At 45.2% G+C, this 72,089-nt stretch overlaps 1 protein-coding gene across 1 annotated transcript; it reads left to right on the forward strand.

Annotated features, from left to right (window-relative positions):
- Positions 1 to 2,263: 2,263 nt before the first annotated feature.
- Positions 2,264 to 10,074, forward strand: LOC124855840 (galectin-5-like). The gene is made up of 7 exons (XM_047345956.1): positions 2,264 to 2,293; positions 3,694 to 3,729; positions 6,651 to 6,732; positions 8,078 to 8,328; positions 8,433 to 8,521; positions 8,652 to 8,820; positions 8,936 to 10,074. The coding sequence occupies exons 2-7, from the start codon at positions 3,724 to 3,726 to the stop codon at positions 9,092 to 9,094; spliced, it is 756 nt and encodes a 251-aa protein (XP_047201912.1). The 5' UTR covers positions 2,264 to 2,293; positions 3,694 to 3,723; the 3' UTR covers positions 9,095 to 10,074.
- The last annotated feature ends 62,015 nt before the right edge of the window (positions 10,075 to 72,089 follow it).

Here is a 72,089-nt window from a genome sequence, read left to right on the forward strand (position 1 = left end):
TGAGGGCTTGGGGGTGTTGGTCCGTTTTCAGTCGGTTCTCGGGTCCCAGTGTCTGTCCCTAGCCTTGGGCTCAGAGGATGTGCCCGTGCCTCCCTCTTTTGTTGGAACTCAGCGAACGGGGGTGCCTATTTGGGTCAGCTGGGGAGCTGGGTCCTTGGGAGAGCATTTTGTCCCCCAGTCCTTCCCTCCCCATCCCAAGACACCTCCCTCCACCCGCTCCATCACACTACCTCTCATGTAGGACCTTAGGGTACGGGTGCGTCATTGGAGTGTCTCGAGGGTTTTCCATCTCCGTAGTCCCATGGCAGCCTGGACCCCAATTCTAATGTACAAGTCTTCTCGGGGTTCATTGGGCTGGGGGGCTTATGGGGTTGAGATCGGAATTCATTGGGGGGTTGGGACTGTTTCATCCTGGTACAGCTCTGTTTGGCAGGCTCGTTTGGACCAGGTAGACCCCTCTTATTTTTATTTTTTTTTGCTTGCTCTCAGTGGAAGACACACGTTTTCTCTCGCTCCCTCCCTCCTTGCTGATCCCTGCTTCTGCTTTTGTCTGTATTTTTCTCAGAGCCTCGCTTTGCATATCCTCCAAACTTGTAAATTATGGATTTGGTCAGCTGGTTTCTCAATTTAATTGATCAAATTTTTTCGACGGGAAGAGAGGGTAAAGGAGAACCCTCTTGTCCAGACGGGGCATTGAATTCCTTACCACAGAGGACTTAATGAGCTAATTATCTCTATTAGAAAGATTGGATTAGAACCAGCTCTTACCAGTAAACTCCCATGGATTATTAATGCCATTTGATTTGTTTTTTTGTGTTTGATTTTCTATATCATTGAATTGTTTTTCCTCATGTACAGCACTTTGAGTGCCTTGTTGCTGAAAAGCGTTATATAAATAAACGTGACTTGACTTTACTTTCGTACGTGGCCCTCTTGCTGGATGGGGACGGGGGTCGTTGGGGGCTCGGGGTCGCTCAGGTTCGGGCACTGCTGGCACTAGTCTGGGCTGGTGGTGTTTGCCTGTCTCTACCCCAGAATGAAGAGGACGACCTCGTGGGTCTCTGGTGTATTGGTACCTGGACCTGGTAGTATAGAGTATCTATGGAGAATGTAAGTGAGTGTACGATGTCCATTCTTGTGTGTCTTTATGTTGGGTGTGTGGGTGTGAGTGTTTTTATGTGTATACACGAGGGTGGTAATGTGTGATTGTGTATGCCTATTTTCGTGTTAGGTTGGGTCTTGGGCTGCTCCCTCTCCTGGATCAGTTTAGGCCCCCCCATAGAATGTGGGGCCTATTTCCTCCCCGCCACACTCCCTGCTGCTGGCTGGTGGGCAGGTCTGTGGCTCCTCATACGCGCTATTGCATATTTTGATGGAGAAACACACACTCACCCACAGGTGTTTGGATCCAAGTGTTTACATATACACTGATATCTGTATATCTGTACATACAGCCCCAGACAAGACAACCACACACAGTTCAACAAACATTCAGGGTGTGTGTGTGTGTGTGTGTGTGTGTGTGTGGGGTCAGAAAGGTTAGGGTTCACGTGTCTTGATTTTAAACAGAGAAGGAGTGAGGACTTGGTAATCATAACTCACTCGCCTCCCACATATCCCTTTCTATGGCATGTAGGAGGGAAAAGCACTTAGAGCAGACATGAGTGATAAACAATACAAAAGTTTTCAAACCCTAACACACTCTAAAACACTGGAGATCTCACTTTAAAAACACTTCAGATACAAATACCTAGGGCATAGCTGAAAGTGCCTACCTGTAAGGAGCACCTGGATAACTTCTGAGAATTACTGTAGAGAAAAAAAGATATGAGTCATGTAAAGTGTTTAGGGTGGGTCTGAATCTCTTTTCTCAGAGTGCTCTTTGGTTCATATGGCAACACATTTCAACAAAGCATGAATACCAACAGTTATCCGACAAATCACAGAACGCCTGGCATTTCAAAAAGCAGACCAAAACTGAAGTTTGCACAACAGCAATAAACAACACACCAATAAAAGAATGTCTGTTTTTCAACAATTACGTATGTTGTGTGGACTGAAATTTACTGATCCTAATATTTAGATGAATTATGATGATATGCCATTGTTCCGATCCCAATATTCAGATAAACATTGGGATATTCTTTAGGGCTGGGTTAGCTGTAGATTAAACAAATAGCAGTTATGGTCAGGTTACAGAAACAGGTCAAAACAGGTAAACAGGGCGTGGCTCTGCACTTAAAAACATGCTCTTGTTTTACAGCCTGACAGTGTGCAGTTCTCAAGCAAACAGGTACGTCTCTTTTTTCTTTCTCACTCTCAAATTATTGACTCTACAAAAAGAGCAGCCAGTTCTGGTAGGACTTTCCAACAGAGATTTGAATGGATTCAGAAACAGCGATTACTGACCTTGTGAATCGTTTTATTTAGATGATTTGAGGCAGTTTTATTCTTGACTCTCTCTTTATTCTTTACGCGGGCAAGGAAAACAGAAATATAAAGCACTTTCATTCCAGTCTCCTGCAGACAATGTGTTACAGCTTTAAAAGACGATGGGTATCAAATAAAACTTAGTGTGCACTGAAATAGGTGAAGTAAACACACCCATGCAAATACAGGGAAATGGACTGCAACCCCACCCAATACACACAGACACACACACATAGTGAGAGAGAGAGAGAAAGAGAGAACGAGAGGCCTAAAGCTGAACAGCTTAGGAAACCGCATCAGGTTTTAGAGAGTAGCCAGGAAAGGGATTTACTGAAGAGGCCAACTGTTAGGTGCTGTATGAACATCTGACAGAAATTTGCGTTTTGGTGTTATGGTATGCTTAACATTGTCAGGTCTGCTTTCTGTATCACACACCATTTTCTGTGAGGTCAGTGGAGACATATATGTTCCATATTTAGTACAGACGTGTGATTTGTACTTCATGTTTCAGAGACAGTGCATAACAAGTGGAAGAATGTAAAGGTTAAAGACTGTTTTATTTCATCCCACACTGCTTGACTGGCTCTGAAACTGACAGGTACATGTTAAAGTTCCATATTTTATCATTTTAACACTTTGGTTTTATTCTGCAAAACAAAAATGGCTGAAGGTGAGGCAATATAGGTTGCAAAGTGCTAATTGTATTTTTAAGTCTTTTTTATAAGAAGTGAAAAACCCCATATTGGAGTGGCCTTGTTGGGAGGGGTGAAAATGAACCAGAGCAAGACCTTATGTGAACAATATCTTCCACTTCTGAAGTTTCCATCTGAGGGCGTTGGCATTGATAAATCCAGCAATTGAAGAGAATAACATTTTTAAATGAAATTAATTGTAAAACATTAATAAATGAAACCTCAGACTCTTTATATTTTAAACTATTTGGATAGATTACTGTTTTCCCTCTCACCCTCCACCCTCAGCACACTAGGGGGCAAGGATTAAATTAGAGGGGAGTTCTGAAGCAATCTGTGGCTTTCACAAATGATAACGTTTAAGGAAGAAATAGTAGTGACTGTATGAAACTGAACTTCAAAGAATTCAGAAAATAGCATCAGAAGTTAATTAAATTACACCAACACAATGGAATTCTCTGTGTTCAAACACCCTCACTGCTACAATTTACACTCATACATTATTTGTGAAAACGATTTCTGAAGTTTTTTTTCTCTCTCACCTGTTGGGTTCTTTACTTGTTGCTTCCAGTTGAACCAGTTCACAGCACAGCAGAGCACTATGGATGTAAGTCTGATTTATTTACTTGCATGTATCATTGATTTGTGTTGGTTACAGTTTTCTATATAATTCTATAATCCAGCATGGAGATAATTTGCCACCTTATTTGTAATAAAGTTCATATGTTTTTTTATAATGGCTTGCACTGGGGACCCAGAAATTCAGCCACTATACAAGAGCATGGACAGCTTCATAAACAGCTTCTGGAAATGGATCGGCACTAGTAGCTTTGTAGGGAGAAAGATAAGATAAGATAAGACAAAAAAGACTATTGATCTCAAAATAGAGAAATTAACTTGTTACAGCAGCTCTTAGTAACATAGGTAGGGTGGAAATAGTTATGAAAAAATGTGAAATCAAAGAAGAACAAGGTAAATGTGCAAAAACGAGTAGTAATAAAAGAATAAAATTACATAAAATACCTAATGTACAGTAAAAACTGGAGATGCTAAAGTGACAATGATTGCACATATTTACCAATACAGATGTTGTGTCACTAGTTTTCACTAGGTCTTATACAGTAGAATTGAACAGTTTGATATCAGTGGGGCCAGTCGGCCACTAAAAGAGCTGTTCAGCTCCTCTACAGTCCGGTGCAGTGGGCGAGAGGTTATGTCCATGATGGATGTGAGCTTGGCTAACATCCTCCTCTCACCCACCACCTCCACAGAGTCAAGTGGGGAGTTTAGGACAGAGCTGGCCCTCCTAACCAGCTTGTTCCGTCTCGTACTGTCCCGCTCTGTGCTGCCTGGGGCCCAGCAGACCACAGTGTAGAGGATGGCAGAGGATACCACACAGTCATAAAAAGTCCTCAGCAAAGGCCTGCACACCCTTAAGGACCTCAGTCTCCTCAGAAGATGATGGTGACTGTGGCCCTCCTTGTACAGGGCATTGGTGTTATGGGACCAGTCCAGTTATTGTTGAGGTGAACATCCAGGTACTTAAAACTGCCAAATGTCTCAATGTCCTCCCCCTGGATGTTCACCTGTAAACGAGGTGGTGTCCTGAAATTGATCACCATCTCCTTCATCTTACTGGTGTTCAAGCATAGGTGGTTGCGCTCACACCAGTCCACAAAGTCCATGATGACTGACTGGTAATATAGCTCATTATCCCTAGCCACACAGCCACAAATGCTGAAGCGGCTGAGAACTTCTGGAGAAGACAGCAGACAGAAAGAACAGGTTGGAGCACGGATGAGAAAGTATAAGCTTGAATTAATCAGATTCAGGGAAAGCACGCTGGCCTTCTACTAGCACAAGGCATTTGATAATCTGGCAGAGAAATAGAGACTGTAAGGCACTTAAGTAGTGCAGTGTACAGGTGAAGCAGGGAGACCCGGAGTGTTGAGGGTCTTGAAACATTGGGGGCTTTAGCCCAGGACCCTCCTTCCTCCACTTCCTTCACTAAAAAGTTCTCTTTACAGTCTGTGGAACTGAACAACAGAGAGGAAAAATAATCTCTGGTCAGTGCGGAGGCTGAGATGACAGACCTGCTGCTCTGAATAGTGACGATGAAAGCTACAAACTGTGAGGTATAACGATGAGCAGAGCAGGCTAACAACTGCTCAGGAGGCGCATAGAAACAAAGAAAACAAATCATCAGGAGAATCATGCGTAATGACGCAGCGTAACAACCCCTGCCTGCCTCAGTCATTGCAGTTGAGGGGAGCACTGGCCGCGGCACAGCACAGCCGTAGGTAGAGGCCATCAAGGACAAAACATCTGCAAACACATGAATATTAACAAAGGACTATGAACATTTTCTTTTAAATGGGCAGTCACCCAGGCTAAACTGTTTTTTCCACCAAAACATTTTTATTGCAAAATTATTGCCATTGCTTGCTGATCACTTCTATTTCCACTGCTGAAAGCACTGCCTAAATATGAAATATGAAATCTTAAAAACTGGCCTAATCATTTACTCTCTGGCATGTACCTTGTAGTATAAATATTTATTTATTTTACTTTAGTATTTTTCACATAACACATGAACAGACCAATATGTAATGAACAGGGTCAATAAATATATTTAGATGGCGCCTGGGAATATGGGAGGTCCCATTTAAATCAGCTATAAAAATATAAAATTGTACTATGTTTAAAAATGTAATAATTCAGTTAAATTCCTTTCAATTTATTTGCATACAGTATCTCACAAAAGTGAGTACACCCCTTAAAGTTTATTTTACTATATTTTTTCATGGGACAGCGCTTAAGATATGAGACTTTGTTACAATTTAAAATATTCAGAGTCCAGCTAGTATAACAGTGTAAATTTTCTGTTCCCTGAAAATACCCCGAAACACAGTCATTAATGTCTAAACTGATGTGAGTACACTCCTAGATGAAAATGTTCAAATAATGCCCAATTTTCCCTCCCTGATGTCATGTGACTCATTAGTGTTGCAAGGTATAAGGTGTTAAATTTGCTGTTGCTCTCACACTCTCTCATATTGGTCAATGGGATTCCAACATAGAACATGGAGAACATCCTTGTTCTCCCTGATTGTCTGGTCTCGTTGTTCATTGGTTCCCCCTGCTGTTCTGTCTGTATATAAGTTCCTTATTTGCCTTTGTTCCCCGCTTTCTCCTTGTTGTGTCTTGTGTGTTGATACCCTGTCTAGCCCACCGTCATGTCTAGTTTGGTTACTCTGTGTCCTGGTCTGGTTCTGATCCTGCCTGGTATTGTAAGAGAGGATAATTAAAACTCAACTTACTTTCATTCGCATTGGTCCAGGCATCTTCTTTGCACGTTGGTCCTACTACAAACCCATATTATGACATAAATATTATTAATATAATATATAACATAACAGATGTGACAAATATCTCCACAATTTTACTTAGCTTAAAAAACGTCTGAGGACTTAAAATCCAATGAATCTTTTGATTTCAAAGGTGTCCTTACTTAATCTATCTTTAAAGCTTTCAGATGCTCTTGGTGAATTGCCCTCGGGGGGCAACAACCAATCAGCAGGTCCTTGGCCCAGCAATCCCACCTGGCCAGGTAGAAACATCCCTCTGTTTTTTTTGCAATTTTTGGTATGCATACATGTCTAACACCTTCGCTGTATCTGGTAAACATTACTCCCTGTACTGAGTGAATGTCAGATGCCCCAGCAATAGCCTGAAATACTATCATTCTGCTCCTGATGGCAACACTTGTACCATCTGTTGGCCAGTCTACGCATGCCAGCTCCTTGAAAATACATTATTTACAAACTTATTATTGGTCTCCATCTGTACCAAATTTTATTTAATCTGGGCCAATCCTTTTAAATGCTGAACTGTTTTATACAGTGAGTGTAGATAGATATACTAAATGATATGGGTAATTGCTAAAGGAAAGAAATCATCACATGATGTGGATCTTCAGGGGCACTGACATAAGGAAGCAGTCCTGAAAATTTTGGTAAAGCCAACTTTTCAACAGATGCTAAAAATGTATAGAAACACGGTTTGAACATTCTTTAGTACTCATTATGATACAGCATTAGTGTAATTAGCTTCCCATATGTTCACTCTTCGCAAGGACCTCAAAACATCATCACTGTTCAAACCAAGCTGAAGAATAACTCTCTTTGCCAAAGTATTACTGATTCCCCAACCATCCCAAAATGTTTAAGACTTCACCCAGATTACCACTACCTTTTACTTTACTATAGAACCAGGGGACAATGCTAAGCAGCTCTTTGCAACAAAGTTTCTGTGATGCAATGCCAAGTGACTCTCTCTAACTGTTACTACATTATTATAGCTTCATGGGTTGTAACAACTCACTAACTCTGAAGTCCCACCAATAAGTTCTTAAACAAAATCTGCCATCTCCATCTTGTCCATTACTTCTGCACGCTGTCAACTTTTAGGCCCACTTCTCATCTGTTGAGCTTAATAAGTGGGCCTTTTACAGCCTAGAATGTTACCCCTGAACTGACAGTGGTGATCCTCCTTTACATTCCTGCAAGCCTTTGGTAGCAAACTCACAGCTGCTTGTGCTTTATCCATGTGGAGAGGGAGCATCAGGTCTATTATGGGTTAGTTTCTCACATTATCCTTACAGGATATTCAGGTTTGGCCCAAGTTTTAGTGTCCATGTCTGGCAATATATTTTTAATTAAGAGCAAAACATTATTAGACTAATATAATATAATATAATATAATATAATATAATATAATATAATATGTGGAGGGTAATCAAGACTTAAATTAAAATCAAATAATGTGCATTTATATTAGGAATAACAAAAATTTTTCTCATTTTTGTAATTGCCTGGTGATGCAGTTTGTTAAAAAAAAGTGAATTGATAAAAGTGAATTGATGACTGAAGAAGAATAATCTACCTCTGACTCAGGTCAGCAACCTACCAACCCCAGCTGGCCCGGTCAACCTGCTCCCAACCAGACGTGGCCTGGGTATCAACCATCTGGCAACCCCACATGGCCTGGAGGACAACCAGCAGCCAATCCCACCTGGCCTGGAGGTAGCATGTGGCCAGGAGGGAACCCAGGTCAACCCACTGCACCTGGTGGATTCCTAAGTGGACCTGGTGCATACGGACCTGGACCTGGACCAACTATACCAACAGAACCCCAAAGGAATTTGGTAAGAAAACCAAAAACCAAGGAAAAATAGAAATATACCAAAAAATATTAAAGAGAAAAAGAGAGGTGTGTTAATTACTAGTTATCCTGTTTGCTTTTTGACAGGTTGTTCCTTACGAACAGGAACTGCCGCAGGGAGTCTTTGACAAACTACTGATCTCCATCACCGGGACCATAAAACCCAATGCTGAAAAGTCAGTAGCAACCTTGGAATTTAAGATGCAAACATATTTCTTAATGAGCAGTCATTTTTGTGTATAGGACAAATATATGATGTTAAATCACTAAAAAATGTTCAGCTTTTGTGTCTATGTTATCGATCAGAATCACGGTGAACTTGTCAACATCCAGCGACATTGCCTTTCACTTCAATCCTCGTTTCAATGATTATGGGCAGAAGGTTCTTGTCAGGAACACATGCATCAACAAGGAGTGGGGTAAAGAGGAAAGAGATGTGAAGCAGTTTCCCTTTGTCAAGGGTCAACCGTTCGAGGTCAGACACATAGATCCAGACGCAACGTTTCATATACTTGCTACTATACTGTGGAATAAAGGGGTCTGTCAGTGAACAGTCTAATTCACTAACATTGTTGTCACTTTTTTTGCAGATGAAAATATTGTGTACCAACAATGAGTTTAAGGTGGCTGTTAACAAATCCCACCTTCTTGAATACAAACACCGGATAACCAACCTGAGCTCCATCAACACACTCGGCATCTACTATGACCTCACCCTTTCAAGTGTTGTTATCGAGACACTGTCTTGAGAAGTCTTTGACGACATTACTGGTGATCTGCTAAAGTTAACATTCAAAACAAACATTGATTTTTTTTAAACTTTACAAGTAAACTGGAAATCTGTCTTGGATCTACTGTGGATCTACCAGAAATCTAAAAAGAAATTTAAAGGAACCAAATCTCAAATCAAAAGTAATCACAGATTCCTAAAAACATATCTTTGGATCAGCAAGGTATCGATCAGAGATCAACTGTAGATCTACCAGAGTTCTAATAAAGACCTACAAGACATCTGGTTGTGATCTATAGAGTGAGTATAATTCTTCTGGAAATCTAGCAGGAGAGCTATTGGGGATCCCCAATGATCAACTGGAAATTTACAATGCATTTACCAGAGCTATGCCTGAGAATGCCATATTTAAGCATTTCATAAGACATGGCAAAAGTTGCCTTTGGTAGACCTAAATCAGATTGCTCTATAGCTGAAGATGATTATTAGTTTTACAGAACATTATTAAAAATTCCAACAAAATTTTGTTGGAGGATGTTTTGAGGATGCCATCTCAAAGATCTGATTTTGATCCACAAAAAAAAAAAAAAAATCATACAGCAGATCCACAGCAGATTCTTCTGTTCTTTCTTGCTTTCCGTTTCTTCTAGATGATTTGTAAGAGTGTAACGTTTTGACAATCAACTGTTTTTTTTTTTTCTGTTAGTGTAGTTCTAAACCCCTGTAGTTTTAAACCACTTACTGGGGAACCCCACTAGATTACCAATAAAAGACAATGGTTTATAGGGCATGGCACGGGGCGTAGTGGCAGAGCGTGTGATCCATATATGGAGCCTGTAGTTCTCGACGCAGCTGTCCTGAGTTTCAGTCCCAACCCCGGAAACCTGTGCTGCATGTTTTCCCCATCTTTCCACCCTGCTTTCTGTCTGCCTACTTTCCAAAACATAACAAAAATTAAGGCCAGTAGTGCCACAAATAAAATCTTTAAAAAAAAAAAAAGTGAATGGTTTGCTCTCTTCATCTGGATCTGTTTTATATTTTGGCTTTTGTAGAAGTTTAATAATTTAAGATTTTATTTACTTTCACACTCACTAGAAGCGTTTTGTAAATTAAGGTTTTAATCAAGTTTCAGTGCTACAGCTTCCTTTGCAACACACATCCATCCGTACATTGTCTTCCAATATTATGAACAAAACAAAGAAAATACTTGTAGATTTACAACGAAACAAGTTTAGGTCAAACACTTTTTTAATCATAAGTGGAGGCGGTGGAGGAGTATAAATACCTTGGTGTTCACCTAGACAACAGACTGGACTTGAGACACAACAATGAAGCTGTCTACAAAAAGGGACAGACCAGACTGGACTTCTTGAGGAGGCTTCAGTCCATCAGTGTTTGCAACAAGATGCGGCAAATTCTATAGTCTGTTGTGGAGAGTGCTATCACTTCTGTCATCATCTGTTGGGGCAGCAGCATCAGAAAAGCTCAACGATATGATAAAAAGGCTAGCTGTGTTCTGGGAACACCTAGGACTAATGGAGATGATTGGGCAAAGAAATATTCTTCATAAAACAAAGAACATTACAGGACAACCCTGAGCATCCTCTTCTTGGGACTGTTATACAACAACAGTGTCGTCAGTCAGAGGCTTCTTCAAATCTGCTGTAATACTAACCACTACAGGAGATCCTTCCAGCCCACAGCCATCAGCATCTACAACAACTCTATGAACAAACGTGTGTATTATGAGTTACAACAACATTTAATTTACGTTTGGAATTACTTATATATTAAGTTGAATTATATTATTCAAGGTTAGGTTGTGGAAGTAGTAATTGACATGGGAAATCCCTCGACCCAGGCAAACTGTTTAACTGGGGTAGCAGACAAAGCAGAAAGAGCCTGATTGACTAACTATAAAGAAGCTTTGATTGAAATTCTGGATATTGACTGTTGTAAAACTAATAATTAAAAAAAGAATGTAATATAGGAGAAGAAATACAAAACAGGAGAAGAATTAAGACAAAAAGAGGTCAAATTAGCGGTCTGGTAAATGTTATTCTTATGATTTTACATAAAGAAAGAAATTATGTAAAACCATTTAAGTTGCACTTATGAAAGTTGGTCAAACTCTGTGAAGTGCTAGGGAAATTAACTTCCATCTTTCCTCATAGGTATAGTTTGAGATGTTTTGAAGTTCTGTTTAAGGATATGACCCGTCAGTTTCTCACATACAGCAAATATGTGGTAGACTCATTCCTGGGATGTGAACACCTCTTTTTTGATAAATCAATGGGGTAATAAGATTCGGTTCAGTCATGGATCCACCTGATCTGGAGGGGTAGCTTTGTGTTTCAACAACTAGCCAGGAGAAATTATAACACACCGGACTGATGCTGATGGATATTGGCTAACAGCTGTGGTGAGGACTGATGGTTTGTTTTTCATACTGTCCAATATATATATAGGTATAATAATGACAATCAAAGCAGAGCAATGCTAGAAGGTATAAAAATGCAATTTTGGAATTAGCTAGATATCCTAATTACATTCTGATGGGAGGTGATTGGAACTTGACCACTGATTAATGGCTGAATAGATGTCCACCAAGAGCTGGGAGAACTGGGAGATATTTGGAGAATAATGAATCTAGGGTCTCAATGCTTTTCATGGTTTAAGCTGAATGGATATAGTAAATCTAGGATAGACTATTGGTTAGGAAGTGATATTATATTAAGTTACACTTTATGACCTGCAATATCGAAAGCTCCTCTTTCAGATCATTGTTGCATAAAGCTGAATCTGGAACCTGCAGTCAGAAAATCACACAAAAAGGCCCCTAGAAGTTCAATACCAAGCTGTTCCAACTCGTGCAAACATCAGAAATTGAATTGATGCAGTGGAAATAAATGACTTAATCAGATGATATAGTAATAAATGGAAATATCTCAAATTTAAAATAAGGGCAATTAGCATTCAATTTAGCAAAAATATTAATTGTGAGAGAATTGAAAATGAGAGCAAGCTTTTACAAAAAAATGATCAGTGTTGTATTAAACTTGATCTAAATTCTAAGAGAAAAATAGATTTGTAGAACTACAAACTAAATTAGACCAACGTTTAGAGTGGATTGAGGCAGGAGAAAATAACTTATTAATAAATAGACATCAGAGTAACTGCATCTCAAGTCTTCTAAGAAACGGGAATGAATGTAAAGATCCTAAAATCTTAGAGGATGAAGTTCTTACATTTTATTCCAAAGTGTACTTCACTAAATACTTGGAAGAAGAGTGTAATATATTCTTTGCTAAAATATGCCCTTTCATACCTCAGATTAAGAGATCTTACAGAGAAGGTTGTGATGCTGATCTTACACAATTGAGGAGCTGGATTTAGTTATTATGAAAATGGCTCCAAACAAATCCCAAGGTTCTGATGGCCTCATTGTAAATTACTACAATTCTTTTTGGGAAGATATAAGAAAAATAATATTTAAAGCCTTAATGGGGTGTAGTGAAAAAGAGAACTGATTTCGAGTATGAAACAAGGGAAGATTTTCCTCATCCCTAAACCTGAGAAAGATGAAAGAAATTTAGACACCTTAAGACCTATTACTCTACTGAATACTGATTACAAAATTCTTTCTGGTACAATTGCGACTAGACTCAAACAGGGAATTTCGGATATAATTAGCGAAACGCAATCAGGTTTCTTAAAAGGACCACTTACTCATAACAGTATTGGACTAGTTTTAGACTTAATAGATTACAGTGACTTGATTGACGAAAATGGGTTTACCCTTTTTTGCATTTTTACAAGGCATTCTAGAATTATAGCCTCTAGGGCAACATGATCCTAGAGGGTATGTTTGTTGTCCAGGGCTTAAATGCCCCTAGTAGGGTCTCCCATGGCAAACAGGCCCTGTGTGATGGGTTCAGACACCTTCATGAGGACTAATACAGCGAGGCACATGATGTCACCTGGTATGGCAGAGCCAGGCTGCCACCCTGGCGCCAGGCTTGGGGTTGGGACTCATTATTGAGCACCTGGTGGCCAGGTTACCTCTCCTGGGACCTGGCCAGCCCAAGACCGAACAAGAGACGCGAGGTCATTCCCCAGTGGGCCCACCACTTGCAGGGGGAACCATGTGGGACTGTGCTAAGAGGACTGGGCAGCAGATGAAGGTGGACACCTCGACGACCCAATCTCCAGATGCTTAAACTGGCTCTAGGGACATGGAATGTCACCTCTCTGGGGGGGGATGGAGCCTGAGCTTGTGTGGGAGGTCGAGAGATGCCGGCAAGAAACAGTCGGGCTCACCTCTATACACAGTGTGGGCTCTGGAACCCAGCACCTCGAGCAAGGCTGGACTTCCGGAACCCGGGTTCTGGACTCCTGGAACCTGGTGGTGGACAACGGCATTAAAGGATGCCGTCAAGCTGAAGAAGGGGACCTATCAGCTGTGGTTGGCTTGCTGAACTCCTAAAGTGGTTGAAAGGTACTGTGAGGCCAAATGTGCTGCGGCCCAGGCTGTGTCAGAGGTAAAAACTGGGCCTGGGTGAAGTTACGTCAGGCCATGGACAAGGACTACCGGTCGGCGTCGAAGCGATTCTGACAAACCGTCTGGTGCCTCAGGAGAGGGAAGCAGTGCTTCACCAAAACTGTTTACAGTGGGGTGGGGAGCTGCTGACCTAGACTGGGGACATTACTGGGCGGTGGACTTCGAGGATCTCCTCAATCCTGCATCACACCTTCCCTGGTGGAATCAGAGACTTGGGACTCGGAGTCGGACTCATTCATCACCCAGGCTGAAGTCACTGAGGTGGTCAAAAAGCTCCATGGTGGCAAGGATTCAGGGGTGGATGAGATCCGCTTGAGTACCTCGAGTCTCTGGATGCTGTGGGTCCGTTGTGGTTGACACGCCTCTTCAGCATTGCGTGGCGGTCGGGGACAGTGCCTCTGGGCTGGCAGACCAGGGTGGTACCAAGAAGGGGCAATGGGGGATCACACTCCTCAGCCTCCCTAGTAAGGCCTACGCCAGGGTATTAGAGAGGAGAGTCCAGCTGATAGTCGAATCTCGGCTTGAGGAGAAGCAGTGTGGTTTTTGTCCTGGCTGTGGAACATTGGACCAGCTCTATACCCTCTACAGTGTGCTGAAGGGTTCATAGGAATTTGCCCAACTTGTCCACGTGTGTTTTGTGGACCTGGAGAAGGCATTGGATCGTGCCCCCCATGGTGCTCTAGGAGTATGGAGTCAGAGGCCCTTTATTAGGGGGCATCTAGTCTCTCTACAAGTGGAGCAGGAGTTTGGTCCGCATCGCCGGCAGTCGGACCTGTTCCAGGTGCATGTTGGTCTGTTTGTATGTAAAGTGGCTGAAATGAGGATCAGCTCCTCCAAGTCCGAGGCCATGGTTCTCGATTGGAAAAGGATGCCTTGCCCTCTTTCTGTTGGAGGGGAGCTCCTGCTTCAAGTGGAGGATTTCAAGTATCTTGGGATTTTGTACATGAGCGAGGGGAGAATGGAGCGGGAGATCTACAGACAGATTGGTGAGTCTGCCACTGTAATGAGGATGCCGTGCCGGTCCGTTGTGGTGAAGAGAGAGCAGAGATGAAAAGCGAAGATCTAGATTTACTAGTCGTCTACGTTCCTACCCTCACCTATGGGCATAAACTTTGGGTCATGACTGAAGGAACGAGATCCCAGATACAAGCGGCTGAAATGAGCTTCCTCCACAGGGTGGCTGGGACTCCCTTAGAGATAGGGTGAGGAGGTCGGCCAGTCAGTTGAGTTGGCTGGGGCATCTGTATTGGATGCCTCCTGGACGCCTCCCCTGGGAGGTGTTCCAGGCACATCCCACTGGGAGGAGGCCCAGGACACGCTTGAGGGACTATGTCTCTGAGCTGGCCTTGGAACCCCATGGGCTATCCCCTGGAAGAGCTGGAGGAGTTGTCTGGGGAGAGGGACATCTGGACGTCTCTGCTGAGTCTGCTGCCCCCGCGACCCGGTCCCCGGATAAAGCGGAAGACGACGAGTACGAATATGTATCTAAACAAAAGTAAAGGTGCGTTTTTTATAGATCAAGGAGAAAGTGGTTAGAAGAGGGAGAACAGAACACTCATTACTTTTTTAATCTAGAAAAATGTAATGCAATCAATGGCTCTATTAGCAGACTAAAAATTGACAATTGTACAACAGATGACCCTGATCATATAGCTAAATGCTGTAGTTCATTTTATGAGAACTTGTATCATTCCAAGCTTCAATAGATTCCCTATTAAACAATCTTACAGTTAAACCGATCTCAAACATTGATAAGAAGCACTGCAATTAGCCAATCACCATTTAGGAAGTTCTTGATGCTATCTCACATCTCAAAACTAACAAATCCCCTGGGATCGATGGTCTATGTGCCGAATTCTATAAACATTTCTCAGTGACCTTGCCCCTTTTTTATTAGAGGTTTTCAATGAAAGTATAAAAAACGTCTCTCTGCCTACAACCCTCACTCAGGGCTTAACCACCCTTATGCCAAAACCAAAGAAGGATCCTTTATTTCTCGATAATTGGCGTCCCATATGTATCTTAATAACGATTATAAAATATTAGCCTTAGTGATTGCTAAAAGATTAAAATCCATTCTTCATTCAATTCACGAAACCCAATCAGGATTTATGAAAAATAGGCATTTCACAAATAAGACTTGTTCTTGATATGTTAGATTACCCTGATTTTGTTTTTGATAATGGTTTTATTTTATTTTTAGACTTTTATAAAGCATTTGACGCATAGAACACTGTTTTATATTTCAATGCCTAGAAAAATTAGGATTTGGAAAATTCTTCACATCAGTCAATGAAATTCTGTACCGGAATAATAACAGCTCTATTGAACTAAGAAGTGGCTCCTCTCCCAGATTCAGCATCTGCAGAGGAATCAGACAAAAGTGTCCTGTCTCCCTCTATCTGTTTGTTTTGGTAGCTCAGCTTCTGGCTGATCACATTAGCCTCTAAGGGTTATCTGTTGCTGATAAGGAACTTTAACACAACTGGCAGATGATACTACCCTGTTCTTAAAGGACAAGTATCAAATTTCATTAGCTATCCAAGTAATAAATAATTTATCAAAAGCCTCTGGACTGCATTTAAATCTTAAGAAGTGTGAGATTATGGAAGTTAAGGATTTCACTGAAACTTCAATTAAAGGCATACCAGTTAAAAATGAGGTAATTTATTTGGGCATAACCATCACAAATAAGCAGAAAAAATGAAGCTCTCTAAATTTTGACCCTCTAATTCTTAAGTCTGGAAAAAGATTTAATCAGTGGTCATTAAGAGATCTTTCACTGCGAGGTTGTATTCTGCTTAATAAGGCTGAAGGTATCTCGCCATCAAGGGTGTAACTTTGGGTCTAGCATTGGGGTGGGTGGGGGGTGGGGTTAGGCTCTCTGCCTAGTTGTTAATTTATTGAATCATTTACTTTTGTAAAAGGTGTCAGGCTAATTTTGCGTTCCTGTTTTAGAAATTCATTCTAATGCTTTTACTGTGATTTACTTAACTTTCCTGTTTTCTTCATATTTACTGTGGAGATATATTATGTGTGTGCATCATTATTATTACTATGTCCATAACCAGTGTGGGAAATAAAATGTGTAACATGTGTTAGTATAAGACATTGTGTATTGTGTGGTCTGCAAAAGTATTTCTCTCAGGAGAGGTGAAGTGGAAAATTACTGAAGAACTGCTGGAGTGTGTGAAAAGTAGAGATAGTACAACTGACTGACATACTCCCTTCTCATATCAGTAGAAAACAGGGTGCAGGTGCAGGACAATGACTGTCTAAATATGGTAAGCCATACGGAATCTTCTGACACCGGGTGCCCATAAATCTTCAAAAAAGGTGAGGCAGAGCCTATTTTATTAAACTCTCCAATTGAATTTATATATAGGCTAAATTAACCAGGTGTCAGTTGGTTCTTAATGTCATTTTACTCTGCAAAACTGTAAAAGAGTGTGCGTTAACGGGACGTGTTAAAATACAGTCAGATAGGATTTGTTGACAGTGTTGGCAAAATACGGCAGCTTCAAGGTTAGAGTCCTCATGTAAAGCTGAAATAAAAGGTGATATTGCTGGGTGTGGCGTCCCAACTTATTGATTGAAGAATCAATAAGATAAAGCTGGGTTTAAGTCCCATGTTTTTGGCAAAACACAAAGTACTGACACAGGTTAAATTCCTGAGAGAACTTCATCTGAATTTTTTAAACAGGTGACTGATTCATTCAGAAATTTTATGAAGCGGTCACACGGAGGAATTACACAAGCGACTGGGAGTGCAGTCCATGTTAAATCATTGAACACACATTCTGAATTAAAAATGCGGTTGGATTTTTGATTATTTGAGGGAAAATAAAATGCATTTATTGAATATAGGGTGAAGTGGCTTGTAGTGGATTGTTTCTGCATATTTGTGCATATTTCCTGTGTGCGAGTGTCTGTCACAGACAGTTCTGTTGAATTGAGGAAGTACGAGCTGGAATGTGTGTGTGCGACTGAGCTGGATGATTATTTGGGATAAAATAAAAGACAGAGTACTAGATATAAGTATCTGTGGTGCGGATTATAGAAGAAATGTGAATGTTAAGTGTTTTTGCTGATATTAAACGGGAGTGACTGTGACAAGCGCTGACCGTGTGTGTGACCGGGTGAAGCAGCAGAGCGCTGTCTCACCATTGCGGTTGTGTAAAAGCACTGTGTTGTTAACAAGGACAATACAGCGATAAGCGGATTTTATATGCATATTGTGAAGCGTTAATTGAACATTAATTTCACAGGATTTTAAACAACATGGAAGAGGAATTTCCGGAAAAACCAGGATGGTTAGATCTAAACACACAACTGAATAACATGCAAGCACTGCTTCTCCAAACGAGAGGTAAGGAGGAAATGGAAAAAATGAAAAAGCAGATTGAAAAAAAGGTAAGAGAACCAATGAAGGCGGATGGAATTAATTTGACGGACAAGTGGAATTTAGGTGATTGGTTTAGAAAGAAAATGAACACAGCGAAGAAAAACAGACAGGACACATAAGGTAAGTTGAATGACGCTTCTGTCTGGTCCAAAAGTAAGTACAAGACAAACAAAGATAAATTTGAAAAAGAAGAGCGCTTCTGGGGAGACATGCTTTTGATTTACCAAGGAGGACTTCACACAATGCAGCGGAAAGAACCCAGAAAAGGAGAAAAGAAGGAGGGGTCAAAATCAGCTCAGGAGATGGGCCCAGACACACCTCCCCCATATAGACCCTCCTCCCCATGCAGCTCCATCAATGGTGCACCCACACCGCCCCCTGGTGGATTGTACCCCATATTGGAAGTAGAAAATTGAACACTTGTACTGCATGGCTTAGAGATTCCAGAAGGGGGGACTGAATCTGTCAGTGGAACTTCCGGATTATCTATGTCAGCATCTGCTGGATCATTTCTGGATACGGAAAGAGCAGCCTTTCAGGATAGAGAGGTAAAAGAAAGACAAGAACAACATCAAAGAAGCCTGAGCAAAACAAATCCCTTTCGCTCACCCCCACAACAATCCTCCCAACCAGCTTCTCTAATTTCAGAGGCTGGGGCACGGGGGCTTTGGCTTACAAGGAGCAGGGACTGATCTGGTGGGATCAGTGGGTTTACTGCTAAGTGGATCCTGGAGGCCAGATAGGGTTTTGTGTCCCAATCCTTTTCTCACACCCACACCTTGTTACACCTCTACCCAAGCTGTAGAGCTGCAGAAAAACACGCAGAGCATACCACAGGATGATGGAGAAGACAGAGCAGATCCGCAGCACAACCATCCTGAGGACGGATCCCCAATACGCAGTCAGACAGTTGGACAGTTAAGGGAACATTTAACCCGCAAAGCTGCAGCTAAACCAGAAGGCTTTAGTTATGCCCCAAAAACCAATTATCCCCTTTTACAGCAACAACGCTCTGGAGCCCCCTGTAGGTATAAACCTTTCTCTGTGGGCGACATTACGGCTCTCTGTGACAAGTTGCCCCCCATAACTGAAGGAGCGGCAGTGTGACTCCAGACTTTAGACACCCTGACGGCAGGCACCACGCTAGCATTGGGAGATTATAGAGCAGTGGCAGGACGGTGCATGCCACACCACACATGTAGAGAGATTGAGACTGCTGCTTACACCTCAGGAGCCCCGGATTCTGACCTCTTCACCCAGCATGTCCACTGGCTAGGTGATGCATTGAGAACAGCATACCCTGTAACCATGGGACGCACCATTCCTAAGTTTGAATGGGACCCTAAAATTAACCCCAGGGAATACCTGGACCAATGCAAATCCTTGTGGCAAACTCAGACAGGAACTAACCCAGCTAATTAGGGGGAACATCGAGACTGGTTCAGAGATGATGTCCTTAAGGGACTGCCCCAACAGGTGAAGGCCAGTATGGACGACAATCCTGACATGCTGGGAGCGGACACTGGAAATGGGATTGCCATCTGGTTCACCACCTGTCCAAAATAAGAGAGGACCATAAGAAAGATGAGGAGGAACATAAGACCCTGCAGACCCAATTTCTAAAAATGCAGTTAGCCGAAGCAAAGCAGAAAGCAGGAGAATAGAAGAAAGACAACAAATCTCCCAAAATAATGTATGAAGGTGGGGTGTCTCAGGTCCCCCAGACTCCTCCCTTTCCTGGCCATCAGGACACGATTGCACCGAGGTCTGCAACCTCTGTTCCTTATCATGCCCAACCAGGCCGGTTCAGGGGCAGGGGCGGGACAAGGGGCCGTGGATTCCATGGAGGACCACCAAGGCGATGGGGGGGTGCTGACGTTTGCTACTACTGTGAGGAGCAGGGTCATTGGAGCCGAGAATGTCCGTACAACCTTGAGGCATATGGGCGTGGGTATGGACCCAGAGGAGGCCCAGGGCGACGCCCGTATTGAGGACGGGGTGGTCCACTACGTGGAGGTCAACAGCAGCAACCTTCACTTCAGCTGCCAGCCTGGGATGAACCCAGCTTTGGGCCAGACCACTACTGAGGGCCCCCACAGAACCCCCCGGACAGAGGGACTGAGGACCCCTTACTGTCCGTGACAGTGTATGGACAAACTCTTCCTTTTTTGGTGGACACTGGGGCCACATGCTCAACTATTCAACGAGCCCCTCCTACCACCCTCTCCACAAGGACTACCACTGTCATGGGGTTTTCTGGAGCTAAACAGGTCCTACCTTACACCACACCCCTAAAAACCGAGATAGGGGGACAGACTTTGAACCATAGCTATTTGGTGTCAGCGGACACCCCTGTCAACTTATTGGGCAGAGACATGTTGATTAAAATGGGTCCCACCATTTTATGTGGACCTGATGGACTGTCTGTGCATCTGCCCAAAGGAACTTAACTAGCCTGTAGCAACAATTCCCGCCTCTCTCAGTATCTCATACAACCCCTGGTTGACCCTATGGCTGACATATATTGGGTCCTCCTGCATCCAGAAACCACAGCGGGCGGAAGCATCCTCTCGTCCTTCCTTCGGTGGAAATCCTGGATCTTGACCCTGGCGCCCTACGTCTCTCCCCCTGACCCGCCACATGTCACCCTCTTCTATGACAGGAATAACTGTGAGTGTTATCAGGAAAGCTTTGCTGAGGAGCTGGAGGGGACTTCCTGGGAGATCGCCACCGCAGACATTTATGTAGCCCCTGAAGGTGTCGTAGCCTCCGTGCAGCTGTCTACAGAACAAGAGAACTGGTTTAAAATGTGGTCTGATGGTGTACCCCATGTTTCACTGGCGCTCCACCCTGCTCACAAAGCCTGCGAGCTGGGAGGAGTGTTAAAACGCTCCCTAGCTCTCACTGACTGGCATTCTTCATCCACACCCAATCTATCTTATTCCCCCTCATGTAACACCTACCGCATTACTAACATGTCCACAGACGTTGGCACCTTGGAACATGTGCAACTTGAAAGACATCATGGCAGAGAAAAAACAGATCATCCAATGGCTGCAGCTGTACTTCAGAGCGTGCCATCTTCACTTTGGGCTGAGGGCCTCACGGACGTGGGACTCATTCAGTGTTCTCTCATCACTTTCCAGCTTAACACTGACCGACCCATTTGGAAATCCCAGTAGCCTCACAAACCAGCAGCCGAAAGTGGAATTTCTGACACCATAGAAGGGCTGTGGAACGCTGGAGTGCTGGAACCAGCTGACGGCTCTTCTTGGAACACACCCATCTTACCAGTAGAAAAGAAGGGCACTGGGAAATGGAGAATGGCCCACGACTTGAAAGCTGTAAATGCAGCACTACAGTTCCAGTGCCCAATCCTTATGTTGCTCTTACCAATCTAAACCCCGAACATGTATGGTTCACTTGCATCGATCTGGCCAACACTTTCTTCTGCCTGCCTCTAGCTGAGAAGTGCAGAGATATTTTTGCATTCACATATAAGTCAAACAGGAACCGCTACACTCGTTTGCCGCAGGGTTTTGCTCTATCACCCGTTCTGTGGTGTCGGGCCACAATCGTGTGGTCTCATTCAGTAGAGAGGAACTTCTCAACATCAGAGAGTCCTCTCTCGGGTTTTTTTCACCATCTTTCATTGATCCGAGGTTCACTGAACTTCTGACGAGTGGAGCTGCGGCTCTATATGGGATTCTGCGCCAAAAACGGCAGAGGGGAAAACGTGCTGGCGCACTGGTAAAGCTCCGCAAAAGAGGACTTCGCACACCACTGCCTTCAATCCACCTGGCAAATGTCCGTTCTCTCAACAACAAGATGGACGAGCTGCTTCTTCTCACCGGTAAAAACACGGACTTCCGCGGATCAGCGGTTCTCTGCTTCACCGAGACATGGCTGAGTGAAAACATCCCGGACCGCGCACTGCTGTTGCCGGACTTCCAGCTGCTCAGAGCGGATCGCAGCGCGGAGCTATCGGGGAAGAAGCGAGGTGGCGGAATCTGCTTTTATATAAATGAAAGTTGGTGCAGAGACGTAAAAGTGCTGGGAAAAACCTGTAGCTCGGATCTGGAGTCATTTTCCATAATCTGTAAGCCGTTTTATTCACCGAGAGAGTTTTCCTCGTTTATAATAATCGGCTCATATTTTCCACCTCATGGCTGCACTTCTGCCGCGGAAAAACATCTTGCTGAACTGATTACAGAGCTGGAGAAAAAATACATGGACTCTTTTATCATAATACTGGGAGATTTTAACAGCGCAAACCTCTCAAATGAACTTCCCAAATACAGACAGCATATTAAGTGTCCCACCAGAGACAAAAACACACTGGACCATTGTTACGCAGCTTTAAAGGACTCATATCATGCTGTTACCAGGGCTGCTCTGGGTTTTTCGGATCATTGTCTTATCCACCTCATCCCAACCTACAGACAGAGACTAAGAGCTTCCAAACCCAAGGTTCACACTGTTAAGAAGTGGACTGAGGAATCAAAGCAGATGCTACAGGCCTGCTTTGAATGCACAGACTGGACTGTTTTTGAAACCTCAGCCACTGACTTAAACCAACTAACTGATGTGGTGACATCATGCATCAGTTTCTGTGAGGACATGTGTGTGCAGACCAAGACCTTCTGCACCTTTGGGAACAATAAGCCATGGTTTACTCCACACCTCAGGAATCTGCGCAGGGAAAAGGAAGAAGCTCACAGCAGTGGAGATTGGGCGCGGTACAGGCAGACCAGGAACAACCTAACAAAAGAGATCAAAGCAGCTAAGAGAAGCTATAGTGAGAAGCTTAAGAACAGCCTTTCTACTGGTGACACTTCAGCTGTATGGACTGGTCTGAGAAACCTGACTGCCGACAAGAGCCCCTCCACCCACCCAGAGTCGTCTCCTGGCCAACCGTCTGAATGGCTTCTACTGCAGACATGACAAGAAGCCATTCACACCTCAAATCATCCCCTCTACATCCCATTCAGGAACAGATTCCTCCCATAAAGCAACCAACCCCCCACCATCAGATCCTCTGCCTGCACTAAAGATCTCCGAGGAAGAGGTAAACAGGCTCTTTCAGCGCATGAAAACAAAGAAAGCTGGAGGACCTGATAACGTCTCCCCATCATGTCTGAAAGCCTGCACACATCAACTTGCTCCAATCTTCACAAGGATCTTCAACAAGTCACTGGAGAAATGTGAGGTCCCCTCCTGCCTCAAACGATCTACCATCATCCCGGTTCCCAAGAAACCCACCATCGTAGGATTAAATGACTACAGGCCTGTAGCCCTGACGTCTGTGGTCATGAAATCCTTTGAGCGGCTGGTGCTGAAGCACCTGAAAGACATCACTGGCCCCCTGCTGGACCCCCTGCAATTTGCTTACCGAGCAAACAGGTCGGCAGATGATGCCGTTAGCTTCATCCTGCAACACCTCAACCACCCAGGGACGTACGCCAGGATCCTGTTTGTAGACTTCAGCTCGGCCTTCAACACTATCATACCAGACATCCTGCACCAGAAGCTCACACAGCTCAACGTCCCAGCCTCCACCTGCCAGTGGATCAACAGCTTCCTGACAGACCGACAGCAGCAGGTGAGACTGGGGAGCATCTTCTCCCAATCCAGATCAATAAGTACTGGTGCCCCCCAGGGGTGTGTTCTATCCCCACTCCTCTTCTCTCTGTACACAAATGACTGCACCTCATCGGACTCGTCCGTGAAACTCCTTAAGTTTGCAGACGACACCACTGTGATTAGACTGATCCAGGTCATAAACAGCCCACGTAGTGATGAGACATCCACTACATATTCTAACATCACATGGAGTAGTGGCATTTGTCAATTCCAAAACTTTCACACTCTCACCATTGAGACAACAGAGATTGAGTAAGGTGCTGGAGGCGCCAAATATCATCTACAGCCATGAAGGGATCAACATGGCAGACAGAATGACTGACAGAAGGAGAGCCCCATGTATGCGCCGAAAAAGTTGAGGTAAGTGAGAAAATCAGACCAGACCTACAAGGAGAACCACTGACAGAAGCAAGAAACCTGTACACAGATGGCTGTTGTTTTAGACATGACACAGAGGGTCTGAAAGCAGCCTATGCGGTGGTGGAAGACACAGGAACGAACTTTGTGACTCTTAAGGCAGAAGGGCTAACAGACACCCAATCAGCACAGAGAGCAGAGGTGCTAGCAGTAATAGCAGCCCTAGAACTAGGGGAAGGACAAAAAGTGAACATCTACACAAACTCAGCTTATGTCACGGGAACAGTGCACGTGGAACTAAAGCAATGGATGAGAACAGGGTTTAAAACAGCAGGACAAAAACCCATTAAACATGAGCAAGAAATGAGAAGATTAGCTGAAGCCCTACTACTTCCCCAAGAAGTAGCGGTCATAAAATGCAAAGGACATGATAACAGCTACACTAGGGTGGCTCAAGGAAATCAAGCTGCAGACCAAGCAGCCAAAACCAAAGCTGGATATCTGCCCATACACACCTTGATGAACTCTGAAGTTGAATGGACACCAGAAGCGACTCTGGAGGAGGTGAGTAGACTGCAAAAGGGGGCCTCACCTGAATAGAAATAAGTCTGGAAGGCAAGAGGGGGAAGAAAAGACCAAGATGAACTATGGAGAAGTCCAGACGGACATCCCATCCTACCCCCAGGATTGACCACAGCAGCGCTGGAAGAAGCACATGGACCGGGACATGCAGGAACTGCACAAATGATGAAGAGTCTTGAGCACTGGTGGCATCCATACCTGAAACAGACGGTAGGTCATTGGATAAGCTCGTGTAGCACCTGCCAACAATTCAATGTGAGACCCACTCTGAAGCCTGCACCAGGTAAGTTCCCTGTGGACCCGGTAGCAGGTAAGGAAATAATCATAGACTACACAGACATGACTGAGAGAGTGAATGGGTTCAGATATCTTTTGGTGTGTGTGGATGCGTTCACCGGTTGGCCAGAGTTCTGGCCAGCAAAAAAGGAAGACAGCAAAACAGTGGTGAAGTGTCTGATTAATCACTACATCCCTAGGCAAGGTTTTCCTGCGAAAATCAGGTCAGATAACGACACACACTTCAAAAATGAAGAACTTAGAGAGGTTGTAAAGTTCTTGGGACTGAGACATTCCTTTGGAACAGTGTACCACCCCCAATCCCAAGGGAAGGTGGAAAGGATGAACCAGACAATCAAAACCAAATTGGCTAAAATCTGTGCACAGACCAAAATGAATTTGGTGACAGCATTACCTTTAGCTTTGATGTCAGTAAGGAGCTCAGTGAGCCAGAGACATGGGTTGACGCCCCATGAACTACAGACTGGAAGACCTTTTCCAGGCCCAAAAACCAGGTTACCTTTTCTGACTGAATGTGAACAATCTATGTCTCACCGTGATTACTATAGATCTCTCCACAGCTTGGTTGCAGCATTCTCAAAACAGGTGGCCGTCCAACCATCCGAGGCTCGAGCCACCACCTCAGACGCGGAGTGGATCCTTCTGAAAGTCATCAAATGGAAGTGGTCAGAGCCCAGGTGGACGGGTCCATTCCAGGTCACAGAGAGAACCTCATATGCGGTGAGGGTCAAGGGCAAAGGAGACACGTGGTATCATTGTGCAGCAGCAGAGGCACCACAGAAATCGCTTTCAGAGGTCCAGCAGAACCTGAGGGACAACACCAGCACACCAGAAGACCCTTCTCACCCAATTCAAGTGGCAGAATAATCCCCTAGGGTGAGAAAGCGTTCATTTACACCTAAAGGTTAGTCTACACCTTAGGTGCACCGTCAGATCAGTGGTCCCACCAATAGGGGCAGAATAATCCCGTGGTGAGATCACTTAGCTCCAGGTCAGTCTACACCTGTGAGTGAAGACCAGGACATCACACAGAAGAGGCGGATGTGATTGAGCTTTCCTCTCTTTCACTGGTGGTCATAGCTGCTCTCCCACCGAAGAACTGAACTGAACACTCTGAACTCTGAATTGAAAAAAGAGGTCTTTTGTGTTTCACCTTATGTTTAATCCTTATCTTTCTTTGCAAGTACCTTTGAAAAGAATGGGAGGTAAAAATCTAGGACCCAGGCCCCTTAAGGGTTGGGTCACGGGAGGTATAGGTGTTTTATCATTTTTCATTGTCACATTGATTCTAGGTTTGTATTGTGAACTTCCATTCCAGACATGCTCTGACAGCCGCCAAACTGAGCAAATGTTCAAATGCGCAACCAATAAGGGAAAAGCGGACCGGTGCCTGGCTAAATACGAGGGGATAGAGCTCAATTATATTTGTGGGGCCACCACCACCTTTTCTTTTGACCTCTGTCCGGTAGTGAATTGCGGGAATGGCGGAACCGGGTGGGAAGGTTATGCCATTTATTTATACATGGACGAAAGATGGTCTAAGCACTGTAAACGATGGAGGGACTCCTGGCCCATACCCTTACCATGTGGCTCTTGGAGCGGGGTGACTAGTTGGACGGGCTCTGGATGGACTCCTGATAAAAAGGCAGTACCCGGTAATTTGACAAATATCAGCATCCAGCGCGGCACGCCAGGTGGAGCCATTACCAACGGACGTAATCCCCTTATGCTCTCCATGAACGTTAACTGCACTCAACCCTCTGTAGAGTATTTTACACTTGCAGTATGGCAGTCAGGAACAGACACATGGGGACCAATAAAAATTAATTTTCGAACACCGTCTGTGTACCAGGACAACACAATTACCGTCCCACCGACAGTCAGGCCAAAAAATAAACCCCAGGTGATGGAACTTGATTACTCCAAATTGAAATCTATAGAGGTAATCCAAATGGCCACAGGATATACCGAAGATAACCTTTGGCTTCAGTGGATAACACAAACAGCAAAAGAACAAAATAGAGCTGAGTGTATGGCCTGTGCCTCGGCCCGACCACATCTTACCACAGATCCTGCCCCTCTGTATCCAGAGGACACGTGGGGTTACAATTGTATGATAAAACTAACTAAGGAGGCCACACCAGCTAACTGCGCCACACTAGCCAGCATTTTTCCTCCCATTCCCAATAACACCAAAACACGTCCATTTACCCCTCAAAAAGTGAATGGTACTTATGCTTGTTTTAATTTTACTGCTCAGAACCCTAAAATCAATGTGGGACAGATCCCCTTAGATTGGTGTAATAGGACCGCTTCAGGCGCGGGCATTGGACGTTGGGCAATGATAGGTATTATTTAATCAACTCAGAGGTAAGGAAAGACACCGAGTCAGTTTTACTTGCAAGGGTAGCTGTGCACTACAGACTACGAAGTATTAGCCCCCTCTCTCTTTATTTATACATGCTTGGGCACACACAGTTCAAACATCATTCAGGGTGGGGGTGTTTATGTGTCTGTGTGTGGGGTCAGAAAGGTTAGGGTTCATGTGTCTTGATTTAAAGAGAAAGGAGTGAGGATTGGTGCCAGTCCCTAGATGTTGCTGATAATAGCATAACTCACCCTTCTCTCTTATCTCTTTGTCTATGACATGTGGGGGAAGAAAGCATTTAGAGCAGACACAAGTGATAAACAATAAGAAAAGTCATAAAAACCCTAACAGTTCCCCCTGTTGTATCACGAATAAGTCATGAGTAAATACATGTAAAAGGAAACACTCTGTGTAAGCACAAACCCACAGGACGGAAAACAGATTATTTTGTGGGAAACCCTCCGCCAGGCGACCACCAATCATGGCAGAGTAAAACAATAATAAAGCAAAGAAACAAAATGTAATAATAAAAAATAAAAGAATTAAAACAAGCCTTATTCATATCATCTTTGCACTTTTTCTCACTTCACTTTAAGTGAAGTGAGAAAAAGTGCAATGATGATATGAACAAGGCTTGTTTTAATTCTTTCAAGTTTCTGCCATAAGGTCATTTTATGAAGTACAAGTATGAATACACTCAGGCATGGAAGATATATTCATTTACAACATGTCATCACAATCATCTGCTTTTTGGTTTAGTGTGTTGTCAACATTTACACACAGTATTTAAAGAGTATATGGGTGTTATCTCCACTTAAAAGAGTTTGTGCTTTATGACCCTAGACCGTTCTCGGGTTCAGAGGTGAGAAGGTTACCTAGGAACAACATCTGCTCTTCCAAAGGCATCACCCTAACAAATGGCCTTAACCATTAAACTTCTGATAATGGCTTTCACAGCTTCCTCCACTAAAAGATGTTCAGGGGAGTGAGGTAACCCAAAGGTCATACACTTTGGAACACTTAATAAAATAATTTCCATTACAACTCCTTCCTTCTGATACTGAAAGCAAACAGTTTTTTCCTCAAAGAAAACAAATTATAACAACGGCGGAAATGAACACAGTTCAAATTTGTGCCATAATGATAGATATCAAGCAATAAACATGAAAGTTAGACAAAAGCATCCATGATTTCCTCCTCAGAGTCAGTTTTGCTGTCAAAGTGGGAGAAAAGAATTTGGCTGACCCTCGCCGTCCAGGCAAAGGAGCCCCTAGTAGCCACCAAATATTAAGAAATTAAGGAAAATTAGTATCATGGCGCATGTTTGTCTGTCTCTCTGTTGCAGACGTCGCCAGTCCATCATCCAGAGAAAGGTTATGTGCAATGTGTAGAGGTCTTCCCTGTATGTTTCCTATGTGTCTCTCACTGTGATGTGTGTGCAGTGAGGCAAATGACCTTATGATTTCTAACTTTCAAGCAATGCGATGGCCTTAAGTAGATTCTGAAATAACGTTGCACTGCCCAAGGGATTATTGTAACTGTGTGAAGACCATCTGCAGTAATCAGGTCTCTACCCATTAGATTTATGGAATACAAACTCTGACAACAGAAAATAATACCTGAAGGAGAAACCCATCAGGTTTTACGCATGCGCTGGGTTTTATAAAAATGCTCCTTCATGAAATCTGTCCTGAGAATAACATAGAAACACATGGTTACTGCTGAGTTTTGGAGATGTTGTAACTTCCTCTGCTTTTTAATAACTTTTAATAACTAGAATAATTGACCCTGAATATTCCACGACAAAAGAGAACTTGTTTCTCTAAAAGAATTAACCGGAAAGTATCAAATGAGCTAAGTTATCACCATTTTGAAGATACTTTTCTAACCCTAAAATAATATTTTAACCCGCTATATCTGTCAACGTCAAGCAAGCGTCACATGAGCAGCGGTTAATAAGCGTTCTTCTTGCAGAAAATAGAAAAAGATTTATGCAAATGTGTGTGTGTTTGTACGTTACCCCCATCAGTTTCTGAATTGCTCCAGAATCAGACTGTCATGGCACACAGTCCTCTATCAGTCCAAAAAACAACCCAGCCCTTCCCCGGTCTGTTGGTGGGACATTGAATCATTCTTTGTCCACTTTAACTTCTTTCAGGAGGGAGAAAGAAGAAACTTTGCTCCGGTTTCTCTTCTGCCCGCATAAGATGTGCTTTCAATATAAATCCAGTGTATCACTCTTCTGGCTCTTTGTCCATCTCAGTGGGTTCGGGCCAGACTTCTTCTGAGTTTCGTTTTTGGTGGAAACTCACACTGCGATTTTCAACAAGCAGGCAGACAGGAAGGCAGAACTCTCTCTTTCAGGCCGTGCTGGAGAAGCGTCTCTGGCGGAGTAGCCATGGAGAAGGGCAGGTTTCTAATATCCAGACTCAAAAACGCAGATGTTGAACTCAAATCCCATATATGTGTGTATTTGTGTGTGAGAGAGGCAAAAGAAAAAGTTTAGTATAGGTTCAGATTTTGCACAAAGAAATATTATCAGTCAGTCAGTCAGTTGTCCACCTGCCTGTCACTTCCTTCCACAACATGCATTATACTCCTTTCTAAGACAACTTTCTTTTCGACTCTCTAATGTCCCTTTTCACTTTTTTACCTTCTTTTCCGACTGATCGCAATATTTAAGACAAACAAAACTTCCTTCAGGAAAGTTTTAACTTTTTTTTTTTTTACTCATTTACACTTAAACTTCCACAATGTGAAAAACCAATGTTATCTTCCAAATTAAAGCACATTTAACACAATCATCCCCACTTTGATGTTTAGGGGATGATGGTTAATGTGTAATAAAAATAGGAAGAACAATAATATAGCACTCACACAGTTAGTATTTTAACATATTTATGTCCCTTCAGCAATATGTATGGTCGACCTAGCTTAGTTTATGAGATCTCTTTATTATTTAACACTTAATTTCATTCCCTTCCGGCGGAATGTTACGAACCAAATTATCCAGTTCACTTTACGGCGCCTAGTCGTCTCTGATCTCCTTGTGGCGAGATCCTACCAAAATTTATCACTATTTCTTTGCGACGAAATAACACCTTTCCAATGCAGTCTCCTTTCGGCAAGACCCTACCAAACGACTTTTAAGTACTTTTCTTCTTTTATTTCTATAGCGCTTACTCTTATCTCATGTACTGTATTTTAAAACTGTCTCACCTCTGAGTTGACTTTCAGGTGACTCTGTCGGATCTCCCGGACACGCCCGGCATCGAGCAAGACAATAATCCACCGGGCAGATGCGAACGTCACACACCGGGACTTTCAGCCACCAGTGTGCGGCAGCGCTTAACTCGACGTCAGGCTGTTCCCGGAGATCCGCCAGTCACTGCAAAGAAAGATAAAATCAGTTTAGTTCTTATAATATCCGGCTCCGAAGGACCAAATTAATGATAGGTATTATTTAATCAACTCAGAGGTAAGGAAAGACACCAAGTCAGTTTTACTTGCAAGGGTAGCTGTGCACTACAGATTACGAAGTATTAGCCCCCTCTCTCTTTATTTATACATGCTTGGTCACACAGAGTTCAAACATCATTCAGGGTGGGGGTGCATATGTGTGTGTGTGTGGGGTCAGAAAGGTTAGGGTTCATGTGTCTTGATTTAAAGAGAAAGGAGTGAGGATTGGTGCCAGTCCCTAGATGTTGCTGATAATAGCATAACTCACCCTTCTCTCTTATCTCTTTGTCTATGACATGTGGGGGAAGAAAGCACTTAGAGCAGACACAAGTGATAAACAATAAGAAAAGTCATAAAAACCCTAACAGGCAAGATCAGGACTCTACTATTATTGCGGAAACCATATACTGCTCACTAATATCCCACAAGAGACTGTAGGATTGTGTGCCATGGTTAGGCTACAGGCACCACTGGTCCTGATAGGACCTAATATAACATCTGCCACTACCACTCATGATAAGACCAAGGCGTTAACACGTAGAAGAAGAAGGCACGTCATGAAAAGGAGCGCAGGAACCTTTGACCTAACCTAACCAGGGATGCAGTAGAAGGCCTGTCCGAACAATTGGCACCAACCTCCCTCATGGCTGTGCAAAACCGAATGGCATTAGATATGTTGTTAGCAGAAAAAGGGGGCGTCTGTTTGATGTTTGGGGATATGTGTTGCACTTTTATTCCCAACAACACTGCACCTGATGGTTCCGTCTCAAAAGCTCCAGAAGGGTTAAAAACACTTTCTGCGACCATGCATGAGCACTCAGGAATAGACAATCCGTTAGAAGACTGGATGACGGGCATGTTTGGACACTGGAAAGGGTTGATTATGTCATTGTTTATATCCATTGCTGTTTTTGTAGCTATTATGGTTACCTGTGGATGTTGCTGTGTACCATGTATAAGATCTTTGATTGTTCGCTTTATTACTACAACCATTGAAGGGAAAACCGCACCTCCTCCTTCCCATATGATGCCTTTGCTTGCGGTTGATGCTAACGAGGAGGAGGACGAAGATTAACCCGTAAGACTAATTGACAGGGCGTCTGATATGTATTACTGTCTAGGGAGCAGAAGGATGGTAGAATATTATATTGGCATATTTGGACAGACTATGGAATAAAGCACGGATAGACACCCTCCAGTTAGAGGGGTCAATACTCCCTGTCAAGACTTAGAAGGTTGTAAGCATCCTTGGGACTACAAAGGCCAGACAGGCAATAGTCCCTGGGCACATGGCATGGCATTGGAGGCAGGGTCAAAAAGCATGATGACAAACATTTCCTTCTGCTCCACAGGTTGTAATGATTGTTCAACTCTTTTATGAAGCATCTCCAAGTAGTGGTGAAGTCTTAGGAGACTTCAAAAGGGGGAAATTGTGGAGATATATTATGTGTGTGCATCATTATTATTACTATGTTCATAACCAGTGTGGGAAATAAAATGTGTAACATGTGTTAGTATAAGACATTGTGTATTGTGTGGTCTGCAAAAGTATTTCTCTCAGGAGAGGTGAAGTGGAAAATTACTGAAGAACTGCAGGAGTGTGTGAAAAGTAGAGATAGTACAACTGACTGACTTACTCCCTTCTCATATCAGTAGAAAACAGGGTGCAGGTGCAGGACAATGACTGTCTAAATAAGGTAAGCCGGAAAAGTGTGTACGTGACTACATGTGAGAAAATATTGTAAGCAAGGGCGCTGCCCATTTTTCGTGTGTGTTTTAATAAAAGAAATGAGCCCAGTGAGAGAGCCTCAGAAGACATCTCGGTGTGAGCTCTTCTCCGTGGGTCCAGGTATTTGAATAACATACAGCTGTCTCCGTGTGATTTATTCTAATGTGTTGTGAATTCCTACAGGTTACGGTGAATAAACAAACACACAGAAGGCCCCTTTAAAGGGGAACTTCAACATTACTCTGCAGTTTTTCTGTTTCACGCCAGTTCAGCAATTAATAAAAAGCTTACTTTTGCTTCATCTTTTTTCTAACACAGAACCAAATATTTAACATTTTTAGAGCACCTTCATATTCATGAATGCTGCATTGTGGTGTTTCAAAAGCTTCACAATAATTTGACTTGGTTTTAATTTGTTGCTAGTTTAAGTGAAGGATGAAGATTAACAGTTTATAACTGATGAAAAAACATTTGGCTGAAGCAGATAATGACAGATTTTGTGATATTTAAATACAGAAAATACTTTCTGCTCAGTCCATCCGACTAAAGTTGTTCTTAAACTCAGAGAAACTATGTTTATTGTGGCTCAAATAAATATGCTGCTTTTCTTATCTATGTTAATAACTTTTTTAAATTTTACTCTTTCACTCTCTCTCCCACATCTGAGGCTCCGTTGACATTATTTCTTACATTTCTAAAAAGAAAACTGGTATAAAATCAATTTTCTTAGATTTTAATGGAATGGTAACTGTTACTCCTCTCGAGTTTATTGCGGAAAACATGTCTTAACGATGCCCCAAAAATGCCGCCAGAACTAAGAAAGGAAACACAAACCTAAATTAGCTCACGGAAAATATAGAATCTACATAAATAAAAGATACAAATAAAACAATAAAAATTGCACCTCAATGGCCGCTTCAGAAGAATAAAGATAATTTATACAGCTTCTTCTCACACACAGATATGTCAAGTGCAATATTCCATGTGGCTCCTTTTTGTACACCAGCCTAACTTTCCCCATGGGCAACAAAGTGGCACGCAGAACAAAAGATAAGTTCCCCCCCTTACATTTTAATGTGTTTTTAACCAAATAAATGAACTCTAACTGCATGAATTTACTGAAAGTTACCATTGAATGTTTCATATGAAATACTAATATGTATTTATAGCCATTTTAACTGAAACTTAAGGATAATGAATTAAATATGAGAGCTGCCCATAACGGCAGCTACAGTAACCCCCTAAAAAGACATTTTTTATTTTAATTATGCTGTGAGCTGGCCCAACATTTCATTAAAATATGTTCCTCCTTTTATGAACCTTTTGACTAAAGATCAGATATCTTTCACATCATGATGCAGATCCAGCTAAAATCATGACCCTGATGATGCTCATTAGTGAACCTCATGTCCACCTCATGTCTTGCTGGGTGAATCAGTGATTGGTGCTAGCTTACAATTAGCCCATTCTGAGCTAGTTCTCAGGTTTAACGCTAACTTCTGTCTGGGTTAGGTTGCTCTGCTTCCACCTGTTCCTGGGCAAACACACCCACCAGGCTCCCACTCTGGTTGGCTCTGCGGCTGCTCTGAAATGAGCCATCTCCCCTGTTGTCGCCCTGTTTGATGCACTCAGTGTAACTTTTCAGGTACTTAATGAGGAAGGCCAACGCTCCTGGACTTAACAGCCGTTCTGGAGATTGCCAGATGTATATTTGCAAGTCCGCCAGAGCCTGTGCACGTAGTTGCGCAGTCACGGTGTAGCGTGTGGGCAAATAACCACTTTTTGTCTTCTTTTCCTTTAGACTCATTGTCTGGTTAGGTGGAGCGGACAGTGATTATATGGAACACAATAGAAACAAATTCAATTCAATTAAAAAAATACTTTATTAATCCCAAAGGAAAATTACATGTTGTAGCCCATTATGAGGGTTTCTTCAAAGAGCTGTTGTAGATGCTGATGGCTGTGGGCAGGAAGGATCTCCTGTAGCGCTCCGTCTTACAGCAGATCTGAAGAAGCCTCTGATTGAAGACACTCTGTTGTTGTAGGACAGTCTCATGAAGAGGATGTTCAGGGTTCTCCATAATGTTCTTCATTTTATGAAGAATCCGTCTTTCCACGATGATCTCCAGAGGTTCCAGAGGAGTCTCCAGAATAGAGCCAGCCTTCTTTATCAGCTTGTTGAGCTTTATTAAGTCCCTGGCTCTGATGCTGCTTCCCCAGCAGATGATGGCAGAAGAGCTCACACTCTCCACAATAGACTTATAGAAGATATGCCACATCTTGCTGCAAACACCAAAGGACCTAAGCTTCCTCAATAAGTACAGTCTGCTCTGTCCCCTCTCCAGATGGCTTCACAGTTGCATCTCCACTCTAGTCTGTTGTCCAGGTGAACAGCAAGGTATTTATACTCCTCCACCACCTCCACTTCGTCTCCCATGATAGAAATAGTTTTTGACTTATTCCTGTTTCTCTTAAAATCTACAATCATCTCCTTTGTTTTAGTCACGTTCAAAATGAGATGATTGTTTCCACACCATGCCACAAAGCGGTCCACCACCTTCCTGTTGTGATGGACATTCTTGCAGTAAGCATTCCACAGTGTATGACCTTTGGGTTACCTCACTCCTGTGAACATCTGTGTTAGAGGAGGAAGCTGTAAAAGCCATTATCAGAAGTTTAATGGTTAAGGACATTTGTTACGGTGATGCCTCGGGGAGAGTAGATGGTTGTTCCTAGGTAACCTTCTCACCTCTGAACCCGTGGAAGTTTGAGTGTAAATAAGTTAAATAGTTTAAATAGTTTCAAGTAAAACAGTTGATGGAAAAAAAAAAAAAAAACATAAGAAAAATATTAAAAAGCACAGAGTGCATCAATTAAGGGGTTAAAGAGTTAAAACTTTCCTGAAGGAAGTTTTGTTTGTCTTAAATATTGCGATCAGTCGGAAAAGAAGGTAAAAGTGAAAAGGGACATTAGAGAGTCGAAAAGAAAGTTGTTTTAGAAAGGAGTATAGTGCATGTTGTGGAAGGAAGTGACAGGCAGGTGGACAACTGACTGACTGACTGATAACATTTCTTTGTGCAAAATCTGAACCTATACTAAACTTTTCTTCTGCCTCTCTCACACACAAATACACACATATATGGGATTTGAGTTCAACATCTGCATTTTTGAGTCTGAATTTTAGAAACCTGCCCTTCTCCATGGCTACTCCGCCAGAGACGCTTCTCCAGCACGGCCTGAAAGAGAGAGATCTGCCTTCCTGCTTGTTGAAAATCGCAGTGTGACTTTCTACAAGAAAAAAACAAACGAAACTCAGAAGAAGTCTGGACCCACTGAGATGGACAACGATCCATGCTGTTTGCAAGAGCCAGAAGAGTGACACCCTGGATTTATATTGAAAGCATCTTATGCGGGCAGAAGAGAAACAGGCCGGAGCAAAGCTTCTTCTTTCTCCCTCCTGGAGAAGTTAAAGTGGACAAAGAATGATTCAATGTCCCACCAACAGACCTGAAGGGCCTGGTTGTTTTTTGGACTGATAGAGGACTGTGTGCCATGACAGTCTGACTCTGGAGCGATTTAGAAACTGGTGGGGGTAACGTACAAACACACACATTTGCATAAATCTTTTCCTATTTTCTGCAATGAAGAACGCTTATTAACTGCTGCTCATGTGACACGCTTGCTTGACGTGGACAGATATAGCGGGTTAAAATATTATTTTAGAGTTAGAAAAGTATCTTTAAAAGGGTGATAACTTAGTTCATTTGATACTTTCCGGTTAATTCTTTTAGAGAAACAAGTTCTCTTTTGTCGTGGAATATTCAGGGTCAATTATTCTAGTTATTAAAAGTTATGAAAATGCAGAGGAAGTTACAACATCTCCACAACTCAGCAGTAATTAAGTGTTTCTATGTTATTCTCAGGACAGATCTCATGAAGGAGCATTTTTAAAACCCAGCGCATGCGTAAAACCTGATGGGTTTCTCCTTCAGGTATTATTTTCTGTTGTCAGAGTTTGTATTCCATAAATCTAATGGGTAGAGACCTCATTAAAACAGGCTTAGTTCTACTGCAGATGGTCTTCATACAGTCTCTGACACAGTACTTACAGTGGGGTGCAGTTTTTGTCCACAAGTGCTAACTGATGCTTATGGAAAGTACAAATTCATTGTTTTTCACAGCAGCTGCTGGGATGAGGTTATATTAGGTTTTTCTTCCCTCTTCTGATTTATGCTGCGTGTTGATTTACACTGTACCTTATATCAGGTCCTGACAAAAACTAGGCTTGGTTCTGCAGTTTCCTTTTTTCTCCCTTTGGAGAAGGAAAATAAACCTAATCAGTTCTGTGCTGCACAAAAATATTAAAACACTTGTTGTTTTCTAAGATATCACCAGCTAAAAACTTTTAAAACGTTTGAGAGTAATTGGTTTTGTTAAACACATTTCCCTTGGTAAAACAAACCTTTAAAATGAGTATGAAAAATTGGGTTATTTAGAAAGAATCTGATTGGACAGTGGTACCACACAAAAATTAAACTAATCTCATGTTTCCTAAAAGACTGCATGAAAAGGCCTTCAGAACCGTGGAGTTATTTTCCACCACAGTACCAAGTTTTTTAAGCATGCTTTGTCTTTATTTTAAAACAGATCTGGTTTTTGTTTTGTTTTTGGCTTTTTAGCATAATGTTGTCTGAAGCTTCTTATGAACTGGGTTAGAAGCAAATATGATCTGAGGTAAATTAGGAGCTGTGAACTAATAATTTTAAATCTGATTATTGTCCAAGCAGAAACAATATATTTAGCCAATCCTTCAATCTCTGCAGAAAGTTAACACCATTGTTCAATGCAGTAGTACTCAACTTGTGGTTCCTGGACTCCTGAAGCCCGTGAGCCATAGATTTTGGGTCCATAAAATTATAATATTTAATTAAAGGTAGACCGATTACCTATTAAAACAGATCTAAGCCAATGATGGATTCCAGTCATTTGGTGGCTTTGAAATGCAATAATACTCAAAATTTCTACTCTGGGGAACACAGATTGGGGTTGAAGAGTTTAGTTTTGGAACCAAGGTTAGGATTTTTATAACAGAATCAAGACAAGTAAAATCTTTCATTTTAGGAAAAGAAAAGAAATAAAGGCCCTCTCAATACTAAAGAGGACGGTCGGCTTAAACTCCAGTCTCCTTGTTTGATTTCTTAGGGTTTAAAGATTAAAGGACCCATATGAGTACAAAGGTACACAAGGTGATTTCAGATTACTAAGAGATAAAATATTGGAACATTTATCAGCATTTGGATTGTAAAAGTGGGGTTCTAGTAATACGTTTTCCCCAACTCTCAAAATTTAAATAGCCAAATTAAAGAAAATGATGTTTGTTCTTTTTTAAACACTATGTGGGAAAAAGTCCAGTTTGGAGACAAGCTTCTTGTCTTAATTTCTGATTAAGTCAAACACTGCAGTTTTTGTTTTGTTTGGGTATACCATAAAAATGTCAATGCTGACTTTTCTAATTTCCCCTCGGGGATCAATAAAGTATCTTTAAATTTGAATTGAATTGAATTAAAATACTTCTTTGCATTTAACCTGAAATTCTGCAATACAGCTGCGATCAAATTGAGCCAAACAAAAAGTGAATTATAATAATAACTCTCAGGGTTGTAGTTATTATTATTACAGAGTTACAGTACAAAGAATTAGCAAAAGGTTTCAGCATCAGTAAATTTGGATTCATATAAGAGAAAACTGTTGCTGTGCTTCTAAATACTTTGAGATTTTTTGGACTATGTGCACTCATTTAAAAAAAAAAAGATCCTGACGATTGTCATAACAAAATTGATCAATTATAGCATTAAAAGATATGGTTGAGAACACATATTCTGAAAAGAGATTGTTAAAAATTTCTTTTAAATCTTGAAGCTTCAAATTTGGCCATTTGTCTGTCTCTGATGTTTTGTCTTTGTTTTGATGGAATGAATGTTTGTTATATATGTTGCATGAAACAATAATCCATGTTTAGAATAATGTTTCTAAATCCCAGATTGATTAAAACTTTGAGTTTTCAGGAGAGTTAAGAAGCAGCTTGTTTCTCAGGTAGGTGCATGTTAACAGTTTTGCAGTTTAAGTTACACTAATGTGGGATGGGATGAAGAAACTGTGGGTCCGCCCATAGGCTGCCAATCAAAGATTAGTTCTGCCTGACTCCGCCCACCTACCAGGTTGGTTCATGCCTTTGTTGTCTAGGTAACGCTCAGCACCTCCCTTCCTGAGTTTTAACACTGTTTAAGAGACAATAGAAACAAAATGCTTGTAGTGATTGTTGCCTTAATAACATGTTTTTTGTATAATAATTAAGGATGTAGCATGACTTTTAGATTATGTGTTTTACTATTAAAAGGTTAATGAAATAGTTTAAACTAGCTTGAAGAATTAGTTTTGCATGCAGAATCATTGGTGATTTATTAGATTGAAAGTTTCCCTGGTACCATTAAGCTAGCTGACAGTTCAAGATATGCAAAAGTAAGGAATATATTTTTGATAAAGAATCAGAGTCATGACTTTATACTTGGTGGGAATTATTTATTAGATTCGAATTTGTAGGGTTTATGCATCTGAATTACATTAGATGTCCATTAATCTAAAACTCATCTTTGTACAAGACAAATCAGGATGATATGTGACTAATTTCTAAGTGAGACATTGATGAACTGAATAACTAAAGTTTGTGTTTTGTTGTTAATGGAACTGAATTGCAGTTAAAAACATCTGGATTTTTTTTTATGTTGCTTTCGTTAAATTCATAGTGACACATAGTTATGTCAGAATTCATTTCTTTGGTTCTAGGTTATGTGATCTTGGTTACTAAAGCATTTTTGTACAAACTTTTTGCAGGATTGTCGCAGGGGTTGGACCCTGCGCCAGAAGAGGGGAATGTCAGAATAAAGTAACATGGGGTTCCAAAAGTTGTAGCACTCATGGGAAAAAGGGTAGCTCAGACCTCCAGTGAGGACTTAGTGACAATGCGAGAGAGACGTTGTACTTTGTTTATATACAGGTCCTTCTCAAAATATTAGCATATTGTGATAAAGTTCATTATTTTCTATAATGTAATGATGAAAATTTAACATTCATATATTTTAGATTCATTGCACACTAATTGAAATATTTCAGGTCTTTTATTGTCTTAATATGGATGATTTTGGCATACCGCTCATAAAAACCCAAAATTCCTATCTCACAAAATTAGCATGTCATTAAAAGGGTCTCTAAACGAGCTATGAACCTAATCATCTGAATCAACAAGTTAACTCTAAACACCTGCAAAAGATTCTTGAGGCCTTTAAAACTCCCAGCCTGGTTCATCACTCAAAACCCCAATCATGGGTAAGACTGCCGACCTGACTGCTGTCCAGAAGGCCACTATTGACACCCTCAAGCAAGAGGGTAAGACACAGAAAGAAATTTCTGAACGAATAGGCTGTTCCCAGAGTGCTGTATCAAGGCACCTCAGTGAGAAGTCTGTGGGAAGGAAAAAGTGTGGCAGAAAACGCTGCACAACGAGAAGAGGTGGCCGGACCCTGAGGAAGATTGTGGAAAAGGGCCGATTCCAGACCTTTGGGGACCTGCGGAAGCAGTGGATTGAGTCTGGAGTAGAAACATCCAGAGCCACCGTGCACAGGCGTGTGCAGGAAATGGGCTACAGGTGCCGCATTCCCCAGGTCAAGCCACTTTTGAACCAGAAACAGCGGCAGAAGCGCCTGACCTGGGCTACAGAGAAGCAGCACTGGACTGTTGCTCAGTGGTCCAAAGTACTTTTTTCGGATGAAAGCAAATTCTGCATGTCATTCGGAAATCAAGGTGCCAGAGTCTGGAGGAAGACTGGGGAGAAGGAAATGCCAAAATGCCAGAAGTCCAGTGTCAAGTACCCACAGTCAGTGATGGTCTGGGGTACCGTGTCTGCTGCTGGTGTTGGTCCACTGTGTTTTATCAAGGGCAGGGTCAATGCAGCTAGCTATCAGGAGATTTTGGAGCACTTCATGCTTCCATCTGCTGAAAAGCTTTATGGAGATGAAGATTTCATTTTTCAGCACGACCTGGCACCTGCTCACAGTGCCAAAACCACTGGTAAATGGTTTACTGACCATGGTATCACTGTGCTCAATTGGCCTGCCAACTCTCCTGACCTGAACCCCATAGAGAATCTGTGGGATATTGTGAAGAGAACGTTGAGAGACTCAAGACCCAACACTCTGGATGAGCTAAAAGCCGCTATTGAAGCATCCTGGGCCTCCATAAGACCTCAGCAGTGCCACAAGCTGATTGCCTCCATGCCACGCCGCATTGAAGCAGTCATTTCTGCCAAAGGATTCCCGACCAAGTATTGAGTGCATAACTGTATATGATTATTTGAAGGTTGACGTTTTTTGTATAAAAAACACTTTTCTTTTATTGGTCGGATGAAATATGCTAATTTTGTGAGATAGGAATTTTGGGTTTTCATGAGCTGTATGCCACAATCATCCGTATTAAGACAATAAAAGACCTGAAATATTTCAGTTAGTGTGCAATGAATCTAAAGTATATGAATGTTAAATTTTCATCATTACATTATGGAAAATAATGAACTTTATCACAATATGCTAATATTTTGAGAAGGACCTGTAAATGGTGCATAGCTCCCTAAGACCATATTCTGAAAACCTCTCTGAAATTATGGTGTTGATTCTTTTGTGAAATTTTATATCTCCACAGATTAGACCATTTTTGAAATTCTTTTTGGATTTTCTGAAACTATAAAATATTGACCTGTAATCAGACCTTCCACAAACATCAGGTCACATTTTTGATATTCAGAATATTTAGCTGATGGTCACTGCTAGTATATCAGGTGAAGTCAGAAGATCAATTCTTTGGATTTTGTTGGATGTTTTGATGAAGTTCATGTAGTTAAGCACTTAGGTTTGAGAATGGGACTTTGAATTGAAAATTAGCCAAGTGTTGTGAAGGCCCTGTTCTCACTTATATGAGATTGAGACAAAGGACACAGGCACATCTCAGTCCTTTTGAAGTGCTGTGTGGCAGGTCTCCTAATTTGGACATGGGGATATTGCCAAGAAAATTTTCTTCCACATCTTTGTGTGAAGGTAGGATGTTGTTTTACTGTCAAAACCTGTCCACTGTGTTTTCTCAAGTTTCACAGACGGTGAAGGCTGCATTACCAGAAACAGCCACTTCCACCCTCCAGTCCTTTATTCCTGGCAACTGGATTCTGGTCAGAGAATCTAGGAGAAAACACAGGAAGTCCAGGCGCTGGAATGGTCCATATCAGATCCTACTAGACACCCAGGAAAGCTGCAGGAAAGCTCCAGCTCCTCCAGCTTCATCTGGCTTCCAGGACACAAGTCATCTTCTAACTGGATCATCCACGGCTGAAAGGTGTGAGGACAGCGGACCACCACAAGACAAAGAACTGTAAGCTGATCACTGGCGAGTGATTGAAGAGGTGGTTGAAGAACACTGTTCTTACAAGGGCACAATAATCCCTTGGGCAGTGCAACGTTATTTCAGAATCTACTTAAGGCCATCGCATTGCCTGAAAGTTAGAAATGATAAGGTCATGTGCCTCACTGCACACACACCACAGTGAGAGATTCTTTCCTCCCACTCTGACAGCGAGACTGACTCCGAGGAGGATATCTCGGATGCTTTTATCTAACTTTTATGTTTATTGCTTGATATTTATCATTATGGTATTATTACAAATTTGAATGTGTTCATTTCCACCGTTGTTTAGTTGGACTATGGAAGCCTAACTTCCAGCAGGTTAGAGTTCCTGTGTCTAAATATATTTCTAGAGGAGCTTCCTACGACCGCCCACCTGTATCAGACTGGTAACAGGGCAGCTTGAAGCCACTCAGGAGAGACAGCAGGATTTTTAGTTTTTTAAGTTGTGTTTATAATTAGTTTTCTTTGGAAAAAACTGTTTGCTTTCAGTACCAGAAGAAAGGACATTCCACTTCAAGGTCACGATGCAGTTAAATGGAAGATGGTCTGTTCTGATGCTAATGATTGGTATTGCAAGTATTTTTATAATTCTTGTGTTCATTTTGGGAAAGGTACAGCAAAGACAATGTGTGGTTAATTTGACTAATAATACTCATCAGCGGATTTGAAGAGAGATTCATCACTTATCTGACTACTATGATCATGCTGATAATGTTTGGTGGCAACTGATGCATCAAAACTGTGAGGGATTATACTGTACGGGAAAGCAGAAATGCTAGTAGATTTTCTAGTGAGATTAATTTAACGTGTGCGTCTACAGGAACTCTTTATAGAATTCGGGGTATTAGAAATCCGATTAAAGATCCAGATATTTGTATTACACAGGAGGAAAGTACACCTTATTTCTTTGGGAAGACAGTAGGTTGCGAAGCTATTATATCTGTTTTATGTGCTTTAATCAACAGACATAAATTTGAGTCATGTCCTATCAGAACTGATCCTTATACTATTTCTGAATCTTTGGCTTCAGATCCCTTTGTGTTAACTTTTAATCTTACAGCCTTACCGGATGGAGGTTAGTTGTATGGCCAGGCAGGTAAATTAACCAGGGTTTTTGTCCTTTTCCTTTATGAGATGGGTACTCGTGTCCTCAGAACATGGGTTGGATGTGTGGAAATAGATATCTGTATCTGCCTGCTACTTGGTCTGGAGTATGTTATTTGCAAACTAGAATGGCTTTGGATTATCTGTTAGCTGAGAGGGGTAATGGATTTTAAGAATTTTCCTTTAGTTGTGATTATCTTGTAATCAGAAGAAGGGAGTGTGATGGAAATTCTTGCAGTAAGCATTCCACAGTGTATGACCTTTGGGTTACCTCACTCCTGTGAACATCTGTGTTAGAGGAGGAAGCTGTAAAAGCCATCATCAGAAGTTTAATGGTTAAGGACATTTGTTACGGTGATGCCTCGGGGAGAGTAGATGGTTGTTCCTAGGTAACTTTCTCACCTCTGAACCCGAGAAGGGTCTGGGGTCGTAAAACACAGACTCTTTGAAGTTGAGATAACACTGTCATGTTTGGTATAAATACTGTGTGTAAATGTTGTTCGGGGCTCTGTTTCACTGACTAACCTCAGTGTCAGGGTCTTCAAACGCTGAATGCCTTTGAATAAAACTTATAAAGACAAAGTCCGGATTTTCTCTTGTTATGAGTCAACTTCTACCCACTTTGATAAGAAAATTCCACTACACTGTACTCAGCTTCTTGTCCATCTCTGATCCACCCCACGACTGCTGAATCATCCAAGTATTTCTGCAGATGACAGGAGTCTGTCTTGTACTGGAAGTCTGAGGTGTACAGAGTGAAAAGGAATGGTGAGAGTACAGTCCCCTGTGTTGCTCCTGTGCTGCTGACTACCTGGTTAGACTCATAACCCTTCAGTCTCACAAACTGTGGTCTGTTTGTCAGGTAGTCTTTGATCCAGGAGATTGTTGAGGCCTCCAGCTGAGTCTTCTGGAGTTTCTGACAAAGCAAATCCGATTGTATTGTATTAAATGCACTGGAGAAATCAAAGAACATGATCCTCGCTGTGCTGCTGGCTTTGTCCAGATGACAGTGGGTTTGTTGAAGCAGGTGTATGATGGCATCTTCAACTCCAACTCCACAGTGATAAGCAAACTGAAGGGGGTCCTGATGGTTTACTGTTTGCTTACTCAGGTGGATCAACAGGAGTCTCTCTAGGACCTTCATGATGTGGGATGTCAGGGCAACAGGGCTTTTGACAGCATGTACAGGTCCTTCTCAAAATATTAGCATATTGTGATAAAGTTCATTATTTTCCATAATGTCATGATGAAAATTCAACATTCATATATTTTAGATTCATTTCACACTAACTGAAATATTTCAGGTCTTTTATTGTCTTAATACGGATGATTTTGGCATACAGCTCATAAAAACCCAAAATTCCTATCTCACAAAATTAGCATATCATTAAAAGGGTCTCTAAACGAGCTATGAACCTAATCATCTGAATCAACCAGTTAACTAAATACCTGCAAACGATTCCTGGGGCCTTTAAAACTCCCAGCCTGGTTCATCACTCAAAACCTCAATCATGGGTAAGACTGCCGACCTGACTCCTGTCCAGAAGGCCACTATTGACACCCTCAAGCAAGAGGGTAAGACACAGAAAGAAATTTCTGTACGAATAGGCTGTTCCCAGAGTGCTGTATCAAGGCACCTCAGTGGGAAGTCTGTGGGAAGGAAAAAGTGTGGCAGAAAACGGTGCACAACGAGAAGAGGTGACCAGACCCTGAGGAAGATTGTGGATAAGGGCCGATTCCAGACCTTGGGGGACCTGCGGAAGCAGTTGACTGAGTGTGGAGTAGAAACATCCAGAGCCACCGTGCACAGGTGTGTGCAGGAAATGGGCTACAGGTGCCGCAATCCCCAGACCTGGGCTACAGAGAAGCAGCACTGGACTGTTGCTCAGTGGTCCAAAGTACTTTTTTCGGATGAAAGCAAATTCTGCATGTCATTCAGAAATCAAGGTGCCAGAGTCTGGAGGAAGACTGGGGAGAAGGAAATGCCAAAATGCCAGAAGTCCAGTGTCAAGTACCCACAGTCAGTGATGGTCCGGGGTGCCGTGTCAGCTGCTGGGGTTGGTCCACTGTGTTTTATCAAGGGCAGGGTCAATGCAGCTAGCTATCAGGAGATTTTGGAGCACTTCATGCTTCCATCTGCTGAAAAGCTTTATGGAGATGAAGATTTCAGTTTTCAGCATGACCTGGCACCTGCTCACAGTGCCAAAACCACTGGTAAATGGTTTACTGACCATGGTATCACTGTGCTCAATTGGCCTGCCAACTCTCCTGACCTGAACCCCATAGAGAATCTGTGGGATATTGTGAAGAGAACGTTGAGAGACTCAAGACCCAACACTCTGGATGAGCTAAAGGCAGCTATCGAAGCATCCTGGGCCTCCATAAGACCTCAGCAGTGCCACAGGCTGATTGCCTCCATGCCACGCCGCATTGAAGCAGTCATTTCTGCAAAAGGATTCCCAACCAAGTATTGAGTGCATAACTGTACATGATTATTTGAAGGTTGACATTTTTTGTATTAAAAACACCTTTCTTTTATTGGTCGGATGAAATATGCTAATTTTGTGAGATAGGAATTTTGGGTTTTCATGAGCTGTATGCCAAAATCCTCCGTATTAAGACAATAAAAGACCTGAAATATTTCAGTTAGTGTGCAATGAATCTAAAATATATGAATGTTAAATTTTCATCATGACATTATGGAAAATAATGAACTTTATCACAATATGCTAATATTTTGAGAAGGACCTGTATAGTCATTGAGGACTGATGGGTGAATTTTTTTTTTGGTACCGGAACAAGACAGGAGGTCTTCCACAACACCGGAACCTTCTTCTGGGCCAGGCTAAGGTTGAAGAAGTGCTGCAGAATCCCACAGAGCCGCTCTGCACAGCCCTTCAGGACTCTAGGGCTGACATGATCTGGACCAGCAGCCTTATTCCTATTCAGTCTCTCCAGTTGCATCTTCACTTGACTTCTTGAGACACAGGTGGAATGGGGAATCAAAGGAAGCATCAGCATCTTCTGATATGGTTGAAGGCAAACATATAGAGGCAGAAGGGTCTAGGGCTGAGGTGGAAGATAAAAAATTTGAGGTGTTACTGTACAGCTGTGGGATCTGTGGGTCAAAGGAGGGTGGAATGTCTGTTTGGCTGTGAGCAGGAGAGGAGGATGCGAAGCTTGTTTCTGAACTGAACCTATTGAAGAATGTGTTCAGTTCATTGGCTCTGTCCAGACCTTCATCGGTCCGATCATCCCTCTGCCTGAAGCCCGTGATCTTCTTCATCCCTGTCCACACATCTCTGATATTGTTTTGCTGGAGCTTGCTCTCCAGTTTCTTCTTGTACACCTCCTTGCTGTCTCTTATCTTGACTTTAAGTTGCTTCTGTAAACTCCTCAATAATTCTCTGTCTCCCTCTCTGAAGGCTCTTTTTTTCTTGTTAAGCTGTTCCTTCAGGTCACTGGTGATCCAAGGTTTGTTATTGGGGAAGCATCTCACGGTTCTGGTGGGGATGATGTTATCCACAAAGAAGTTTATATAGTCGGTTACACACTCAGTCATGGCATTGATGTCGTCTCCATGAGGCTGGCACAGTGCGTCCCAGTCTGTAGCCTCAAAGCAACCTTGCAGAGCTTCTTCAGCTTCCTGTGACCATTTTCTCACAGTTCTCTTTATTACAGGTTGCCTCTGAACAAGGGGCTTATATTTTGAGCAGAGAAAAACAAGATTGTGATCTGATTTGCCTATAGAAGGTCTTGCTGTAGAGATGTATGAGTCCTTGACATTTGCATAAAACAAATCCAATGTTTCTCTGATAGAGCAGCTGACAAACTGTTGAAACGTTGGAAGTGTAGCAGAGAGTGAAGCATGGTTAAAATCACCAGAAATTGCCACAAAAGCATTGGGGTTTTGTGTCTGTAGCTTAGCAACAACTGAGCTGATGGCATCACATGCAGTGTCGGCAACAGCGGAAGGTGGTACGTAAACTGTTGCCAAAATAACACTGGTGAACTCTCTGGGTAAATAATATGGACGAAAACTTACTGCCAACAGTTCAATATCTGGACTGCAGAGATGACACTTCACAGTTACATGTCCTGGATTACACCATCTGTTGTTCACAAGTACTGCCAGTCCACCTCCTTTACTTTGGCGCTCCTCTTTAAATCTCTGTCTGCTCGTATGGTTAAAAAGCCCGGTAGAGAGACGCTGGAGTCGGGGATATGATCCTGCAGCCATGTCTCAGTAAAACACATAATACTGCATGCCTGGTACTCTGGCTGGGTCCTTTGTAGGGCTTGGAGTTCATCCAACTTGTTTCCCAACGATCTCACATTGCCCATCATAATCGACGGTAGAGATGGTTTGAACTTCCTCCTTCTCTCTCTTCTCTTAGCTCCTGCTCTGCATCCACGGCGTCTCCTTTTCAACTCATCGGGGATTTGGGGTTGTAGTTGAAGTATTATTTGAGCTTTTGAGATATTAATCAGCTGCTCCCGGTTGTAAGAAACAACCCCGTTGCCATGGCAATACATCATAACAAATGTCCAAAAATAGAAAGTATTAGGAAAAATCCTCCAAGCTGCACAGCATCTGACACTGGAGAGGACAGTCGTCCAAAAAAAAAAAAAAAATCAACTGTATCCACCACAAGTGGAATAGTTCCCAAAAAAGAATAAATCAGAATCAAAAGTAACAGAGCTACTCCAACCTGCTGCCACCTTAAGCGGCGCAATTCTAGAATCTGATTGTTTTTAAATAAAAATATGAAGTCTGTCATTTTGGGGCTTAATTTATCTTTTGAACAGACATGAACTTCTAAATGTCTTCTTTTGAGAGATTCGGGGCTGTTCTGAAAACATCTGGAGCTTTAGCCCCAGAGGTCCATGTGGCAGGTCTAACAAAGCACCTGGGTACTAGCTAGTCTACATGCACCACCATTCAGTGTCTGCGTGTACAGGCGTGTGCGAGCGGCACAGAGAAAACTAACTTAACAATACATATTTACCTCATTTTGATTTTCGCTCTCTTTACAAGGTGTTGTTGTTGACCAACAGTAGAAAATCGTTCTCTGTGCGTTTTTTTAAGAGTACAACCACTCTCACCGGCGACTGAATCAAAAGTATAGCAAACACTGAATGCTTGGTGGAGAAAGAGGGTTGGGTGATACCAAGTTTTTGTGAGGAGGAGGGGCGCTACATTACCAGATGATGATGATTTTGCTGGCAAATGAAAATAAAAGAAAATCAACAAGTTATTTATACATTATTTATTTGTAAATTGGAGTGATGTTATTATATTGGGGGAGTCATATTGACTTAATCAGATTTTTGGGGGGGTCATAACCCCATAACCCCCTCGCAAATTACGCCCTTGATCTCCAGGCTTACTTATGCTGCACAGGCTTTAGATATTGATTGCAATACTGAGAAAGATATTGACAAATTGCTCTTTCACTGCATTTGGAACAATAAGACTCATTATATTTGCAAATCTACGCTAATAAACTTGTATGAAAATAGAGGACTTGATTGTTTATCATTCTCTACTTTGGTCATTCATATCATTCTCTAATTGGTCTTACCTTGCCTATTTGTAAGAACAATAAATCAATTAGATTCCTATTTCAGAGGGAGGTGACATCTATTACCGCTGTTGTGCCGTACTGGAATCGTTTTGGGACTGATGTGTCCTGGAAACATACTTGACTGCTGCCCAGTCACTTTCTCCTCACTAACAAGGTGAAGGAAGTGTCCTTTAAACTCATACAGGATATATCCTGCCAAAGACTACCTGAAGAAGTTCAAGTCTGACATTGTTGTGAACTGTACTTTTTGTGCAGAATCTGTTACGCATTTGTTCTGGTTATGTCCATACAGGGGGATAAGCCTCTACAAATATATAACCTTTATAGCTGTAGTACCTACTCCTGCCAAATCAAAAATTAAAAGACACTCAAAATCCCAAGACTTTGAGGCCTTCTAGTCAAAAGCGGGAAAGGCTCACAGTCACCATTCCTGCACATATTCACTCAGGGCATCGAGGCTTTTCCAGAGTTACCTCACTCGCCATCCTACGACAAATGGCTCAAAAGTTGCCAACCCCAGGCCTGCCCATCAACAGGCTCCTTGGCCTGCTGCCCCAAGGCCCTTTGTCAAACCAATTCCATACTGCCAGACACTCACATCCAGTGTTATGAGCAAAAGTCCTAGCCCAAATGAATGCAGGCCTGGGGCAGCTACCAGAAGGGCTGGCCACACTCATGGGTCGTGCCAAAATGTACGTGATACGTGCTCATCTGCGCTAGCCAAATATAAAACCTTTATAGCTGTAGCACCTACTCCTGCCAAATCAAAATTTAAAGACACTCAAAATCCCAAGACTTTGAGGCCTTCTAGCCCAAAGCGGGAAAGGCTCACAGTCACCATTCCTGTGCATGTTAACTCAGGGCATCGAGGCTTTTCCATAGCTACCTCACTCGCCATCCTACGACAAACAGTTCAGTTCAAACGTTTACAACCCCAGGCCTGCCCATCAACAGTATCCTCCGGCCTGCTGCCCCAAGGCCCTTTGTCAAAGCAAATCCAGACTGCCAGACACTCACATCCAGAGATATGAGCAAAAGTCCAAGCCCAAATGAATGCAGGCCTGGGGCAGCTACCAGAAGGGCGCCAGCTTGAAGCACCACACTCACGGGGCATGCCAAAATGTACGTGATCCGTGCTCATCTGAGCGATCCAAACATATAACCTTTATAGCTGTAGCACCTACTCCTGCCAAATCAAAAATTAAAAGACACTCAAAATCCCAAGACTTTGAGGCCTTCTAGCCCAAAGCGGGAAAGGCTCACTGTCACCATTCCTGTGCATGTTCACTTAGGGCATCGAGGCCTTTCCATAGCTACCTCACTCGCCATCCTACGACAAACGGCTCAAAAGTTGCCAACCCCGGCCCTGTCCATCAAAAAGCTCCTCCGGCCTGCTGCCCCAAGGCCCTTTGTCAAAGCAAATCCAGACTGCCAGACACTCACATCCAGAGTTATGAGCAAATGTCCAAGGCCAAATGAATGCAGGCCTGGGGCAGCTACCAGAAGGGCACCAGCTTGAAGCACCACACTCACGGGGCATGCCAAAATGTACGTGATCCGTGCTCATCTGCGCGATCCAAATATATAACCTTTATAGCTGTAGCACCTACTCCTGCTAAATAAAAAATTAAAAGACACTCAAAATCCCAAGACTTTGAGGCCTTCTAGCCCAAAGCGGGAAAGGCTCACAGTCACCATTCCTGTGCATGTTCACTTAGGGCATCGAGGCCTTTCCATAGCTACCTCACTCGCCATCCTACGACAAACGGCTCAAAAGTTGCCAACCCCAGGCCTGCTCCTCCGGCCTGCTGCCCCAAGGCCCTTTGTCAAAACAAATCCAGACTGCCAGACACTCACATCCAGAGTTATGAGCAAATGTCCAAGCCCAAATGAATGCAGGCCTGGGGCAGCTACCAGAAGGGCGCCAGCTTGAAGCACCACACTCACGGGGCATGCCAAAATGTACGTGATCCGTGCTCATCTGAGCGATCCAAATATATAACCTTTATAGCTGTAGCACCTACTCCTGCCAAATCAAAAATTAAAAGACACTCAAAATCCCAAGACTTTGAGGCCTTCTAGCCCAAAGCGGGAAAGGCTCACAGTCACATTTCTTGTGCATGTTCACTTAGGGCATCGAGGCCTTTCCATAGCTACCTCACTCGCCATCCTACGACAAACGGCTCAAAAGTTGCCAAACCCAGCCCTGCCCATCAAAAAGCTCGTCCGGCCTGCTGCCCCAAGGCCCTTTGTCAAAACAAATCCAGACTGCCAGACACTCACATCCAGAGTTATGAGCAAATGTCCAAGCCCAAATGAATGCAGGCCTGGGGCAGATACCAGAAGGGCTGGCCACACTCACGGGGCATGCCAAAATGTACGTGATCCGTGCTCATCTGCGCGATCCAAATATATAACCTTTATAGCTGTAGCACCTACTCCTGCCAAATCAAAAATTAAAAGACACTCAAAATCCCAAGACTTTGAGGCCTTCTAGCCCAAAGTGGGAAAGGCTCACAGTCACCATTCCTGTGCATGTTCACTTAGGGCATCGAGGCCTTTCCATAGCTACCTCACTCGCCATCCTACGTCAAACGGCTCAAAAGTTGCAAACCCCAGCCCTTTCCATCAAAAAGCTCCTCCGGCCTGCTGCCCCAAGGCCCTTTGTCAAAGCAAATCCAGACTGCCAGACACTCACATCCAGAGTTATGAGCAAATGTCCAAGCCCAAATGAATGCAGGCCTGGGGCAGCTACCAGAAGGGCGCCAGCTTGAAGCACCACACTCACGGGGCATGCCAAAATGTACGTGATCCGTGCTCATCTGTGCTAGCCAAATATATAACCTTTATAGCTGTAGCACCTACTCCTGCCAAGTCAAAAATTAAAAGACACTCAAAGACTAAAGGTTTTGAGGCCTTCTAGCCCAAAGCGGGAAAGGCTCACAGTCACCATTCCTGTGCACGTTCACTCAGGGCATCGAGGCCTTTCCATAGCTACCTCACTCGCCATCCTACGACAAACGGCTCAAAGTTGCCAACCCCAGGCCTGCTCCTCCGGCCTGCTGCCCCAAGGCCCTTTGTCAAAGCAAATCCAGACTGCCAGACACTCACATCCAGAGTTATGAGCAAATGTCCAAGCCCAAATGAATGCAGGCCTGGAGCAGCTACCAGAAGGGCGCCAGCTTGAAGCACCACACTCACGGGGCATGCCAAAATGTACGTGATCCGTGCTCATCTGTGCTAGCCAAATATATAACCTTTATAGCTGTAGCACCTACTCCTGCCAAGTCAATAATTAAAAGACACTCAAAATCCCAAATCTTTGAGGCCTTCTAGCCCAAAGCAAGAAAGGCTCACAGTCACCATTCCTGTGCATGTTCACTCAGGGCCTCAAGGCCTTTCCATAGCTACCTCACTCGCCATCCTACGACAAACGGCTCAAAAGTTGCAAACCCCAGCCCTTTCCATCAAAAAGCTCCTCCGGCCAGCTGCCCCAAGGCCCTTTGTCAAAGCAAATCCAGACTGCCAGACACTCACATCCAGAGTTATGAGCAAATGTCCAAGCCCAAATGAATGCAGGCCTGGGGCAGCTACCAGAAGGGCGCCAGCTTGAAGCACCACACTCACGGGGCATGCCAAAATGTACGTGATCCGTGCTCATCTGTGCTAGCCAAATATATAACCTTTATAGCTTTAGCACCTACTCCTGCCAAGTCAAAAATTAAAAGACACTCAAAATCCCAAATCTTCGAGGTCTTCTAGCCCAAAGCGGGAAAGGCTCACAGTCCTCATTCCTGTGCATGTTCACTCAGGGCCTCAAGGCCTTTCCATAGCTACCTCACTCGCCATCCTACGACAAACGGCTCAAAAGTTGCCAACCCCAGCCCTTTCCATCAAAAAGCTCCTCCGGCCTGCTGCCCCAAGTCCCTTTGTCAAAGCAAATCCAGACTGCCAGACACTCACATCCAGAATTATGAGCAAAAGTACAAGTCCAAATGAATGCAGGCCTGGGGCAGCTACCAGAAGGGCGCCAGCTGGAAGCACCACACTCACGGGTATGCCAAAATGTATGTGATCCGTGCTCATCTGCGCGATCCAAATATAAACCTTTACAGCTGTAGCACCTACTCCTGCCAAATCAAAAATTAAAAGACACTCAAAATCCCAAGACTTTCAGGCCTTCTAGCCCAAAGCGGGAAAGGCTCACAGTTACCATTCCTGTGCATGTCCACTCAGGGCATCGAGGCCTTTCCATAGCTACCTCACTCGCCATCCTACGACAAACGGCTCAAAAGTTGCAAACCCCAGCCCTGCCCATCAACAGGCTCCTCCGGCCTGCTGCCCCAAGGCCCTTTGTAAAAGCAAATCCAGACTGCCAGACACTCACATCCAGAGTTATGAGCAAAAGTCCAAGCCCAAATGAATGCAGGCCTGGGGCAGCTACCAGAAGGGCTGGCCACACTCACGGGGCCTGTCAATATATACGTGATCCGTGCTCATCTGCGCTAGCCAAATATATAACCTTTATAGCTGTAGCACCTACTCCTGCCAAATCAAAAATTAAAAGAAACTCAAAGTCTCAAGGTTTTGAGGCCTTCTAGCCCAAAGCGGGAAAGGCTCACAGTCACCATTCCTGCACACGTTCACTCAGGGCATCGAGGCCTTTCCATAGCTACCTCACTCGCCATCCTACGACAAACGGCTCAAAAGTTGCCAACCCCAGCCCTGCCCATCAACAGGCTCCTCGGGTCTGCTGCCCCAAGGCCCTTTGTCAAAGCAAATCCAGACTGCCAGACACTCACATCCAGAGTTATGAGCAAAGGTCCAAGCCCAAATGAATGCAGGCCTGGGGCAGCTACCAGAAGGGCGCCAGCTTGAAGCACCACACTCACGGGGCATGCCAAAATGTACGTGATCCGTGCTCATCTGAGCTAGCCAAATATATAACCTTTATAGCTGTAGCACCTACTCCTGCCAAATCAAAAATTAAAAGACACTCAAAATCCCAAGACTTTGAGGCCTTCTAGCCCAAAGCGGGAAAGGCTCACAGTCACCATTCTTGCGCACGTTCACTCAGGGCATCGAGGCCTTTCCATAGCTACCTCACTCGCCATCCTACGACAAACGGCTCAAAAGTTGCCAACCCCAGCACTGCCCATCAACAGGCTCCTCGGGTCTGCTGCCCCAAGGCCCTTTGTCAAAGCAAATCCAGACTGCCAGACACTCACATCCAGAGTTATGAGCAAAGGTCCAAGCCCAAATGAATGCAGGCCTGGGGCAGCTACCAGAAGGGCTGGCCACACTCACGGGGCATGCCAAAATGTACGTGATCCGTGCTCATCTGCGCTAGCCAAATATATAACCTTTATAGCTGTAGCACCTACTCCTGCCAAATCAAAAATTAAAAGACACTCAAAATCCCAAGACTTTGAGGCCTTCTAGCCCAAAGCGGGAAAGGCTCACAGTCACCATTCCTGTGCACGTTCACTCAGGGCATCGAGGCCTTTCCATAGCTACCTCACTCGCCATCCTACGACAAACGGCTCAAAAGTTGTATACCCCAGCCCTGCCCATCAACAGGCTCCTCCAGCCTGCTGCCCCAAGGCCCTTTGTCAAAGCAAATCCAGACTGCCAGACACTCACATCCAGAGTTATGAGCAAAAGTCCAAGCCCAAATGAATGCAGGCCTGGGGCATCTACCAGAAGGGCTGGCCACACTCACGGGGCATGCCAAAATGTACGTGATCCATGCTCATCTGCGCTAGCCAAATATATAACCTTTATAGCTGTAGCACCTACTCCTGCCAAATCAAAAATTAAAAGACACTCCTAATCCCAAGATTTGAGGCCTTCTAGCCCAAAGCGGGAAAGGCTCACAGTCACCATTCCTGCACATATTCATTCAGGGCCTCGAGGCCTTTCCATAGCTACCTCACTCGCCATCCTACGACAAACGGCTCAAAAGTTGCCAACCCCAGCCCTGCCCATCAACAGGCTCCTCCGGCCTGCTGCCCCAAGGCCCTTTGTCAAAGCAAATCCAGACTGCCAGACACTCACATCCAGAGTTATGAGCAAATGTCCAAGCCCAAATGAATGCAGGCCTGGAGCAGCTACCAGAAGGGCGCCAGCTTGAAGCACCACACTCACGGGGCATGCCAAAATGTACGTGATCCGTGCTCATCTGTGCTAGCCAAATATATAACCTTTATAGCTGTAGCACCTACTCCTGCCAAGTCAAAAATTAAAAGACACTCAAAATCCCAAATCTTTGAGGCCTTCTAGCCCAAAGCGGGAAAGGCTCACAGTCACCATTCCTGTGCATGTTCACTCAGGGCCTCAAGGCCTTTCCATAGCTACCTCACTCGCCATCCTACGTCAAACGGCTCAAAAGTTGCAAACCCCAGCCCTTTCCATCAAAAAGCTCCTCCGGCCTGCTGCCCCAAGGCCCTTTGTCAAAGCAAATCCAGACTGCCAGACACTCACATCCAGAGTTATGAGCAAATGTCCAAGCCCAAATGAATGCAGGCCTGGGGCAGCTACCAGAAGGGCGCCAGCTGGAAGCACCACACTCACGGGGCATGCCAAAATGTACGTGATCCGTGCTCATCTGTGCTAGCCAAATATATAACCTTTATAGCTTTAGCACCTACTCCTGCCAAGTCAAAAATTAAAAGACACTCAAAATCCCAAATCTTCGAGGCCTTCTAGCCCAAAGCGGGAAAGGCTCACAGTCCCCATTCCTGTGCATGTTCACTCAGGGCCTCAAGGCCTTTCCATAGCTACCTCACTCGCCATCCTACGACAAACGGCTCAAAAGTTGCCAACCCCAGCCCTTTCCATCAAAAAGCTCCTCCGGCCTGCTGCCCCAAGTCCCTTTGTCAAAGCAAATCCAGACTGCCAGACACTCACATCCAGAGTTATGAGCAAAAGTACAAGCCCAAATGAATGCAGGCCTGGGGCAGCTACCAGAAGGGCGCCAGCTGGAAGCACCACACTCACGGGTATGCCAAAATGTATGTGATCCGTGCTCATCTGCGCGATCCAAATATAAACCTTTACAGCTGTAGCACCTACTCCTGCCAAATCAAAAATTAAAAGACACTCAAAATCCCAAGACTTTCAGGCCTTCTAGCCCAAAGCGGGAAAGGCTCACAGTTACCATTCCTGTGCATGTCCACTCAGGGCATCGAGGCCTTTCCATAGCTACCTCACTCGCCATCCTACGACAAACGGCTCAAAAGTTGCAAACCCCAGCCCTGCCCATCAACAGGCTCCTCCGGCCTGCTGCCCCAAGGCCCTTTGTCAAAGCAAATCCAGACTGCCAGACACTCACATCCAGAGTTATGAGCAAAAGTCCAAGCCCAAATGAATGCAGGCCTGGGGCAGCTACCAGAAGGGCTGGCCACACTCACGGGGCATGCCAAAATGTACGTGATCCGTGCTCATCTGCGCTATCCAAATATATAACCTTTATAGCTGTAGCACCTACTCCTGCCAAATCAAAAATTAAAAGACACTCAAAATCCCAAGACTTTGAGGCCTTCTAGCCCAAAGCGGAAAATGCTCACAGTCACCATTCCTGTGCATGTTAACTCAGGGCATCGAGGCCTTTCCATAGCTACCTCACTCGCCATCCTACGACAAACGGCTCAAAAGTTGACAACCCCAGCCCTGCCCATCAACAGGCTCCTTGGCCTGCTGCCCCAAGGCCATTGTCAAAGCAAATCCAGACTGCCAGACACTCACATCCAGAGTTATGAGCAAACGTCCAAGCCCAAATGAATGCAGGCCTGGAGCAGCTACCAGAAGGGCTGGCCACACTCACGGGGCATGCCAAAATCTACGTGATCCATGCTCATCTGCGCTAGCCAAATATATAACCTTTATAGCTGTAGCACCTACTCCTGCCAAATCAAAAATTAAAAGACATTCAAAATCCCAAGATTTTGAGGCCTTCTAGCCCAAAGCGGGAAAGGCTCACAGTCACCATTCCTGCACATATTCATTCAGGGCCTCGAGGCCTTTCCATAGCTACCTCACTCGCCATCCTACGACAAACGGCTCAAAAGTTGCCAACCCCAGCCCTGCCCATCAACAGGCTCCTCCGGCCTGCTGCCCCAAGGCCCTTTGTCAAAGCAAATCCAGACTGCCAGACACTCACATCCAGAGTTATGAGCAAAGGTCCAAGCCCAAATGAATGCAGGCCTGGGGCAGCTACCAGAAGGGCGCCAGCTGGAAGCACCACACTCACGGGGCATGCCAAAATGTACGTGATCCGTGCTCATCTGTGCTAGCCAAATATATAACCTTTATAGCTGTAGCACCTACTCCTGCCAAGTCAAAAATTAAAAGACACTCAAAATCCCAAATCTTTGAGGCCTTCTAGCCCAAAGCAGGAAAGGCTCACAGTCACCATTCCTGTGCATGTTCACTCAAGGCATCGAGGCCTTTCCATAGCTACCTCACTCACCATCCTACGACAAACGGCTCAAAAGTTGCCAACCCCAGCACTGGCCATCAACAGGCTCCTCCGGCCTGCTGCCCCAAGGCCCTTTGTCAAAGCAAATCCAGACTGCCAGACACTCACATCCAGAGTTATGAGCAAATGTCCAAGCCCAAATGAATGCAGGCCTGGGGCAGCTACCAGAAGGGCGCCAGCTTGAAGCACCACACTCACGGGGCATGCCAAAATGTACGTGATCCGTGCTCATCTGTGCTAGCCAAATATATAACCTTTATAGCTGTAGCACCTACTCCTGCCAAGTCAAAAATTAAAAGACACTCAAAATCCCAAATCTTCGAGGCCTTCTAGCCCAAAGCGGGAAAGGCTCACAGTCACCATTCCTGTGCATGTTCACTCAGGGCCTCGAGGCCTTTCCATAGCTACCTCACTCGCCATCCTACGACAAACGGCTCAAAAGTTGCCAACCCCAGCCCTGTCCATCAACAGGCTCCTCCGGCCTGCTGCCCCAAGTCCCTTTGTCAAAGCAAATCCAGACTGCCAGACACTCACATCCAGAATTATGAGCAAAAGTACAAGCCCAAATGAATGCAGGCCTGGGGCAGCTACCAGAAGGGCGCCAGCTGGAAGCACCACACTCACGGGTATGCCAAAATGTATGTGATCCGTGCTCATCTGCGCGATCCAAATATAAACCGTTACAGCTGTAGCACCTACTCCTGCCAAATCAAAAATTAAAAGACACTCAAAATCCCAAGACTTTCAGGCCTTCTAGCCCAAAGCGGGAAAGGCTCACAGTCACCATTCCTGCACATGTCCACTCAGGGCATCGAGGCCTTTCCATAGCTACCTCACTCGCCATCCTACGACAAACGGCTCAAAAGTTGCAAACCCCAGCCCTGCCCATCAACAGGCTCCTCCGGCCTGCTGCCCCAAGGCCCTTTGTCAAAGCAAATCCAGACTGCCAGACACTCACATCCAGAGTTATGAGCAAAAGTCCAAGCCCAAATGAATGCAGGCCTGTGGCAGCTACCAGAAGGGCTGGCCACACTCACGGGGCATGCCAAAATGTACGTGATCCGTGCTCATCTGCGCGATCCAAATATATAACCTTTATAGCTGTAGCACCTACTCCTGCCAAATCAAAAATTAAAAGACACTCAAAATCCCAAGACTTTGAGGCCTTCTAGCCCAAAGCGGGAAAGGCTCACAGTCACCATTCCTGCACATATTCACTCAGGGCCTCGAGGCCTTTCCATAGCTACCTCACTCGCCATCCTACGACAAACGGCTCAAAAGTTGCCAACCCCAGCCCTGCCCATCAACAGGCTCCTCCGGCCTGCTGCCCCAAGGCCCTTTGTCAAAGCAAATCCAGACTGCCAGACACTCACATCCAGAGTTATGAGCAAAGGTCCAAGCCCAAATGAATGCAGGCCTGGGGCAGCTACCAGAAGGGCGCCAGCTTGAAGCACCACACTCACGGGGCATGCCAAAATGTACGTGATCCGTGCTCATCTGCGCTAGCCAAATATATATACTTTATAGCTGTAGCACCTACTCCTGCCAAATCAAAAATTAAAAGACACTCAAAGTCTAAAGGTTTTGAGGCCTTGTAGCCCAAAGCGGGAAAGGCTCACAGTCACCATTCCTGTGCACGTTCACTCAGGGCATCGAGACCATTCCATAGCTACCTCACTCGCCATCCTACGACAAACGGCTCAAAAGTTGCCAACCCCAGGCCTGCTCCTCCGGCCTGCTGCCCCAAGGCCCTTTGTCAAAGCAAATCCAGACTGCCAGACACTCACATCCAGAGTTATGAGCAAAAGTCCAAGCCCAAATGAATGCAGGCCTGGGGCAGCTACCAGAAGGGCGCCAGCTGGAAGCACCACACTCACGGGGCATGCCAAAATGTATGTGATCCATGCTCATCTACGCTAACCAAATATATATACTTTATAGATGTAGCACCTACTCCTGCCAAATCAAAAATTAAAAGACACTCAAAATCCCAAGACTTTCAGGCCTTCTAGCCCAAAGCGGGAAAGGCTCACAGTTACCATTCCTGGGCAAGTCCACTCAGGGCATCGAGGCCTTTCCATAGCTACCTCACTCGCCATCCTACGACAAACGGCTCAAAAGTTGCAAACCCCAGCCCTGCCCATCAACAGGCTCCTCCGGCCTGCTGCCCCAAGGCCCTTTGTCAAAGCAAATCCAGACTGCCAGACACTCACATCCAGAGTTATGAGCAAAGGTCCAAGCCCAAATGAATGCAGGCCTGGGGCAGCTACCAGAAGGGCTGGCCACACTCACGAGGCATGCCAAAATGTACGTGATCCGTGCTCATCTGCGCTAACCAAATATATAACCTTTATAGCTGTAGCACCTACTCCTGCCAAATCAAAAATTAAAAGACACTCAAAATCCCAAGACTTTGAGGCCTTCTAGCCCAAAGCGGGAAAGGCTCACAGTCACCATTCCTGTGCATGTTCACTTAGGGCATCGAGGCCTTTCCATAGCTACCTCACTCGCCATCCTACGACAAACGGCTCAAAAGTTGCAAACCCCAGCCCTGCCCATCAACAGGCTCCTCCGGCCTGCTGCCCCAAGGCCCTTTGTCAAAGCAAATCCAGACTGCCAGACACTCACATCCAGAGTTATGAGCAAACGTCCAAGCCCAAATGAATGCAGGCCTGGAGCAGCTACCAGAAGGGCTGGCCACACTCACGGGCATGCCAAAATGTACGTGATCCATGCTCATCTGCGCTAGCCAAATATATAACCTTTATAGCTGTAGCACCTACTCCTGCCAAATCAAAAATTAAAAGACACTCAAAATCCCAAATCTTTGAGGCCTTCTAGCCCAAAGCGGGAAAGGCTCACAGTCACCATTCCTGCACATATTCACTCAGGGCCTCGAGGCCTTTCCATAGCTACCTCACTCGCCATCCTACGACAAACGGCTCAAAAGTTGCCAACCCCAGCCCTGCCCATCAACAGGCTCCTCCGGCCTGCTGCCCCAAGGCCCTTTGTCAAAGCAAATCCAGACTGCCAGACACTCACATCCAGAGTTATGAGCAAATGTCCAAGCCCAAATGAATGCAGGCCTGGGGCAGCTACCAGAAGGGCGCCAGCTTGAAGCACCACACTCACGGGCATGCCAAAATGTACGTGATCCGTGCTCATCTGTGCTAGCCAAATATATAACCTTTATAGCTGTAGCACCTACTCCTGCCAAATCAAAAATTAAAAGACACTCAAAGTCTCAAGGTTTTGAGGCCTTGTATCCCAAAGCGGGAAAGGCTCACAGTCACCATTCCTGTGCACGTTCACTCAGGGCATCGAGGCCTTTCCATAGCTACCTCACTCGCCATCCTACGACAAACGGCTCAAAAGTTGCCAACCCCAGGCCTGCTCCTCCGGCCTGCTGCCCCAAGGCCCTTTGTCAAAGCAAATCCAGACTGCCAGACACTCACATCCAGAGTTATGAGCAAAGGTCCAAGCCCAAATGAATGCAGGCCTGGGCAGCTACCAGAAGGGCGCCAGCTGGAAGCACCACACTCACGGGGCATGCCAAAATGTACGTGATCCGTGCTCATCTGCGCTAGCCAAATATATAACCTTTATAGCTGTAGCACCTACTCCTGCCAAATCAAAAATTAAAAGACACTCAAAGTCACAAGATTTTGAGGCCTTCTAGCCCAAAGCGGGAAAGGCTCACAGTCACCATTCCTGTGCACGTTCACTCAGGGCATCGAGGCGTTTCCATAGCTACCTCACTCGCCATTCTACGACAAACGGTTCAAACGATGCCAACCCCAGGCCTGCTCCTCCAGCCTGCTGCCCCAAGGCTGTTTGTCAAAGCAAATCCAGACTGCCAGACACTCACATCCAGAGTTATGAGCAAAAGTCCAAGCCCAAATGAATGCAGGCCTGGGGCATCTACCAGAAGGGCGCCAGCTGGAAGCACCACACTCACGGGGCATGCCAAAATGTACGTGATCCGTGCTCATCTGCGCGATCCAAATATATAACCTTTATAGCTGTAGCACCTACTCCTGCCAAATCAAAAATTAAAAGACACTCAAAATCCCAAGACTTTCAGGCCTTCTAGCCCAAAGCGGGAAAGGCTCACAGTTACCATTCCTGTGCATGTTCACTCAGGGCATCGAGGCCTTTCCATAGCTACCTCACTCGCCATCCTACGACAAACGGCTCAAAAGTTGCAAACCCCAGCCCTGCCCATCAACAGGCTCCTCCGGCCTGCTGCCCCAAGGCCCTTTGTCAAAGCAAATCCAGACTGCCAGACACTCACATCCAGAGTTATGAGCAAATGTCCAAGCCCAAATGAATGCAGGCCTGGGGCATCTACCAGAAGGGCTGGCCACACTCACGGGGCATGCCAAAATGTACGTGATCCATGCTCATCTGCGCTAGCCAAATATATAACCTTTATAGCTGTAGCACCTACTCCTGCCAAATCAAAAATTAAAAGACACTCAAAGTCTCAAGGTTTTGAGGCCTTCTAGCCCAAAGCGGGAAAGGCTCACAGTCACCATTCTCACGCACTTTCACTCAGGGCATCGAGGCCTTTCCATAGCTACCTCACTCGCCATCCTACGACAAACGGCTCAAAAGTTGCCAACCCCAGCACTGCCCATCAACAGGCTCCTCCGGCCTGCTGCCCCAAGGCCCTTTGTCAAAGCAAATCCAGACTGCCAGACACTCACATCCAGAGTTATGAGCAAAGTCCAAGCCCAAATGAATGCAGGCCTGGGGCAGCTACCAGAAGAGCAGGCCACACTCACGGGGCATGCCAAAATGTACGTGATCCGTGCTCATCTGCGCTAGCCAAATATATAACCTTTATAGCTGTAGCACCTACTCCTGCCAAATCAAAAATTAAAAGACACTCAAAATCCCAAATCTTTGAGGCCTTCTAGCCCAAAGCGGGAAAGGCTCACAGTCACCATTCCTGTGCATGTTCACTCAGGGCCTCGAGGCCTTTCCATAGCTACCTCACTCGCCATCCTACGACAAACGGCTCAAAAGTTGCAAACCCCAGCCCTGCCCATCAACAGGCTCCTCCGGCCTGCTGCCCCAAGGCCCTTTGTCAAAGCAAATCCAGACTGCCAGACACTCACATCCAGAGTTATGAGCAAATGTCCAAGCCCAAATGAATGCAGGCCTGGGGCAGCTACCAGAAGGGCGCCAGCTTGAAGCACCACACTCACGGGGCATGCCAAAATGTACGTGATCCGTGCTCAACTGTGCTAGCCAAATATATAACCTTTATAGTTGTAGCACCTACTCCTGCCAAGTCAAAAATTAAAAGACACTCAAAATCCCAAATCTTCGAGGCCTTCTAGCCCAAAGCGGGAAAGGCTCACAGTCCCCATTCCTGTGCATGTTCACTCAGGGCCTCAAGGCCTTTCCATAGCTACCTCACTCGCCATCCTACGACAAACGGCTCAAAAGTTGCCAACCCCAGCCCTTTCCATCAAAAAGCTCCTCCGGCCTGCTGCCCCAAGTCCCTTTGTCAAAGCAAATCCAGACTGCCAGACACTCACATCCAGAATTATGAGCAAAAGTACAAGCCCAAATGAATGCAGGCCTGGGGCAGCTACCAGAAGGGCGCCAGCTGGAAGCACCACACTCACGGGTATGCCAAAATGTATGTGATCCGTGCTCATCTGCGCTAGCCAAATATATAACCTTTATAGCTGTAGCACCTACTCCTGCCAAATCAAAAATTAAAAGACACTCAAAATCCCAAGACTTTCAGGCCTTCTAGCCCAAAGCGGGAAAGGCTCACAGTCACCATTCCTGTGCACGTCACTCAGGGCATCGAGGCCTTTCCATAGCTACCTCACTCGCCATCCTACGACAAACGGCTCAAAAGTTGCAAACCCCAGCCCTGCCCATCAACAGGCTCCTCCGGCCTGCTGCCCCAAGGCCCTTTGTCAAAGCAAATCCAGACTGCCAGACACTCACATCCAGAGTTATGAGCAAACGTCCAAGCCCAAATGAATGCAGGCCTGGAGCAGCTACCAGAAGGGCTGGCCACACTCACGGGGCATGCCAAAATGTACGTGATCCATGCTCATCTGCGCTAGCCAAATATATAACCTTTATAGCTGTAGCACCTACTCCTGCCAAATCAAAAATTAAAAGACACTCAAAATCCCAAGACTTTGAGGCCTTCTAGCCCAAAGCGGGAAAGGCTCACAGTCACCATTCCTGCACACGTTCACTCAGGGCATCGAGGCCTTTCCATAGCTACCTCACTCGCCATCCTACGACAAACGGCTCAAAAGTTGCCAACCCCAGCCCTGCCCATCAACAGGCTCCTCCGGCCTGCTGCCCCAAGGCCCTTTGTCAAAGCAAATCCAGACTGCCAGACACTCACATCCAGACTTATGAGCAAACGTCCAAGCCCAAATGAATGCAGGCCTGGGGCAGCTACCAGAAGGGCTGGCCACACTCACGGGGCATGCCAAAATGTACGTGATCCGTGCTCATCTGTGCTAGCCAAATATATAACCTTTATAGCTGTAGCACCTACTCCTGCCAAATCAAAAATTAAAAGACACTCAAAATCCCAAATCTTTGAGGCCTTCTAGCCCAAAGCGGGAAAGGCTCACAGTCACCATTCCTGTGCATGTTCACTCAGGGCCTCGAGGCCTTTCCATAGCTACCTCACTCGCCATCCTACGACAAACGGCTCAAAAGTTGCCAACCCCAGCCCTGTCCATCAAAAAGCTCCTCCGGCCTGCTGCCCCAAGGCCCTTTGTCAAAGCAAATCCAGACTGCCAGACACTCACATCCAGAGTTATGAGCAAAAGTACAAGCCCAAATGAATGCAGGCCTGGGGCAGCTACCAGAAGGGCGCCAGCTGGAAGCACCACACTCACGGGTATGCCAAAATGTATGTGATCCGTGCTCATCTGCGCGATCCAAATATAAACCTTTACAGCTGTAGCACCTACTCCTGCCAAATCAAAAATTAAAAGACACTCAAAATCCCAAGACTTTCAGGCCTTCTAGCCCAAAGCGGGAAAGGCTCACAGTTACCATTCCTGTGCATGTCCACTCAGGGCATCGAGGCCTTTCCATAGCTACCTCACTCGCCATCCTACGACAAACGGCTCAAAAGTTGCCAACCCCAGCACTGCCCATCAACAGGCTCCTCGGGTCTGCTGCCCCAAGGCCCTTTGTCAAAGCAAATCCAGACTGCCAGACACTCACATCCAGAGTTATGAGCAAAAGTCCAAGCCCAAATGAATGCAGGCCTGGGGCATCTACCAGAAGGGCTGGCCACACTCACGGGGCATGCCAAAATGTACGTGATCCATGCTCATCTGCGCTAGCCAAATATATAACCTTTATAGCTGTAGCACCTACTCCTGCCAAATCAAAAATTAAAAGACACTCAAAGTCTCAAGGTTTTGAGGCCTTCTAGCCCAAAGCGGGAAAGGCTCACAGTCACCATTCCTGCACATATTCACTCAGGGCCTCGAGGCCTTTCCATAGCTACCTCACTCGCCATCCTACGACAAACGGCTCAAAAGTTGCCAACCCCAGCCCTGCCCATCAACAGGCTCCTCCGGCCTGCTGCCCCAAGGCCCTTTGTCAAAGCAAATCCAGACTGCCAGACACTCACATCCAGAGTTATGAGCAAAAGTCCAAGCCCAAATGAATGCAGGCCTGGGGCAGCTACCAGAAGGGCGCCAGCTTGAAGCACCACACTCACGGGGCATGCCAAAATGTACGTGATCCGTGCTCATCTGCGCTAGCCAAATATATAACCTTTATAGCTGTAGCACCTACTCCTGCTAAATCAAAAATTAAAAGACACTCAAAGTCTAAAGGTTTTGAGGCCTTGTAGCCCAAAGCGGGAAAGGCTCACAGTCACCATTGCTGTGCACGTTCACTCAGGGCATCGGGGCCATTCCATAGCTACCTCACTCGCCATCCTACGACAAACGGCTCAAAAGTTGCCAACCCCAGCACTTCCCATCAACAGGCTCCTCCGGCCTGCTGCCCCAAGGCCCTTTGTCAAAGCAAATCCAGACTGCCAGACACTCACATCCAGAGTTATGAGCAAATGTCCAAGCCCAAATGAATGCAGGCCTGGGGCAGCTACCAGAAGGGCGCCAGCTTGAAGCACCACACTCACGGGGCATGCCAAAATGTACGTGATCCGTGCTCATCTGCGCTATCCAAATATATAACCTTTATAGCTGTAGCACCTACTCCTGCCAAATCAAAAATTAAAAGACACTCAAAATCCCAAGACTTTAAGGCCTTCTAGCCCAAAGCGGGAAAGGCTCACAGTCACCATTCCTGTGCATGATCACTCAGGGCATCGAGGCCTTTCCAGAGTTACCTCACTCGCCATCCTACGACAAACGGCTCAAAAGTTGCAAACCCCAGCCCTGCCCATCAACAGGCTCCTCCGGCCTGCTGCCCCAAGGCCCTTTGTCAAAGCAAATCCAGACTGCCAGACACTCACATCCAGAGTTATGAGCAAACGTCCAAGCCCAAATGAATGCAGGCCTGGAGCAGCTACCAGAAGGGCTGGCCACACTCACGGGCATGCCAAAATGTACGTGATCCGTGCTCATCTGCGCTAGCCAAATATATAACCTTTATAGCTGTAGCACCTACTCCTGCCAAATCAAAAATTAAAAGACACTCAAAATCCCAAGACTTTGAGGCCTTCTAGCCCAAAGCGGGAAAGGCTCACAGTCACCATTCCTGCACATGTTCACTCAGGGCATCGAGGCCTTTCCATAGCTACCTCACTCGCCATCCTACGACAAACGGCTCAAAAGTTGCCAACCCCAGCCCTGCCCATCAACAGGCTCCTCCGGCCTGCTGCCCCAAGGCCCTTTGTCAAAGCAAATCCAGACTGCCAGACACTCACATCCAGAGTTATGAGCAAAAGTCCAAGCCCAAATGAATGCAGGCCTGGGGCAGCTACCAGAAGGGCGCCAGCTGGAAGCACCACACTCACGGGGCATGCCAAAATGTACGTGATCCGTGCTCATCTGCGCTAGCCAAATATATAACCTTTATAGCTGTAGCACCTACTCCTGCCAAATCAAAAATTAAAAGACACTCAAAATCCCAAGACTTTGAGGCCTTCTAGCCCAAAGCGGGAAAGGCTCACAGTCACCATTCCTGCGCACGTTCACTCAGGGCATCGAGGCCTTTCCATAGCTACCTCACTCGCCATCCTACGACAAACGGCTCAAAAGTTGCCAACCCCAGCCCTGCCCATCAACAGGCTCCTCCGGCCTGCTGCCCCAAGGCCCTTTGTCAAAGCAAATCCAGACTGCCAGACACTCACATCCAGAGTTATGAGCAAAAGTCCAAGCCCAAATGAATGCAGGCCTGGGGCAGCTACCAGAAGAGCTGGCCACACTCACGGGCATGCCAAAATGTACGTGATCCGTGCTCATCTGCGCTAGCCAAATATATAACCTTTATAGCTGTAGCACCTACTCCTGCCAAATCAAAAATTAAAAGACACTCAAAATCCCAAGACTTTGAGGCCTTGTAGCCCAAAGCGGGAAAGGCTCACAGTCACCATTGCCATGCACGTTCACTCAGGGCATCGAGACCATTCCATAGCTACCTCACTCGCCATCCTACGACAAACGGCTCAAAAGTTGCCAACCCCAGCACTGCCCATCAACAGGCTCCTCGGGTCTGCTGCCCCAAGGCCCTTTGTCAAAGCAAATCCAGACTGCCAGACACTCACATCCAGAGTTATGAGCAAAAGTCCAAGCCCAAATGAATGCAGGCCTGGGGCAGCTACCAGAAGGGCGCCAGCTGGAAGCACCACACTCACGGGCATGCCAAAATGTACGTGATCCGTGCTCATCTGCGCTATCCAAATATATAACCTTTATAGCTGTAGCACCTACTCCTGCCAAATCAAAAATTAAAAGACACTCAAAATCCCAAGACTTTGAGGCCTTCTAGCCCAAAGCGGGAAAGGCTCACAGTCACCATTCCTGCGCACGTTCACTCAGGGCATCGAGGCCTTTCCATAGCTACCTCACTCGCCATCCTACGACAAACGGCTCAAAAGTTGCCAACCCCAGCACTGCCCATCAACAGGCTCCTCCGGCCTGCTGCCCCAAGGCCCTTTGTCAAAGCAAATCCAGACTGCCAGACACTCACATCCAGAGTTATGAGCAAACGTCCAAGCCCAAATGAATGCAGGCCTGGGGCAGCTACCAGAAGGGCGCGCCACACTCACTGGGCATGCCAAAATGTTCGTGATCCATGCTCATCTAAGCTAGCCAAATATATAACCTTTATAGCTGTAGCACCTACTCCTGCCAAATCAAAAATTAAAAGACACTCAAAATCCCAAGACTTTGAGGCCTTCTAGCCCAAAGCGGGAAAGGCTCACAGTCACCATTCCTGTGCACGTTCACTCAGGGCATCGAGGCCTTTCCATAGCTACCTCACTCGCCATCCTACGACAAACGGCTCAAAAGTTGCCAACCCCAGCCCTGCCCATCAACAGGCTCCTCGGGTCTGCTGCCCCAAGGCCCTTTGTCAAAGCAAATCCAGACTGCCAGACACTCACATCCAGAGTTATGAGCAAAAGTCCAAGCCCAAATGAATGCAGGCCTGGGGCATCTACCAGAAGGGCTGGCCACACTCACGGGGCATGCCAAAATGTACGTGATCCGTGCTCATCTGTGCTAGCCAAATATATAACCTTTATAGCTGTAGCACCTACTCCTGCCAAATCAAAAATTAAAAGACACTCAAAGTCTCAAGGTTTTGAGGCCTTCTAGCCCAAAGCGGGAAAGGCTCACAGTCACCATTCCTGTGCATGTTCACTCAGGGCATCGAGGCCTTTCCATAGCTACCTCACTCGCCATCCTACGACAAACGGCTCAAAAGTTGCCAACCCCAGGCCTGCTCCTCCAGCCTGCTGCCCCAAGGCCCTTTGTCAAAGCAAATCCAGACTGCCAGACACTCACATCCAGAGTTATGAGCAAATGTCCAAGCCCAAATGAATGCAGGCCTGGGGCAGCTACCAGAAGGGCGCCAGCTTGAAGCACCACACTCACGGGGCATGCCAAAATGTACGTGATCCGTGCTCATCTGTGCTAGCCAAATATATAACCTTTATAGCTGTAGCACCTACTCCTGCCAAGTCAAAAATTAAAAGACACTCAAAATCCCAAGATTTTGAGGCCTTCTAGCCCAAAGCGGGAAAGGCTCACAGTCACCATTCCTGTGCATGTTCACTCAGGGCCTCGAGGCCTTTCCATAGCTACCTCACTCGCCATCCTACGACAAACGGCTCAAAAGTTGCCAACCCCAGCCCTGTCCATCAAAAGGCTCCTCCGGCCTGCTGCCCCAAGGCCCTTTGTCAAAGCAAATCCAGACTGCCAGACACTCACATCCAGACTTATGAGCAAAAGTCCAAGCCCAAATGAATGCAGGCCTGGGGCAGCTACCAGAAGGGCGCCAGCTGGAAGCACCACACTCACGGGTATGCCAAAATGTATGTGATCCGTGCTCATCTGCGCGTTCCAAATATAAACCTTTACAGCTGTAGCACCTACTCCTGCCAAATCAAAAATTAAAGGACACTCAAAATCCCAAGACTTTCAGGCCTTCTAGCCCAAAGCGGGAAAGGCTCACAGTTACCATTCCTGTGCATGTCCACTCAGGGCATCGAGGCCTTTCCATAGCTACCTCACTCGCCATCCTACGACAAACGGCTCAAAAGTTGCCAACCCCAGCCCTGCCCATCAACAGGCTCCTCCGGCCTGCTGCCCCAAGGCCCTTTGTCAAAGCAAATCCAGACTGCCAGACACTCACATCCAGAGTTATGAGCAAAAGTCCAAGCCCAAATGAATGCAGGCCTGGGGCATCTACCAGAAGGGCTGGCCACACTCACGGGGCATGCCAAAATGTACGTGATCCATGCTCATCTGCGCTAGCCAAATATATAACCTTTATAGCTGTAGCACCTACTCCTGCCAAATCAAAAATTAAAAGACACTCAAAGTCTCAAGGTTTGAGGCCTTGTAGCCCAAAGCGGGAAAGGCTCACAGTCACCATTCCTGCGCACATTCACTCAGGGCATCGAGGCCTTTCCATAGCTACCTCACTCGCCATCCTACGACAAACGGCTCAAAAGTTGCCAACCCCAGCACTGCCCATCAACAGGCTCCTCCGGCCTGCTGCCCCAAGGCCCTTTGTCAAAGCAAATCCAGACTGCCAGACACTCACATCCAGAGTTATGAGCAAAGGTCCAGGCCCAAATGAATGCAGGCCTGGGGCAGCTACCAGAAGGGCGCCAGCTGGAAGCACCACACTCACGGGGCATGCCAAAATGTACGTGATCCGTGCTCATCTGCGCTAGCCAAATATATAACCTTTATAGCTGTAGCACCTACTCCTGCCAAATCAAAAATTAAAAGACACTCAAAATCCCAAGACTTTGAGGCCTTCTAGCCCAAAGCGGGAAAGGCTCACAGTCACCATTCCTGTGCACGTTCACTCAGGGCATCGAGGCCTTTCCATAGCTACCTCACTCGCCATCCTACGACAAACGGCTCAAAAGTTGCCAACCCCAGCCCTGTCCATCAACAGACTCCTCCGGCCTGCTTCACCAAGGCCCTTTGTCAAAGCAAATCCAGACTGCCAGACACTCACATCCAGAGTTATGAGCAAAGGTCCAAGCCCAAATGAATGCAGGCCTGGGGCAGCTACCAGAAGGGCGCCAGCTGGAAGCACCACACTCACGGGGCATGCCAAAATGTACTTGATCCGTGGACATCTGCACTAGCCAAATATATAACCTTTATAGCTGTAGCACCTACTCATGCCAAATCAAAAATTAAAAGACACTCAAAATCCCAAATCTTTGAGGCCTTCTAGCCCAAAGCGGGAAAGGCTCACAGTCACCATTCCTGTGCATGTTCACTCAGGGCATCGAGGCCTTTCCATAGCTACCTCACTCGCCATCCTACGACAAACGGCTCAAAAGTTGCCAACCCCAGCCCTGCCCATCAACAGGCTCCTCCGGCCTGCTGCCCCAAGGCCCTTTGTCAAAGCAAATCCAGACTGCCAGACACTCACATCCAGAGTTATGAGCAAAGGTCCAAGCCCAAATGAATGCAGGCCTGGGGCAGCTACCAGAAGGGCGCCAGCTGGAAGCACCACACTCACGGGGCATGCCAAAATGTACTTGATCCGTGCTCATCTGCGCTAGCCAAATATATAACCTTTATAGCTGTAGCACCTACTCCTGCCAAATCAAAAATTAAAAGACACTCAAAATCCCAAGACTTTGAGGCCTTCTAGCCCAAAGCGGGAAAGGCTCACAGTCACCATTCCTGCGCACGTTCACTCAGGGCATCGAGACCATTCCATAGCTACCTCACTCGCCATCCTACGACAAACGGCTCAAAAGTTGTATACCCCAGGCCTGCCCATCAACAGGCTCCTCCAGCCTGCTGCCCCAAGGCCCTTTGTCAAAGCAAATCCAGACTGCCAGACACTCACATCCAGAGTTATGAGCAAAGGTCCAAGCCCAAATGAATGCAGGCCTGGGGCATCTACCAGAAGGGCTGGCCACACTCACGGGGCATGCCAAAATGTACGTGATCCGTGCTCATCTGCGCTAGCCAAATATATAACCTTTATAGCTGTAGCACCTACTCCTGCCAAATCAAAAATTAAAAGACACTCAAAATCCCAAGACTTTGAGGCCTTCTAGCCCAAAGCGGGAAAGGCTCACAGTCACCATTCCTGCGCACGTTCACTCAGGGCATCGAGGCCTTTCCATAGCTACCTCACTCGCCATCCTACGACAAACGGCTCAAAAGTTGCCAACCCCAGCACTGCCCATCAACAGGCTCCTCGGGTCTGCTGCCCCAAGGCCCTTTGTCAAAGCAAATCCAGACTGCCAGACACTCACATCCAGAGTTATGAGCAAAAGTCCAAGCCCAAATGAATGCAGGCCTGGGGCAGCTACCAGAAGGGCTGGCCACACTCACGGGGCATGCCAAAATGTACGTGATCCGTGCTCATCTGCGCTAGCCAAATATATAACCTTTATAGCTGTAGCACCTACTCCTGCCAAATCAAAAATTAAAAGACACTCAAAGTCACAAGGTTTTGAGGCCTTCTAGCCCAAAGCGGGAAAGGCTCACAGTCACCATTCCTGCGCACGTTCACTCAGGGCATCGAGGCCTTTCCATAGCTACCTCACTCGCCATCCTACGACAAACGGCTCAAAAGTTGCCAACCCCAGCACTGCCCATCAACAAGCTCCTCCGGCCTGCTGCCCCAAGGCCCTTTGTCAAAGCAAATCCAGACTGCCAGACACTCACATCCAGAGTTATGAGCAAAGGTCCAAGCCCAAATGAATGCAGGCCTGGGGCAGCTACCAGAAGGGCGCCAGCTGGAAGCACCACACTCACGGGGCATGCCAAAATGTACTTGATCCGTGGTCATCTGCACTAGCCAAATATATAACCTTTCTAGCTGTAGCACCTACTCATGCCAAATCAAAAATTAAAAGACACTCAAAATCCCAAGATTTTGAGGCCTTCTAGCCCAAAGCGGGAAAGGCTCACAGTCACCATTCCTGTGCACGTTCACTCAGGGCATCGAGGCCATTCCATAGCTACCTCACTCGCCATCCTACGACAAACGGCTCAAAAGTTGCCAACCCCAGCACTGCCCATCAACAGGCTCCTCCGGCCTGCTGCCCCAAGGCCCTTTGTCAAAGCAAATCCAGACTGCCAGACACTCACATCCAGAGTTATGAGCAAAGGTCCAAGCCCAAATGAATGCAGGCCTGGGGCAGCTACCAGAAGGGCGCCAGCTGGAAGCACCACACTCACGGGGCATGCCAAAATGTACGTGATCCGTGCTCATCTGCGCTAGCCAAATATATAACCTT

The sequence above is a fragment of the Girardinichthys multiradiatus genome, chromosome 19 (genome assembly GCF_021462225.1).
Source record: "Girardinichthys multiradiatus isolate DD_20200921_A chromosome 19, DD_fGirMul_XY1, whole genome shotgun sequence".
NCBI lineage: Eukaryota > Metazoa > Chordata > Actinopteri > Cyprinodontiformes > Goodeidae > Girardinichthys > Girardinichthys multiradiatus.

Excerpts from the sequence above, each read along its gene's own strand:
- LOC124855840 (XM_047345956.1), top strand. Across the intron at positions 6,733-8,077 it reads CAGCAATCCCACCTGGCCAG|GTCAGCAACCTACCAACCCC; the intron begins GTAGAAACATCC and ends CCTCTGACTCAG. Across the intron at positions 8,522-8,651 it reads ATAAAACCCAATGCTGAAAA|AATCACGGTGAACTTGTCAA; the intron begins GTCAGTAGCAAC and ends GTTATCGATCAG.